A 72,089-nucleotide genomic window follows, 5' to 3' on the forward strand; every position below is an offset into this window, starting at 1 on the left:
CCAATGTATATTTATTGAATAAATGAAGCAGTGAAAATTAATCCAAAATACTTTCCATTCTTTGAATTTTAAGAACTTATAGCCCATAACACACAAGCTCACATGTTATAATATTTTGTTCTATTTTGATCTTTTGCTGTGGTGCATTAACATAGTCTTTTTGTAAATCAGATTTTAAACACATGGATTACAGAAACCAGTACCACTCTACTTTTGTTTGTCTGACAAAAATCTGTCATTGTCACTTGAAAGGCAAATAATAGTAAAGTCTTCCTGAACAAATACATGATTAGAAAAGGAGAGAGGAGCTTACCTTTCTAAATACTTCCTCTAGATGACAGCACCAAGAATATTTTTGGAAGCATGTGATGAGTTGAGTAATGAAGAGAGAACCTTTTGTGATGTCTCTCCAGGCCACATTATCTATGACGACAAGGAGTGGTAAGCCTTGGGCTGTGGCCTTCACCATTTTTTTTTTTTTACATTTTTTGTCTTTTAAAACATAGCTTGGGAATTATCTTGACATGTTTAGGGGAAGAACTTACAACCTTTCATTAACTCATTTTCCATAAAGAAGTTGAACTAAAGAAGCAGCTCATCAAAACTGCAGGTCATTGCATAGTGATTACCTTGTATTTTGGGAATTGACTTTCTACTTTGTGACTTATGCTTATTCATTTGGCTTTTAAAGGAGGCTTGAGAGATAATTGTAATTATCCCATTTTACAGATGAAAAATAGAAGCTCAGAAGGATTAAAGAATTTCCTCATGTTCACATAGGTGATTGTTTACAGATTATATACCATGATGTCTTTCACAATATAGTGAGCAAAATAAATAAAAAGACCTAATGAAACTTTTGGAGGGAAGGGAAATATTTTTGGTATAGATAGTGGTAATAATTTCACAGGTATATACTTATCTCCAAACTCATTAAACTGTATACATTAAATATGTGCAGCTTTTTTATGTTAATTATACCTTCATAAAGTGGTAAAAGTACTTAAAAATATGTAAATTAGAAACCCTCAGATATAAGGCTTCTTAAGATGATTACCTAAAGTTCAAGGACTAGATACTGTTCCCCTAATAGTAGGCCTAATAAGTCCCATTGTATCATTTTCTTCTTCCTTTAAAAGGGCATCCACCTTCTTGCTGGGATACCACTGTAAATAGTACCAGATGGGAAATATGGAGAAAATGGCTTGGAGTTGATAATTTTTGAGAAATGGCCATCAGTCCCTAGATCCATAAAAACTCTACTCAAAATGTTGAATGGATTTAATAGAAAACTGAATCAATCATTTGTTTTTAACTAGTGTGATGGTAAAGGGATTTTTTTGTATTAGGTTGTTTTAATGGTTACTATACCTTTGTCTGTAAAGTGCAACATATAATAAAAGTCAATTTTTAAAAGTGAAGAATAAATAAAATATATTGACAGCATTCAAAATTTGCGTCAAATAATTGCTGCCCAGTGCTTATCTTGTTTTTTTTAGAATCTTCAGAGGTAGCCTCAGACCCACAAATCCATGTCTGCAATTGAAAGACACATACGTGGGGTTGAGGAGCAGAAAGCAATGAAGTCCTTCTCCACATGGGTCTTGTAAATGGCATCCTCCTCCAGGTTCTCAGGTGACTGTGAAGAGCTGTCTGCCAAGGCTGCTGGAGAGTCACTGACCCACAATTCCCCATGATTTGCTGTAGAGACATCAATTTCCTACACACTGTGTCTCCCTCAGTATGACTATTACAATTGCCCACCTCATTCTTTTACAATGTTTATTCTAACCAGTTTCACACACACATGTGCACACATACATACACACATACAGGTGTATCTCCACCCCACATACAACAGTTTGCCTTTTTCTTGTGTTGTTGAGCAACATGCCAATTAATAGTGACAGCATTTTAGAACTGGAAGAACCCACTTGCTGAGAATAACAAAGAAGTTAAAGCCTTATCTGCATAATTTCAGAGCATAGTTATCATTTTATAGCTAAATTATTTTGGCTTTTCGTCTTCAAACACTGTTCCAAAAAGCTAAAAGGGAACTGGGAGTCAGGAAAAAAAAGCAAAGAAAAATGTCACTGCAATCCCAGTTTCCCTCATCTCCTTATTCATTTCCCTTTCAATAATATATGAGAAAAAAAAAAGATACTGCTATCACATAATAGCCTGACTTTCAAATGAAATTATTCTCAAGCCAGAGAATGTCAAAATGTCTGTAAAACATTTACAAGTAAAGTTGTCATTTAAATGATTTCATTCCAAGGTTGGAATATTTTTGTTTAACTTTGATTTGAGAATTCTGGTGATCTCCTTCACCACTTACCTTGAATCAAATTGAACAGAAATTTCTCAGCTAACAAAACAGAGTCTCATGATACCAGCCCCCTAATTGGAATTTCCTAATAATTCAATTTAGTGTATTTTCACTGGATGGGGTTTAAGATTGTTTCCCCTAGAAACAAAACATACTACAATCCTCTGCAAACATCTTTATGACTTTTGGATTTTTCATCTCAGAACTTACCACCTCTGCAGGCCTGGACAATGATGACCTTAGGTTTGTCCTTTAGACTGAGGCAATTGCGGTTGTTGAATATCCGGAAGATGGTGTCATAAGGTAGCACATCTGGGTTTTCATCACTATGCATAGTCCCACAGATCCCATCCAGGATGCCATGAGACATGAACACCAAGAATGTGCTGTCTGAAGATTTGTGCTCTTCACAGGCAGCAAATCTGCACAGCACTGATTCCATATCCTGAAAAAGACTGCAAAGTGTTACTTTAACAGGACAAGCATTAAAATTAAACTGACCTCCTATTTATTATGATCAGTATAAGAAACATCTGTAACGTTCCAATCATGGTGGCTTTACATAGTGGTTACTTGATGATAGTTTTATTTTTATTTCTATAATGGATCAATGGGTTCAACTTTTTGTTCCTTCTGACATTATATAACCTGTCCTCTTAATACATTTTACATTTGCTTATTGTCGTTATATACTTTCATTTTCATCTCTGTATTTTCTCTCATTACTTAATAAAAACCTTGAATAATAAATGTATCATACCACTTCCCTTCTAAGGCACTCCCCACCATACTTAAAATAAAATAAAACTTGTGACATAAGTATACTTCCCCTTCTGACATTCTTCCTCCTCTTCTAGGCTCTAGTCACACTGGTCTTTCTGTACTTTTCAAGTGCCAGTTTCATATTAGGTTCAGACTTTTCACTTGTAGTCATGCCTGCTTGGAATATATTTCATTCACATCTTTCCAGAGTTATCTTGTCTCTGATAGTCATGTGTCAGATCCCATATTACCTCCTCAAAATGTCTTTCTCGGCCATCCCATCAAACATTATTACTCCTCACTCACCAATTTGTTCTTATGTTTCCTTTTCATTTCCTTTTCACTTTTTTTCAATCTTAGAGACACACAGATACATCAAATATCTGAAATGCTCTGTTTTGCTTATAGTTTGATCACCCCCCACCAAGTGAACCTAGATCAGTGTGAGCTGGGAACCTTCAGTCTCATTTACAGACCCATCCGCAATGCCAAGATAGCCCCTGGAACAGTCAGGATTCAGTATTTATATGGTGATCACACTCCTGCTAACATTCATTACTCCAGAATTTTCTGGGAAATATTGGGGCTGAATCTCAATCATCCCACTTCAGAATTAAGAATTTTGTGGGTACATATGCCAATCACTTTTTGTACAGTTTTATGGAACTGAGGATATTTGAAGATCTAAAGAGATATAGATTTCACCTGTCTTAATATTTTTATTTTATAACACACATTCACACAATTAGATACACACACATACACACACACACACACAACACACAAATGAGACCTATGGTTGTTAAAGTTATTTGCTTAATATTATAAAGTTCACTTGTTAGTAGGAAGATATGTGTTGAATATGTATGTGTTTGGGGTGGGTGAGGGGCCCTTACCCTGGCTGTGAGTTTCTCTTCCACATCCACACTGTAGCCAAGGCCCTCAAGCAGCCCCTTCATTCCCATGATGTCATGGGCAGCCCCATTCCTGAGAGGGAGATGATCAAACTCTGTATTGCATATGATGAGAGCCAGACGAGTGCGGGCCTTTATCTCCTTTATTGGATAGATCTGCAGGAAATTGATATGCAGTGAGTTTGATTTACCTAAATCTCTCTTAAACCCTCATACACCAATCACTGTTGCTTTTAAGGGCTTGCATAGATGTCCTCTCTCCTATCCTGTACCAGAAGACACTGTCTTCTCTCTTTTAGTAATGGATTGAGTTGATAATAGAAAGAAGTACAAATTGGAAGGGAATTATTTTTCAAAAGCCCAGACAATGATCCAGATTATATTTGTGATGGTTACTCGAGAATCTTCAGGAGACTAGAACAATTCCTACCCTCTCCTTCTCCTCTTTCTTCTCCACCTAGTCAAATCTTTCTTAACAATCAAGTTTCAGATCAAATTTTGTAAAAACCAGGAGATATTTGCCATTGACTCCAGCTAAAAATAAAGATCCTTTGCCTTGGGTAACATTATTCTGGTACTATTTTTTTTTTGTGTGTGTGTGTGTGTGTGGTATGCGGGCCTCTCACTGTTGTGGCTTCTCCCATTGTGGAGCACAGGCTCTGGATGTGCAGGCTCAGCAGCCATGGCTCACGGGCCCAGCCGCTCTGCGACGTGTGGGATCTTCCTGGACCAGGGCACAAACCTGTGTCCCCTGCATCGGCAGGCGGACTCTCAACCACTATGCCACCAGAGAAGCCCATTCTGGTACTATTTTAATTTATAATGTTTTGCAGGTGTTAATAATTTTTAACTGGAATGCAAACAATTACTACTCAGCCATGTTATCTTATAAATATTTTGATTCTATGACTACAGCTAAAATTCTAATAAATCCCAAATATATAGGACAACAAATAAATGAAAAAAGTGAGAGACTTGTATTTTATCATAAGGTTGAAAGAGAATTGGAATCTGTGTGAAGCCATGTGATTTCTTCCTGCTCAAAGCATCTATGAAAAAGGAATCCACTGTCCCACCCTGCCACTCTGTAACTAATGCTTTAAGAAATTGTGTAATTAGTGAAAGCAATTGTTTTTCTCTCTTCCTCTCTTTCCTGTACAGAGCACAGTACCTCTTCAGCCCTTTCTTTACACAATTTAAGAAATTCTTCATGAGGGCAAAGCTTGAGGGTATCTGTAGTTTCTGCTGACTCATCTGGTCCAGTCACGATTTCCTCAGGAGCTGCAGAATACATCGCATAATATAAATTGTGATATCTGACTATGTGACCCAGTTATCACCTAAGAAAACTGACAGAAAAGGGTTATCCTGGGAAAAAGATTTTTAACATGTTGGGTTATAATTGTATCTAACCTGTGTGTGAGGAGACAGATGTATTACGACTGGGAAAGAAGGGAGAAATCCTTGGTAGTAAAAACAGATCCACTCAAAAATGCAATAATAGATTTTGATATTATGAAGAAGACACCTTAATGATTTAGGGTCAAAGTTAGCCTTCCTTTTACTCACGAAAACAGTTTGATTTTTCCAGTGGTTTTACTCTAGGGTATTACTCATCTGTGTGGACTTTCTACTGTCTCTGAGCAAGAGTACATTTAGTAAATATTTATCAGAGTGCTACCTACTAGAAATAGAATTAAGTCACACTCACATTGAGTCACTTTTTTTTTTGGAGAGTATGCAGCACTTATTACAAAGCCAGGAGATACAAATATCCCAGGGCAGGAGGAGGATACAGCCACAGCACCTCAGACACAGGACAAGGTACAAACACAGACAAACCTGTAGGGGGACACCTGACCCCAAACACATAGGTTGTGATAGAGTCTTGCCTCCTCCCTTCATCCTGATCTGATCTATGCACATTGGAGAAAAACTGGTGGGTGGGGGTCTGTTGGGGTCTGTCCCTCAGGGGTTGGACCACTTGACTTCTTGGGGATGGAGCTGAGGTCAGATCTCACAGGTTCTGCCTTCCTGTGCTTTTAGATGCCTGTTGCTCTTTCCTGACTTGGCCTCAGCTGCAGGTGGGAAGGGCACTGCAATTTAAAATTTTCTAATGTCCACATTGAATATAAACAGACACAATCAATTAATTTAATAATATATTTTGTTTAACAATATATACAAAATAGTATCATTTTAACCTGTTACTAGCCACAATTTATGCACTTAAAAGCCACATGTGCCCAGTAGCTATCATATTGGGTAATATGACATCCCAAGTCTACTCCTAATTCGCACAACAAACACAGACACATACACACTCAAATACTTAATAGAATCCTAAATCTTGTACCAACCAGGTATTATTTTTTCAGCAACCTCAGCGTGAATTTTTAACCTTTCCAGAGCAGATAGGCTTCAATGATTCACCGAGTTGTGAAATCAGCTATTTAAAGGAGAAATGCTATGCATTAATCATAGTATTGCATCCAGTGTCGAAGGTACAATTTTTTTTTTGTCAGAGATGCTACATTACTCTGAATGTCCTTGCCTCCAAAGTGCTGAATAACCAGCCCTAAATTTTCAACCCATGTTTTAAAATGTGAGGAAATAACTTCTCCTTGTTGGAAATGAGAAATGTAATATTTTCTGAAACTGTTTGGCCTCATTTGACTAAGATTGTGCAAGAGACTGGGAAAGTCCAGAGCCCTCCCTTGGAGAAGGAAGAGATTCCTCATAAACAAAAATCAGAAGAGGTTTATCAAGACCTAACATAACAAGGTTTTTGTCTATGAAAGGAATAAACCTTTATGTTCATTTACATGAACGAACCAAGACAGTCTCTTATTTTATTTTATTTTAATTAGAAAGGCAATATTATCTTCTGTAAATTTTTCAGTTTTTAAACTTTATAATTTTTTCAATTTCATTTATTTGTTTCCATTAGTTTTTAAATAATATTTTTTTTATAAATGTCTTTCTAAAAAGTATGCTAAAAATGTAAGCTCTGGAGATGCAGCAAATGGTATGTCTTTAAGTCTACCAAACTGTCTTAACATTTATTTCTTTTTTTTTTTTCCTTTTTTTTTTTTTTAACATTTATTTCTTTTTTTTTTTTCCTTTTTTTTTTTTTTAACATTTATTTCTGTAGATAAAGTACTGACACATACTCTCCTCTCCTACTCCAGAAGATTCTGCCAATGTGAAGAAGTCCAGGATCTTGGGATAGTCCCTGGTCAGAGGGTATGTTTTGTCATTGAAAGTCTCCTGTTTCCAGGTCATTTACAAGTTTGGTGTACTCTTGAATTTAATAAATGTCATCTCCTAATGACCATTATATGTCTATATATAGATACAGTATTTACAGAGAAAACTGAAAATTAGACTATCTTATGGCTAATAGTAAAATTATCATGAAACTGAATCATTTCATTACAATGTAATGTAGTGTAGCCTGCTGTTCAAAAGGAGTACCCATGGGCCTGAGAGCACAGCAAAAAGAAATAAGAAAATAAGCAGATTAGATAAAAACTTTAATATCTGAGTTTTATCTGTTACCTAATGAAATGCTCAAGAAACCCCTTAAACTGAAACAAAACTAAAGATACTGATATTAGATAAGACAAGTCCTTCTCCCTTGGCAAGTAGGAATTTGAGTAATTATCTCTCTGACTGAATAACAGTGCTTGGCACATAGTATGTACATATACTGCTAAATAATTGAAACAAATAGCTTAGATTCTTCCTATCCCCCACTCCATTTCCTCAGTATCTCATTAAGAACCCTCTGAATTATATCCATGCCCAAAAGGCCTGGCTAGAGCTTTTACATATTCTAATAGCCCCACTCACCAAGCTTCCTGTTCTCCTGGGCCAGTATACTCTAGGTGTCCTGAGATTCCTCTGGAGGTTCCATGTACAGTAGAACTCAGGGGGCTACTGGATACTTCATGAAACGGTCTATACCTGCTGCCTGCCTGCCACAGACTCTGTTGATGGGATAGGTTATTTCAGTTTAAAGTTCATTCTAGTTCCTGGGGTTGCTAAAATCATTTTGGAGTTCCCCTTATTTCAATTCTGATTCCCATTTGTTGAATTATCTCTGATCTTGTTTTTATTTATTTTATTCTCTTCTCTTCTCTTCTCTTCTCTTCTCTTCTCTTCTCTTCTCTTCTATTCTATTCTATTCTATTCTATTCTATTCTATTCTATTCTATTCTATTCTATTCTATCCCTTTATGGCTTATTTTAGGATATTGAATATAGTTCCCTGTGCTATACAGTAGGACATTGTTATTTATCCATTATATAGGTAATAGTTTGCATCTGCTAACCCTAAACTCCCAATCTATCCCTCCCCCACACCCCTCCCCCTTGGCAACCACAAGTCTGTTCTCTTATTTTGTTTTTAAATCCAAATTGTTTTTATCCCATCCCAGGTTTAAGAGAAAGTAATAAACCTGCGCAAGGACCAACTTAAATGTTAATGATAACATAGCCTAGGCCACAATCTTGGACATCTATTAGACTAGTGTATACTTCCTGCTGGTGGGAGTGTCCCTTCTCCATAGAGAAGGGATTATTGAAAAAGCTTATTTGCTATAGTGAGGTCTCTACAGTTATGTTGCATGTTGTTTATTATTGCTTATTATTATTGATAAACTCTAGTATTCAGGCTGGAATTTTAGGTTAAACTCTATACCAAATTGAGTCCATCACTGGTGAACTTGGATCTGAGAATATTTAGACTCTAGTAATATTCATAATTCATTTAAAGTGAAGTTTTGAAAGATGTTAATATATTGGACAGTTTATATTGAATAAGTATTCTCCTGATCATATTTTGTAACTCACAGAAATGAATAAGCACAGTAAACATTGAAATATTATAAGCTAAAAATAATTCTGATAACTAATATTTATTACATGCATGTTCTTCATTTGCCTATTCATCCGATATTCATTACATGCCTGCTATGTCTCTGGCACTCTGCTAAGAGCTATTATTCATTGGTGAAGAAAACATTTGTGATCTGGATTAAGAAACTCAGTGGATTATAGTCCTGTCTAATGAGATAAACAGGGGAAAGAAGTGTAATAGATTTGATGTGGAGAATAAAGTGTTTCATTTTATATATCTTAGCTTTGTGAAGCCAGTGGAACCTTCAAGTGGAAATGTTGAATATGCAGCTAGAGCTAAATATATCTGGAGTTCAGAGGAGAGTTCCAGATGGGAGCTAACATACTAGGAATTTTCAATCTGTGTCTGCCATTATGTTCCTAGCTTTACAAAGCCTGTGATGAAGTGACTGAAATTGTCAAATTGTCCCCATTTCACAGATGCTCATACTGATGCTTAGGGAGGTTAAGAAACTTGAATGAAGTCACATAGTGTCCAAAGTGACAGAAACCTGAGTTCAACTCCAGGTATCCCTTACTACAAAGTCTCTGCAATTAGCTATCTCTATGATCAACCTAAACACAAGGACTCAACTTCTAAGCTAATTGGAAATTAGATGCCCTCCCACAAATGACAAGGTGGCCTCTAAAAGGACAATGATAGGTTTAGTGAAAATTATACTTTAGTAATAGGAGGATGGGGAACTTAGAGGACAGTGGAGCAGCCTTGGAGCCAAGTAGGTCTGAAAAATTTAAGATATCTCTTGAAAATAATTCCAGTCTTACCTTTTATACTGGTGGAATTTTTGTCTATGTTTAGGAAGGTTTGAACAAAGATTTGACCTGCTTCATGGCGTTTCTGTCGCATACAGTCCACCAAGACCCATGCCTTGTCTTCAAGCTTGGCATTATAAATTTTTTTCTTCTCCTCTTCCTCCAATTTCAGGACATTTTTTCCCACCAAGTCATCCAAAACGCCAGTAATGAGCTCTTTGCCCACAGATTCCAAAATCTTAAGTGGGTTTTTGTTGCGTGTGTCTTCTGTCAGAAATACAAAGCTTCCTTTTACTTGATCTTGTCTCAATAAAAAATTTAGAATTGAAAATAATCTGATGACTGATCTTTCAATATGGTAGATCAATATGACACCAGGTTAATATATTACTGTCTGGGATAATTAGAACTTTTGTGGGTGATTAAGGAAGTCAAATTAATAAGTATTTTATTGTAATACCACAGGTATTATTTGAATGGATAGTGCATGGGAAGGCAGGGTATCTCATCAATACTTAATTAAATCTACAAAGACAGTTATAAAGTTCATCTAGATATAAAGATAGTCTTGACACAAAATGATATATTCTAAAAAAAAATGCACCAAGACATTAAAGAACTTTGCCCCAGAAGCACCAGCCTCATTGTTCTTGTTGTCTTGAAGTATTCTTTCAGTAAATGTTTATTGGGCAAATATTATGAGAAAGAAACATGGACATTACAAAGCATGAATAAAAAGTTACCCAATATCAGTTCATTTAATAACAGCTAACATCTATTATGCATTTAGGATTTAAAAAGAAATACATTTAAAGCAATATACAATATTTTTATTATTTACAAGTCTCTGTACTAAACACTTTATAAATATTAATATGATGGACCCTCACAATAATCCAATGAGATGGTTAATATTTTCCCTATTTTACAGATCATTTAAATAAAATGCCCAGATCACACAAATTAGTATTCAAATTCTGTTCTTACACCATATTCTATAAAGTTAAGCATAGCACAGCTTCAGTAATAATAGTTGATATTCATTGAGGCCCCATTGGTCTCAAGTGCTTCATATGAATCTTATAAGTTAAAGTTAATAAAAATTCCATGTAACATGTATATTAATATTTCTATTATATAGTAAAGGAAACAGACACAGAGAAGTTAGTTAAATATTTGATCCAAATTGTGTGAATAGTACACCATGTTTAGTAAGAGGGTAGGAAGGGATTCAAACTCAGGGGTTCAGAATCGAGTCCCCACTCAAATCATCAAACTACTTTACATGATACTTGGTAAAGAGTTACTTAAGAGAATAGAAAGTGATTCAGGGACTCAGAAAAGACTGGGTTCATTTCTGCAGATGAGGTCACAAAATGCTTCTTCTTAGAAAAGGTGGCAGAAACACTGGTCTTACACTAGAGTATACACATGTCAGAACAGAAAGATTGAAGAATTATGAACAACATGCAGGTTAATCTATGAAATGTTTACTCTGACTGAATTCTGGGTTTCTATTTTATTTATTTCTGCCTTCAACAGGCTGAGTGTTGACTGAATAAGTGGTACTGGGAGAAATATGGTAAACAATAAAACCAAAGAATGTTTACTTTACATCCTCTTATTATCTACACATTCTCATGTCTTCAGTTATTAGCTTTAAATAATAAATAAATTATCCCTGAATTTATAGATTCAGCCCAAAGGTGGATCCCCAAATTGAGGGTCATATATTCATTCCTTCTCTGTATCCCACAAACTCATTACACTCAACTTTTAAAAGCTGAACTTCTCATTTTTCATCACCTGCTTCATTCCCTATATGTACTAGTTAATGGTTTCTTACAGTCAAGTGCACCAAATCAGTAAAAGCTGGTGATACTGAACCTCTTCTGCTTTCTTTATATCTTATTTTCCATCTCACTTCAAACTGTATTGATTTTATCTGCTAAATATTTGCAGAATCTGACTACTTCTCCCTCTCTAACTGTTTGATACTCTAGTTCAGGCCAACATCCTTTCTTGTTTAATTACTCTAAGAGTCTGATAAATCTACTCTTGTCCCCTTCTAATCTGTTCTTCTCAATGAAGCAAAGTCAGTGTTCTAAAAATCTAGACGTAACCATGAAATGTCTCAGCTTAATCTAATCTAGGTCTTCTCATTCAGCCTCATCCTCTGCTACTATACCCACCTTGCTCATTACATTTTAAACACTTTATCTTTCTTTCAGGTTCTACAAAGCCTTTACTTAGGGATCCTTATGTGTACAGTTTCTCACACCCAACATTCCTTTCTATTTCTCAACTGCTTCCTGTTTATCTTCAGGTCTCAGATGACATGGCATTTTCTTTAGGAAATTCTCCCTGATGCTTAAGACTAGACTGAGTGTCAGGGCAATATGCTCCCAGAGAAACTTGTTTCTCCCTAAGCTAACATTTTTTTCCTTATAGTTGTTAATTAGTTAACAATGGCAACCAAACTCATTAGTTTATGTTTATTGAGTCACTTTACTTGTTTTGTCTACTGCTTTTCAGTTTATCATATCTATTATCTAATGATGTCCTGATTCCAATTCAATAACAAGTAAGGTCATCCTGCCTAGCTAAAGAGGCAGCCATGAGTGTGAATTTAATGTACTACTCCCCAGTCAAATGCTGTATGAGCACCATGAAGAAGATAAGAAAACAGTCAGTCCTTACATTTTAGGAGTTTAAATTAAATGTGTGAGATGAGACAGAAACCTTGGAAAGAATTACACTACAGGGAAAATAAGAAATAAAGAAACACAATAGCAAGAAAGTGTGAGTGGGGGGAATGCAAGTAAATGTTTGTTAATGAAGCTGAAATCATGCTTTAGAGAGATTAATGGTAAAGTGAATAAATATATTTTGAAAGGTAGGAAAACCTGTCTGACAAGTTCAGACATTTTTTAAAAGGCAATACAGAGCCATTGTATGTTCCTGAGTAAGAAAATTGCATTTGTAAATACCTAGAAGGTAAGAACTGAAAGATAAGGATCTGATCATCTTTCCTAACAATGCTAATCTGCAGACAAACTTAGTCCAGCTACATAAGAATCATTTGTAGATCTCTAAAAGATTATAAACGCTTACAGTCTATCCATGGTTGAGTAATTCGGGGTTATGAAGGGGGAAATAATCTAAATTTGTTAATGTCTACAGATTATTTAGATTTGTTGTAAGGTTTAGAAACCACTGATCTAGTTGAACCTCTTCCTTTTCAAAATAAGAAAATGAAGCCAAAGAAGTGATATATACACTAATATGTTTAAAATGGATAACTAATAAGAACTTGCTACATAAAAAAAAAATAAATTAAATAAAATTCTAAATTCAAAAAGAAGTGATATGATATACCTGAATACTAGCTACATAAATAGCCAATGATTCCATCTCTTATACTTTCCAGTTTCTGTGCGTAAGATATGTGACCTGAAAGCAGTATGCAGTATGGATAGGAGGGTTAAATCCTGGAGATAGGGAGACCAGTTAAAAACTGTGATAGCAATCCAAGAAATACTGTGCTAGAGTAGTTAGCACCACAGCTAGAATGGGAGGAAAATGTAGTTACTTTACAAAGACAAAGAGCATAATTCAATATAGGATATAGTAAGGGGGGGGTGGGAATTCAAAGACTCACTTATCTGATTACGGGGACAATTTTATGGAATCAAGAGGAAGCTGAGAAGATTTCAGAGTGCATTTAGGAATTTTCAGAGTTTTCTCACACATAAATAACTTACTCTATTTGTCTTTATCCACCCTTCACTTTGATAACCAGGAGCTGCAAAAAAGGAAATAACTTCTTCCTGGCTCTGAGGTAATCTGGACACCATACTCTCCTTAGTATCTCCGAGACAGTGTCCCCCAGTTCAAGTTACACAGAGCTAATAAGGAGAATTTAGCTTGCACAGGATTGGCTCACTTCTCTTGTATATTTCTTCCGGTCACAAAGCAATTAATAAGTGCTTTCTAAGACCCAAGTTCCTGACCCTCAGCTAGGAAAGGACCCTTACTCACCAGCCATATGTAACAACCGTAGTCCCTTCCTGATGCCTTGAGAAGAGCACAGGCTTGAAAATGAAAGTTACTGGACACTTCCTCCATTCAGGGGGCAGGGACTCCTAATCATAGATTGGGAAACTGCTGCTCAGAACTTCTGCGTTCACTGTCAGGAAGTCCCCTGTAGTCAGCAAATGGATTTCCCAGTCCTTTGGGAAGGATTATTTCTTCCTTTTGGAAGAAAAAAAATGAATTGACAAAATATTTTCCAACCTATGTTGGAACCTCTGACTGTTTTTTTCCCTCATTTTCTTTTTCTTTCCTTATTTCTCCACACCTCGTTCTCTCTGTCTTTCTGCTTTTGATCTCTCAGTATTTCTCCTTTGCTCAGCTACAAGTGCAAATCATGAAGAAGTTAAAACTAACAGGTTCCCTTTCATTTCCGGATAAGGATTACCCAAATAACTTTAGTTTCCTGTTTTAACTTTGCTGATCATGGTGGTATTATTCCCTCTTCATCTCCCTATCATCTTACATTTTTATTGGAAATAAGTTCTGAACCCTTGCCTCCATTCCTTTCATGATTTTCTTTAACTGCCTAAGCTTCCCTCAACATTTAATTTTTACTGAGGGTGACTATTCACCTCCCTTTTTGTTATATTCTGAACAAAGACTGACCATAGAAGTAGTCTCAGGCTGTAGTAGAATGATTGTGTGATAGTACAAAAGATATATATCCAGAAGAACTGTTAGTGAAAGGGGAAAAAAAAAAAGACTATGAAATGCTCAACTTGAAGGTCTTGAAAAGGTCAGAAATTCTAGGTCCATCCATGCTGCTGCAAATCATACTAAGTGAAGTAAGTCAGACAAGAAAGAAATATCATATGGTATCACTTATATGTGAAATTGAAAAAAAATGGTACAAATGAACTTATTTACAAAACAGAAATAGTCACAGAAGTAGTAAACAAACTTATGGTTACCAAAGGTGAAAGGGGGTGGGAGGGATAAATTAGGAGATTGAGATTAACATATACACATTGCTATAGATAAAATAGATAACTAATAAGGACCTACTGTATAGCACAGGGGACTCTAGTTAATATTCTGTAATAACCTATATGGGAAAAGAATCTAAAAAAGAGTGGATATATGTATATGTACACCTGATTCACTTTGCTGTACACCTGACACTAACACAACATCGTAAATCAACTCTGCTCCAAAAAATATATATGTACGCCAATAAAAAAAAAAAATAGGTGTATTTTTGACAAGTCCAAAAAAAAAAAAGGACAAATTCACCTTCATTGTTAACGGGTTAGGATTAGAAAAGGCTCATATTTGCAAGCAAAAGAGTAGTTTTTCCAGTTCTTCCTAAGTCTAACCTTGCTAAGTGAAAACTTCACCCCAAACTCATTATCTGTGCACCACACAGGAACATTGTTTTGCATACAAGTCACCCTAGCATTTATTCATAGGGTGTCATGTACTGTCTGCTGATTGTTTCATGTTTGTTGACTGTCCCATCTTATCAATAAGACTATAAACTACTATGTACCTAGAGTTGAATCAAATTACTTTGTATATTGAAGAATCCTTGTATCCCTGGGATAAACCTCACTTGATCATGGTGTATGATCCTTTTAATGTGTTGTTAGATTCTGTTTGCTAGTATTTTGTTGAGTACTTTTGCATCTATGTTCATCAGTGATATTGGTCTGTAATTTTCTTTTTAGTGTGATATCTTTGTCTGGTTTTGGTATCAGGGTGATGGTGGCCTTTTAGAATGAGTTTGGGAGTGTTCCTTCCTCTGCAGTTTTTTGGAAGAGTTTGAGAAGGATGGGTGTTAGCTCTTCTCCAAATGTTTGATAGAATTCACCTGTGAATCCATCTGGTCCTGGACTTTTGTTTCTTGGAAGGTTTTTAATTGCAGTTTCAATTTCATTACTTGTAATCAGTCTCTTTATATTTTTCGTTTCTTCCTGGTTCAGTCTCAGAAAGTTGTACCTTTCTAAGAATTTGTCCATTTCTTCCAGGTTGTCCATTTTATTGGCTTATGGTCGCTTGTAGTGGTCTCTTATGAGCCTTTGTATTTCTGCAGTGTAAGTTGTAATTTCTCCTCTTTCATTTCTAATTTTAGTAATTTGAGCCCTCTCTGTTTTTTTTTCTTGATGAACCTGGCTAAAGGTTTATCAATTTTGTTTATCTTTTCAAAGAACCAGCTTTTAGTTTCACTGATATTTTCTATTGTGTTCTTTATATCTATTTCATTTATTTCTGCTCTGATCTTTATGATTTCTTTCCTTCTACTAACTTTGGGTTTTGTTTGTTCTTCTTCTAGTTGCTTCAGGTGTAAAGATAGGTTGTTTATTTGTGATTTTTCTTGTTCTCTGAGGTAAGATTGTATTGCTATAAACTTCCCTGTTAGAAATGCTTTTGCCACATCCAATAAGTTTTGGGTGGGTGTGCTTTCATTTTCATTTGTCTCTAGGTATTTTTTGATTTGATCTCTTCAATGATCCTTTGGTTGGTTACTAGCATATGGTTTACCCTCCTTGTGTTTTGTTTCTTAAAGTTTTTTCTTGTACTGGATTCCTAAGTTCCTTGTGTTTTGGTCATAAAAGATGCTTGATATGCTTTTAATTTTCTTAAATATACTGAGACTCACTTTGCGGCCCAGCATGTGATCAGTCCTGGAGAATGTTCCATGTGCATTTCAGAAGAATGTGTATTCTGTTGCTTTTGGATAGAATGCCCTATAAATATCAGTTAAGCTTATCTGCTCTACTGTGTCATTTAAAGTTTTTGTTTCCTTATTTATTTTCTGTCTGCATGATCTATCCATTGGTGTAAGTCAAGTGTTAGAGACCCCCACTAGTATTGTGTTACTGTAACTTTCCCATTTTATGGCACTTAGCATTTGCCTTATGTATTGAGGTGCTCCTATGTTGGGTTCATAAATATTTATAATTGTTATATCTTCTTCTTGGATTGATCCTTTGATCTTTATGTAGTATCCTTCCTTGTCTCTTATAACAGTCTTTATTTTAAAGTCTAGTTTATCCGATATGAGTATTGCTACTCCAGGTTTATTTTGATTTCCATTTGCATGGAAAATCTTTTTCCATCCCCTCAGTTTCAGTCTGTATGTGTCTCTGGGTCCAATATGGGATTCTTTTTTTTTTTTTTTTTTGCAGTACACGGGCCTCTCACTTTTGTGGCCTCTCCTCCTGTTGCGGAGCACAGGCTCCGGACGTGCAGGGTCAGAGGCCATGGCTCATGGGCCCAGCTGCTCCATGACATGTGGGATCTTCCCAGACTGGGGCATAAACTCATGTCCCCTGAATCAGCAGGCAGACTCTCAACCACTGTGCCACCAAGGAAGCCCCAAAGTGGGATTCTTGTACACAGTATATATATGGGTCTTATTTTGGTATCCATTCATCCAGTCTGTGCCTTTTGGTTGGAGCATTTAATCCACTTACATTTAAGGTATTATCGATATGTATGTTCCTATTATCATTTGTTTTTTGCTTTGGGGTTTTTGTTTTTGTAGGTCTTTTTCTTCTTCTTCTCTTGTGTTTCCAGCCTAGAGAAGTTTCTTTGGCATTTGTTTTAAAGCTGGATTGATGGTGCTGAATTTTCTTAGTGTTTGCTTCTCTGTAAAGCTTTTGATTTCTCTGTCAACTCTGAGTGACAGCCTTGCTGGGTAGAGTATTCTTGGTTGTAGGTTTTTCTCTTTCATCACTTTAAGTATATCCTGCCACTTCCTTCTGGATTGCAGAGTTTCTGCTGAAAAATCAGCTGATAACCTTATGGGGATTCCTTTATATGTTATTTTTTGTTTTTCCCTTACTACTTTAAATATTTTTTTCTTTGAATTTTATTTTTGTTATTTTGATTAATGTGTGTCTCAGCATGTTTCTCCTTGGGTTTATGCTGCATGGGACTCTGCACTTCCTGAACTTGGGTGGCTATTTCCTTTCCCATATTAGGGAAGTTTTCTACTATAATCTCTTTAAATATTTTCTCAGACTATTTCTTTTTCTCTTCTTCTTCTGGGACCCCTATAATTTGAATGTTGGTGCATTTAGTGTTGTTGTAGATGTCTCTGAGACTGTCCTTATCTCTTTCCATTCTTTTTTTTCTTTATTCTGTGCCTTGGCAGTTATTTCCATTGTTCCAGCTCACTTATTCATTCTTCTGTCTCAATCAATGTGATACACCATATTGACAAATTAAAGAAGAAAAATCATACAATCATCTTAATAGATGCAGAAAAAGCTTTTGACAGAATTCAAAACCCATAATAAAAACTCTCCAGAAAGTGGGCATAGAGGGAACCTACCTTAACATAATAAAGGCCATATACAACAAACCCATAGCAAACATCATTCTCAATGGTGAAACACTGGAAGCATTTCCTCTAAGATCAGGAAAAAGACAAGGATGTCCTCTCTCACCACTCTTATTCAAGATAATTTTGGAAGTCCTAGCCATGGCAATCACAGAAGAAAAATAAATAAAAGGAATCCAAATTGGAAAAGAAGAAGTAAAACTGTCACTGTTTGCAGATGACATGACATTATTCATAGAAAATCCTAAAGATGCCACCAGAAAACTACTAGAGCTAATGAATGAATTTGGAAAAGTTTCAGGTTACAAAATTAATGCACAAAAATATCTTGCATTCCTATACACTAACAATGAAAAATCAGAAAGAGAAGTTAAGGGGAAAAATCTCATGTACCATTGCAACAAAAAACAATAAAATACCCAGGAATAAAGCTGACTAAGGAAGTAAAAGACCAGTATGCAAAAAACTATAAGACATTGATGAAAGAAATCAAAGATGACACAAACAGATGGAGAGATATACCATGTTCTTGGATTGGAAGAATCAATAATGTGAAAATGACTACACTACCCCAAACAACCTACAGATTCAATGCAATCCCTATCAAACCACCAATGGCATTTTTCACAGAACTAGAATAAAAAAATTCACAATTTGTATGGAATAACAAAGACCCTGAATAGCCAAAGCAATGTTGAGAAAGAAAAAGAGAGCTGGAGGAATGAGGTTCCCTGTCTTCAGACTGTACTACAAAGCTACAGTAAAAGCAAAGCTACAGCACTGGCAGAGAAACAGAAATACAGATCAGAGTAACAGGATAGAAAGCCCAGAGACAAACACACACACCTATGAGCACCTAATCCACAACAAAGTAGGCAAGAATATAAAATAGAGAAAAGACAGTCTCTTCAATAAGTGGTGCCTGGAAAACTGGACAGCTACATATAAAAGAATGAACTTACAACACTCCCTAACACCATACACAAAAATAAACTTAAAATAGATTAAAAACCTAAATGTAAGATGGGAAACTATAAAACTCTTAGAGGAAAACATAGAAAGAACACTCTTTGACATAAATCACAGCAAGATCATTTTTGACTCACTTCCTAGAGTAATGAAAATAAAAACACACACACACACAAAACCAACAAATGGAACCTAGTAAAACTTAAAGCTTTTGTACAGCAAAGAAAACCATAAATGAGACAAAAAAGACAGTCCTCAGAATAGGAGAAAATATTTGTAAACAAAGCAACTGACAAGGCATTAATCTTCAATATACAAACAGCTCATGCAGCTCAATATCAAAAAAAGCACATGAAAAGATGCTTAACATCACTAATTATTAGAGAAATGCAGATCAAAACTACAATGAGATCTCACCTCACACTGGTCAGAATGGCCATCATCAAAAAATCTACAAACAATAAATGATGTAGAAGGTGTGGAAAAAAGGGAACCCTCTTATACTGTTGATGGGAATGTAAATTGATGCAGCTGCTTTGGAGAATATTTTGGAGGTTCCTTAAGAAACCAAAAAATATAACTACCATATGACCCAGTAGTCCCACTACTGAGCATATACCATGAGAAACCCATAATTTAAAAAGACACCTGCACCCCAATGTTCATTGAAGCACTATTTACAATAGCCAGGACATGGAAGCAACCTAAATGTCCATCGGCAGATGAATGGATAAAGAAGATGTGGTACATATACAAAATGGCATATCACTCAGTCGTAAAAAGGAACAGAATTGGGTCATTTTTAGAGATGTGGATGTACCTAGAGACTGTCATACAGAGTGAAGTAAGTCAGAAAGAGGAAAACAAATATCATACATTAACGCATATATGTGGAATCTAGAAAAGTGGTACAGATGAACGTATTTGCAGGTCAGGAATAAGGATGCAGACATAGAGAACGGACATGTGGACATTGTGAGAGGAGGGGGCATGAGATGAATTTGGAGATTGGTATTGATGTACGTGCACTGCCCTGTGCAAAACAGATAGCTAATGGAAACCTGCTGTACAGTGCAGGGAGCTCCTGCACTGCAGTGACGTAGATGGGTGGGAAGCGGGGAGGTGGGAGGGAGATCCAAGAGGGAGAGAATATATGTATACATATAGCTGATTCACTTCTTTGTACAGCAGAATCTAACACAACATTGTAAACTGACTATACCCAAATTAGAAAAAGAAAAAACTTACTTTGTATTCCTGAAATTCATTAAGGAAGGGTTAGAATTACATAAACTGTAGTCATGACTTTTTCATCCTAAATTCTGGGATTTTGGATAAGTTACTTATCACATTACCTTCTCTGAATCTCTTGTTGAGCTCTAAATTCTTTGAAGTCAGGTACCTACTGTAATTTTTTCTGTATTCCTAAAGCAGAAAGTCTAGCAAATGCTTTCTAGAAGGAAAGAATGGTGTTAGCCAGTTCAGTTCTTATGAAGTCTAAAGACTCCAAATCCATTACTTGCTCCAAATTCCATCCCCTGCCTTCTAAGAGTGGTGAAAAAAAAAAAAAAAAAAAGACAGCCTTTCATTTTTATTTCAGATTTATTGGAATGTTTAAAGAAATGTCTCTTTTCTGCTGACAGGATCCCAAAACATGTATACAGTGGCAGAACTCCTGGCTTCCTAAAGAAAAGGAAGAGGAAATAAAAGAAAAAAATGAATTCTACTAAAAGAAATTCAAGTTATAAAATCACTCCACCAAGGGGTCACACAGACTCATAAGAGGGAAGAGCCCATGTTGTGTCTAATATTGCCCTGCTGAGGTAAAGGGGAGGAACATCTAAAACTGAGCTTTCATCATCTCTGGCCACCTCTCAATCTATATCAGCTAACCTTGAGAAAGGGCCATCTATCTCTGAAGAACTCTGAGAGGAGTGCAGTGTGCTCTGCACTAAACAACAGAAAGGCATCCTTTCATTATCCACTGTTTATTATATTAGACCTTGAGATCTTGACCAGGATGTAGTTCAGCACTCTTCCCTCAACCTCGCCCCACCCATACTACACACACACACCTTTCCCTACAACTTACTTTTTTAATATCCTGGAAAGAGGTAGAAACATCTTGTCAAAGTCACTCTTTCAGCCGTGGGCATCTGTGCCCTACCATCTGGCAGCTCAAATGAAAATCGAACCTAAAAGTAAAAGAAGGTCTGTAGATTTTTTTTTCCTGAGTAGAAGGATTTTCACTTATGCTGGAAAAATTGCAAAAAAGTATAGCAAAATAAGTGATAAAAACAAAAAGCTTGTGCCTCTGTACAGATCAGCAATACACATCTAAGATGGAATGACCATGCTTTTAAAAGCTACTGAATCTAATAGATATGAATACAAGCAAATTAAAGTCCACTCATTTGTCTATTCAGAAAAGAGAGGAGTTCAAATAATTGATTATCTTCTAGGGGGTTTCTAGGTCACAAAACTTGGAACTGGCTTCCAGATTGGCTGACTCACCAAAGACCCTCAAAACTCATTTGAAATGGAGAGCAGTTTTTAGTAGAAAAACATGTCCAGAGCTGCTCCATAGAGAGTTAGAACAAACAGGTAAGTAGAGTGTAAGAAGTATCTAGCACCTACCTTTCGGAAAATTTCTTCCAGGTCACAAAACCAGGCATATTCTTGCAAATGTTCAATGAGTTTAATAATAAAAAGAGAACCCAATACAGGATGTCGCCAAGAAACATTATCTGTGAAGAAAGCACATTCCAAATTTCATGCAAGGCCTTGCCTGACCACAAAAATGGAGTTCTAGGATTTCTATTCCAGCTGAGGCAGGATGTTGAGTTTATGTTGTTTCCTACAGACTGTATGCCATTTTAAAGTGAATATATTCATCATTTAGTGTGTATATTTTCACTGATACTTGACAATAGTTAAAGTCATGTGAAGTATGCTATATAAGGTATAGATGTTAGGACAGCACAGTCTCTGAGTTCAAGGAAACACAAGTCTAGTAGACAAGGAGAGAAAGGCAGAATGGGGTGGAAGGGAGTGACTGGGCTTTGAGAAAGAAATACCTGAGTGTGGATCCCAGGAGTACTACTTAGTGACTTGATAGTTAATTATATGTTCTGAAATGCAATGGCTTTGACTGCAATGGGTAGGGTAATAACTTCTGCCACAAAGATATATTTTCATATTAGATGTAATGTATCACAAGGATCTGGGGGAATATAGGATATATAATACCCAGTCTATACAAAGTAATCATATTAATAATATTTCAGTTTATCTACTTTATAATTTAATTAAAATCAAATAATACTGACCATAAGGTATTTAGACAAAGAAAATATTAACTAAATATGAAAATGGTACCAACAGCAAAGAAATACATACCTAGAAAAAATTTAAGAAGGAAAGATCATATTCTATTGGAGGACAAAACAGTCTTATGGAAAAGACATTGAAAAAGAATAATTATACAAAATAGTAGGGACATAGAAGTTATAAGCCATTTTAAAGTTATGCAAAGGAATATATAAGAAAAGTATCAATAGCTGTGCATTTAACATGGTTACATGCTTTAAAAACCTTTTTGCCAATAAACATGGTAATAAAAGGTAAAATAGTAATGGATTAATATCCTGTCTAAAACTACAACTGTCTTATGAAGCTGGTTCCAGTTAAAGGAAGTAGGTGGGAGAGAGTTGCAGGCTGGTATCTCTGTAAGTTCTTTGTGAAATTAGGTAGGGGAAGGTCCCTTTTCTTCAGAAGAGCACTACATACAATGTAATTGGGATTAATACCAGAGAAGTGAAGCTAGGTTTACTTTTGGAAACTGAAGACAACTGAACTGGAGTTTCTATGAATCATCTGGAAAGGAGGGTAAGGAAAGTGAATGAAAAGGAGACAGAAATCACCAAGATAGATGACAAGAAGACAGGGGGCTACAAAGTCTATAATTGCCAGAGGTAAATCTCTTGTGGAAGGCTGGGATCAAAGGATTAAAAAAAAATAGTTATGTCTAATATTAAGTCTGCTAAATATACACAAATGGTAAATGTGTGGAGGTTTTGCTTAGTGTCATTGTTTTCAATTGTTGAAAACAATTGATTTCTACATCAAGATATAGTCAACACACGAAGTGAGAGAGTGTCATGGACATATATACACTGCCAAATGTAGAATAGATAGCTAGTGGGAAGCAGCCACATGGTACAGGGAGATAAGCTCGGTGCTTTGTGTCCAACTAGAGGTGTGGGATAGGGAAGGTGGGAGGGAGACGCAAGAGGGCGGAGATATGAGGATATATGTACATGTACAGCTGATTCACTTTGTTATAAAGCAGAAACTAACACACCATTGTAAAGCAATTATACTGCAATAAAGATTTTTTTTAAAAAGTTATGATCAACAGAATGCAAAAAGCAGGCTATCTCCGGAGAGATGGCACCTTATTATAGAAAATAATCTGGAAATGAAACTATTTGATCAGAGGCAAGTCTTTAAGGTTGGAAGTAATCAAGAGAATGTCAATGTCCAAGAAATTCCAAAGCATAGTGGATGACTTTTATTTAAACCTTTATATGGAAAGTAACTCAAGGTAAAACCTTGAATTAAGTTACAACATAGAAACATCTTTAATAGTTGCCATCATTTAATGTGCACTTTACTCTGTCATGCTCAATATTTCATATTTATTATCTCATTTAATCCTTACAACAATGATATTTGTATTCACATATATTAGTGAGGAATTCAAAGAAAGCCCAGAGAAGCTACATACAGAGTACTAAATGCCAGAGTCAAAATATAATTGGCAGTACTCTTAATCTAAAACCTAGATTTAGAATCATTCAGGTTGTTTCTGTTTCATAAACTCCATATTTCTGGTTGAAACAACTTTAACTTAGGGACCCAATATGATTTGTCTGCTTTTCTCCTTCTCCCTACCCCTTTTATAGATACCACAGTTTTATAATACTTGTCTAGGCAAATTGAACTGTTGAGTGATCCCAAAATGTAGACCTTTTGGTATGTGGAGTCAGATTCTAATTTACTTCAGTGTAGATATGTTTCTATTTATTTCTCACAGTCCAGGAAAATATTTTGCAACATGGGAGTTTACTAGTTACTAATTTAGTAAAAATATATGTATATTTATTTGGTCTCCATGGATAAGGGGAATTGAAGGTGTAACTGAAAGGAAGGCTTGAGTTAGTCTTTAAGAGTCTCATGAAAAGTTCAACACAGATATTCACACTCTAATGGATGGTTGTGAGTTTCTGCATTGGTAATGCCCACAAATATGTCTTATACAGATACCCATTACCTGGTGTTGAAGAGCAGAAAGCAATAAAATCCTTCTCTACGTGGGCTTTCTTAATGGCATCATCCTCAAAATCTTCTGGAGACAATAAGGAACAGTTTCCAGAAGCTTCTACTGAATCTTTTAGCCATACCACCCCTTGATTCTCTGGAAAGACAAGATTTGGTCCCTTGTTACTATCAATAGTCAAGAGAACTTTCTCCCCTAAACATCTGTTCAACCATATTTACTAATTTATTTGTCATTAGATTTAATTCACATGCAGATACACACATAACTTTCAAAAACTATCTTTTCAACAACGCTTATCTTAAGAGGCTCATCTTATCTCTCCTAACCCTCAAATGAATATATCCCATCCAAGTATCTCAACCAAGTATCATAGTCTTAAGATTAAAAGTGGTATCTCAGTTGAAAATGGAACAAATATTTTCCAACCAGTCATACAATTCATAGAAGCTACAATCTTGTTTGTAATGTCAAAGAACATCTACCGTCACCAAAAAAGATTGTGGCCTTTTTTGAGTAGACTCAAAGGAACTGAAAAATACTAGATACATACAGATGATGAGATCAAAACTTCAGCGTCTGTGTTCTAACAGACATCAGCACTCACCACCACGGCAGGCCTGGATAATGATCACCTTGGGTTTGTCTTTCAAACTTGGACAATTCCAGGTGTTCAAAATTTGAAAGATGGTGTTGACTTTTAATACATCTTGGACTTCTTCAGAGTATTTCTTCCCACAAACGCCAGTCCGGATTCCATGAGACATGAGAACCAGAAAAGTACTATCAGAGGTCCTGTGCTCTGGGCGAGCAGCAAATGCCTTCAGCTCTATAGTCATATCCTGAAAAAGACATACCACTGATTTTGAACTATGTGATTGGTTATCATGGCACCTTGGAATCCAATAGAGACATTAAGGAATTGCTGAATGATATGAAAATCAATGAAATACAAAAGGAAAATTTAAGTTTCAATTCACAGAAAGGTGAAGAAAGTGTTATGGGATGCCATTCAGGGATTTCTAGTAGAATGTAAGGGACTATTTATTTATTTATTTATTTGGCTGTGGACATTATTGAATTAATAGAACACTTCCCAGTTAAAATTTTTACCAGACCCTTGCTAAAAGACTCTAGGTTAAAAAAAAAAAAAAAGACTCTAAGTTAGAAGTATGAAGTACCCTACAAGAACAAATTTAGATTTTAGACTGTCGAGAGATTAAGTTTCTGGTTCTACAACCAATCTTTCTAACATATTTAGGAATATAAAGGTCATGACCATTGTCTCTACATTATGACAGACATTACCGAAGCAGTGAGATTTTCTTTCACATCCACACTGTACCCCAGACCTTCTAGTAGCATCTTCATGTTTCTGATATCAACATCAGCTCCATCTCTCCTGGGAAGATTTTCAAACTCTGTGTTGCAGATAATGAGGGCAATACGTGTGCGGATTGACCTTTCCATTATTGGGTAAATCTGTAAGAAATGCAGGTTGGGTGCACAGTCTTGTTCTCTCTAATTAAATATTCATCTTGTAAGTATAAGACAGCTTCTCCTCCCTTAGTCTTACCCAGAAACCTAATCTTTTGTAACATAGATAAAAACAGGGAAGGAGAATGAGTCCTACCATAGGAGTGGAATGAAATTTGCAAATGCCCAGATGGCAGCTGAGCACTTGATTTAATTACTTTTGAGAGGTAAGGCTGTGTGAGATGAACTGGCTGGGAGTCAAAATGACTCAATTTTAAAATTTATTCCTTGACTTACTGGTTTAGCCAAAATAGTTAACAATCCATGTCTCAGTTTCCTGATCTCTAAAATGGGTTATTTTGAGGGTTCAAGGTGTTATTAATTGCAACTTCCTTAGAACAGTGTCTGATTCATATTAAGCATTAAATAGATACTATTGTTGTTATCATTATAATTATTCACTCAGGGGATTGGACCAAACTGGGAGATCTCTACATAAACCTGGGAAATAGGAATCCTTTATGTAAGGGAAGAGCAGTATGGTTTTCCAGAACCTCTCAAGGAAATTAGCTCTAAGGCAGAACACTGCAGTTTTGAATGGTCTCCAGTGTATATTTCACCCGGATCCTTATGTTCTGAGCACAGTACCTCTGCTGACTTTTCTTTCCATATCCTTTGGGCTGTTTCTAGGGGGCAAAGCTTGAGGTTCCCTCCTGGCCCTGAAGATGCAAGCTTAACTGGGTTGTCCTGCATTGCCTGAGGAGCTGCAAGAGACAAGAAACATTATGAATAATGGCATTCCTGAGTGTCCCATTTGGTGCTCCTCCTAGAATCATCTGTGTGTGAAGCCACGGAGGAGGAAATTAATCTTTAGGAAGACAATCCTGGGCTAGTCCTTAGCATCATTAAATGCATCTCTGCTAAAGGAATATATTCCAAGCCAGAGATTTCCAGTGGTGTGATACAGTTATCACAACCCTTCATCTCTTAGAATCAGCATTTCACAAATCTTTTTCATTAAAATAATCGAAAGGGAGTTTTTTAAGGCCATGCATGATAAAATTCTCAGAAAACAATATGTTAGATAAAATAGTTAAGATATAAATGTATTTCAAATAATTGAAAGTTAGGATAATGGAGGTAGACCTTAATGAATCTATTTCAATGATTCTTTTTAAAAATATGTTTATGTATCTATTCATTTAGTTATTTATTTGCTTAACAGGCATGATAGTAGGCATTAGAGATGTAAAGGAAAGAAAGAAAGAAAGAAAGAAAGAAAGAGAGAAAAAAAGTAAGAAAGAAAGAAAGTGAGCCTTTGCCCTAACCTTTAAGATCTCTCTACTGTGTGTACATATAGTGAGAAGGAGAAGTTATTGAATACATGAACTAGAATTAATATGAAATAGAATGATAAATACGAAAATCAAGGTGTACTCTTAGAGAGATTTAAAGCACTAAGCATTGATTGCACAAATATATGAGAAGAGTTTCCACAGCAGTTCATGTGAAAAAAGCCTTGGGGGTTTCTTTGATCACAAGTTCAACACCATCCAATAATGTGATGTATTTTCTAAAGAAATTAACATAATCTTTGTTTCAAAATAGAAATAAGTTTTCTTGATATTTGGAAGATCCTTTAGAAACTAAACTATTCAAGCAAGAAACATATTCAATTTTGAAGGGGAATTTGAAGAAAATGTTGTATATTCAGGTAAACCAATGTAGCATGAAGTGTGTTGACTGTGGAGAAAGTAAGAGATAATTAGAATGGATATATCTGAGAAAGCTATAGAAATCAGTATTATGTGGAAGAAATGTATTCCTTCATAAAGGAGTCTGAAGAACAATAGAAAACATTAAAGATAAATATTTGGATTTTATTAGAACTAATTTTTCTTATGGCATTTGGTTATATAGTGAGTGTCCCATCCCATGAAATAGCTAAGAAAATATGCACCCTTAATTGATTCACTAGAGTAATTTCTAAACTTGGTGAAATATTTGCTTCGGTGGCCTCTAAATTTCTTCCAAATTACGGGTATTTTTATTTTAAGAGAAAAGGGTCACTTTGTGATGAAATCTGTCCACACCTGTGGATGAAATACTGTTCCAGGACAAGTAAAGCACTGGTTATTTGGTAAGCAAGAGGCTAGATTCAGACAAATATAAGGTTTGCTAATAAGAAATCTAATGCATATTGACCTTGATTCAATAAAGCTGAGACCACAATTTTCAGGGTAGAGAATGAAATATTTTTAAGAACTTCTTTGTGATTTGAGACCTAGGTATTTCTTGTGCTACCTTCGATATTGTATAGAATGAAAAGTTTTTCATTTAAGTTTTGTGGCAGAGACTGGCTAGCTGTTCAACAAGACACTTTATTCTTTTTTTCCTGGACACATAGCTGATCTATATTGCCAACCAATCCAGTGACTTGGTGTGACCATATAACTAAGTTCTAGACAATGGGATGCAAGCTGAAATACTGTGTGATTCATCCAGGTCAAGCCTAGCAAAATCTATCACAAATGATCTCATATACTCTTTCCAATGTCATTAACTTGACTGTTATTACCACAGTTATTCTGACATCATATGTTGCAGATATCAGATGATGGAAGAGGCCTAGGTATCTGAATTAGCACTTGGAGGAAAGCTGCCTTCTGATGAAAAATGCCCATTTTAGAATTTTTGTGATTTGGGAAAAGCTTTTCTATCATATCTGAGCCATTATAAATATATGTCTGTGTTATAACGTTCCATATCATCTTAACTGATACAGATATGTGTAGTGTCATTTCCATCCCTAAATTTATGGTTGACTTTAATTTGATGGTGGAGCTTCTTAAATGCCTATTCATTCACTATTCATATATTCATGTAAGTTCAATAAAAGTAAGACCCTTTCTTGTTTCGTTCATTACTCTCTAAATAGTTTATAGAATAGGGTCTGTAACACAGTTGGCATGTGCTAAATATTTTCTAATGGCATAGCAAATAGTAGTGACTCTGGCCACATTATTCAGTGAAATAGTCTTAACAAATATATGTTCATACACATTACAGGTCAACTTCTATTAGATGTTATCTATAAATAAATCAGATATGTTCAATTTCCTCATTAAGCTTAAAGTTCTGTGAGGGAAAAGGATGTATTTACTAAAAAAAATTATAAGAAAAATATATTGAGAATTATGACTGGAGAATTATGGAACACTGTAGCAATGGGGGCTCTGAAATCTAATTGTAGAAGTAGAAATGCAGAGACAGATCTGAATTTGAGAGAGAAATCAATAAAATCTGGCTGCTGCTTGAATGTTGGAAGTGAGGAAGAAGAAAGAGTCTACGATAATTTCAGGTTTCTGGTTTGAATAACTGGGTGATGGTGGCACCATTAATCAAGATAGGGGAAAGTGGAAGGGAAGCAAGGTGGGGGAAGGATGGAAAGCTATCACTGGGCTCATGTAGAGTAAAAGTGTCTGCAGGAGATATGAGTGTACATGTTCAGTAGACACTTTGTGAAGTGTGGCACTCAAGTGGTTAGTCAGGATTTGAGATACAGATTCAGAATTTGTTGGTATAAACATGATAGTGAAGCTGTAAAGCTTCACTGCTCCTGCTAAAGCAGAATAGATTAAGAAGTGAAAATGGTATAGAATAAATCTGTGAGAATTACTCATAGCCCCCCTTACCCTGGATTCATCCCATTAATCTGTAGTTAATGTCAGGGAAGGTGGGGTTCAAAGAATGTCATTGCTTTGAAAATACCATTACCTGGGAAAGGAGGAACCACCACTTGGGATTCTTGTGTATTAAGATAATTTCCAGATTGTGAACCTGAGGAAAGATGAAGGACATTAAAATAGTCACAGTCTCTGAAGATTCTTACCCCAATGTGTTAGACACACAGCCTCTGTAATCTGCATTTGTCTTACTCACTCAAATCTATTAATATCTTCTCTGGGGTCACTATGCATTGTGATTGTCAATTTCAAGGACAAGGATTGAGATTAAATTTATTTAAGGTTTTATAAGGATCTCACTGTAGCAACACCCACCTGAGAAACATATTCCAGAAACTTAAGAATTGGCATGAGCCAACAAATTAAAAATACTCCAAGTTTTTCTCTCATAGTACCTATTGAAGACAAGATTTCTATAGGCAAAATATGGTTCATGTCTCTGTTGTGAATGGAGGAGAGCCATAGGACATCCCACAAAACTTCAAGTCCAAGGAAGCAGGCTGCAGTTTGTCCCATCTTTCCCATGTAGATTGCTGGACTAAATTAACCATCAATAAATTCAAGAACATTTTCTGGAGGAGGCCTTGCTATTGTAGTATTATGTCTGCTAAGAAGTTATTTTATATCTCTCCCTTTACAGTACATTTAAATATTACATCCAATTATCATATACTAGCACCCTGAAACAACTGGCAAATGGATGAGAAGGAAACAAGTCATGACAACCCTGACAGAGGAGGCACCTGACAACTAGGGAGGCAGACTCCAGGAATTAGAATTATCACGAGTTGTATAAGTGCTTCTATGGTTCAAGGACTATGAGGTGAAAGAAATATGACAAGGAAGAAGACACTTTGGCTATTATACAAATATTCTAGAACCTTACTGTTATTGATTGATTGTCTTTAATTCTTGAGGCAGGGGTTAAAGTAAAATATGTATCAAAAAAAAACAAACACACACAAAGAAATTTGACACACAAAACATTTGCTATGTCACTCAGAAGGGCACAGGCTTCTCTCAATCCTTAGGAAAAAAATGGCTTCTTGCTTTCAAATAACATCTTCTTCCCCTGAATGACTTCCAGAAGCACAAAAGAAACAAGTAACTGTAAGTCCATCAGAGCTCCTGTTTTTTTTGGGGTTTTTTTTGTTGTTTTTTTTGTTGTTTTTTTTGTTTTGTTTTGTTTTTTTTTATGGAGGAACTAGGGAACCACAGAAGTGGCAGCTCAGATGGCTAAACCTGTATTGGGCCCTCAGGAGACTAGAGTAGGGGAGCTGGGCCTCCCAGAATGGTCCCCAGCAGAGTACCATGCTAGTGCACAATCTTATTCAAAAGAAAATGCAAGGGGGCAACTAAAAGAGTCTGCTTAAAATCCTTACTTTTCTGTAAAAGTTGAATTTATTCTCTGAGAGTTCCACTATCCCTGAAATATATTTTATTCCACCTGGAGAGCAAAATTTTGAAGAGAAGTTGGACAAAGTATTTGATTACAGACCTTAAACCTTTGTGTCTGATGACTACATAAGTTCCTAGGGACCTCTAGGCTTTAACTAACTAACTAGATAAATCAATAGTGCCTTGCTAGGAGGACTAGAGGATATAGCATGAAGCTTTTCAAGACTGTTCTCATGACCTTCAACAAATGAGCTACGACATACTCAGGATAGGAAATAAGCTTTAATCAAAAGTAGGCCACTAAGGGCTTCCCTGGTGGCGCAGTGGTTGAGAGTCCGCCTGCCAATGCAGGGGACACGGGTTCGTGCCCCGGTCTGGGAAGATCCCACATGCCACGGAGCGGCTGGGCCCATAAGCCATGGCCGCTACCAAAAGAACAGGAACAAAGAAGAAAAGAGACAGGGGGGATGCAGAATGACCACTGATATAGAAATGGGGCCCTGAAGCCAGAGGTAGGGAAGTTGTTTGCAAACTAACATGACCAATGAAGAAATCAGATGTTAGGCATAAAGAAACATGGCCTACATGAACTTCAGTCTGAGTCATTGACCCTTACCTGAGGAGAGCCCCAGTGTTCCTGCAAGGAGGGAGTCATCTTCACGAATATGACTGATGCAAATTTGGCATGCCTGGGGCCCTTTCCGAATAACAGAGTCTATCAAAGCTCGGGCCTTATCCATAACTGTAGCATTTTCATCTCTTACTTTCTCCATCTCCCCCTGGTTCAGCACTCTTTTCTCTAATAGTTCATCCAACAAGCCATTTATTGTACCCATGCCCACTGAATGGACAAACAGCTTTCTCTTCTCCTTCAGGACCTTGTCTGTTGGAAACACAAGGATGCCTCAAGTCACAGAAACAGCCTCATTTTCCTTTCATCTCAGCAATGGAGAATAGCCTCCTTTAGATTTAGTCAATAAAATGTCCCTCCCCACACAGTGTGGTAATCCTGAGGACACCCACATCTCTTATTCTTCCCTCAGTATTACCTATATATGCTCACTGAGCGGCCTGAAGACTCAGATTTACTACCTCCAACTTAGTACCTGAAAACCAGGGGTCATCATAACATGCCTCATGTTTATTCAACTGTGCATAATAAAATAATGAAATAGTGATTGCCCATTTCCTTTGGGGACAACAACTGCTGGTACAATTCTATGTCAATTCTGCATCCTCTGTCAGACTATGACATTTAAGAATTCAGTTAAGATTGCAAAATGACAGCAGGATACCAGCCAGTAAAGCCCGGTTCCTTTCTGGACCTTGTCTTCCCTTTTTAAAGACTGTGGGGTTTCTGGGCCCCTTCTCTCCTTCCCTTTGCCCCCACCCCTCCCTCTCTTTGCACTCCCTCTGTTCTGCTCACCTAAACATTCACATAACTTAATTATGGTTTCTGCAAAAACCAGCCCCTTCCAAAACTATTCTTTCAAGAAAGAAACTCACCGGCCATAGCTTTTCTCTCTTTGCCTTGGTGTGTTGTATGAAACTGAAAGCATGTTCCACCTTCCTTTTCAGCAGGGCGTGTACACATTGCAAAATACCCATGACACATGCATATATATGCATTTTTTGCTGTTGTTCCAAAGAAATTATCAGATTACTGAAACTTAGGCCACATCAGGGAGTGTATCCTTCACCAGAACTTGACTCACATCAGGGTAGGAAGGGAAAGGGGCTTACAGAATAAGAAAAGAGTGAGAAAGTATATATACAATTAAACTCACATAATAATGAAGTGTGATCTGCAAGAGCAACTCATTCTTTGGTATCTTCATTCATTCAGGCTGCTCTAACAAAATACCACAGACTGTATGACTTATAAACAAGAGAAATGTATTCCTCACAGTTCCAGAGGCTCAGAGTCTAAGATCAGGGTGCCAGCATTGTTGAGTTGTGGTGAGGTTCCTTTTATGATTTGCAGACTGCCAACCTCTCACCATTGTCCTCACATGGCAGAAAGAACAAGGTATCTCTCTGGGAATCTCTGTTATAAGGGTTCTGCCCTCATGATCAATTCAACACCCAAAGGTCCCACCTCCTAATACCATCACCTTGGTCATTAGGTTTTGAACATGTGAATTTGGCACAGACATTCAATCTACAGTACTGGGAGAAGATGAACCACTGTGATCCATGATCCCACCTCATGGCTCTGGGCTGTGTCCTAGGAGCTGTGTGTCCCTGTGAAGCTTTTAGGAAAGGAACTTCCTAAAAGTTCTACTGAAAGAACTTCCTACATTTTCTATTTTTAGGAAAGAAACATTTCTCACCAGAATCAAATCTAACACTCTTCTATTTCAAGTGGCTCTGTTTTGAGGGGCAATGCAGAGATAAAAGCACAGGCTCCAGACTCAGAATGCTGGACTTAGCATTTTAACTATATGCTCTTGGGCAAGGTATAGAATTTTTCTATGCTTTGCTTCCTCTATCTGTAAAATGCTTTCATTAATAGTACATACATACACAGTTTTGAGCATTAAGTAGGTGAAAATGTGGAAATTGCATAGAACGTTTCCTGACACATGATAAACAAACAATAAGTGGTGTTATTATTTATAATATAAATATTTTACACTAGAAAAATAGCCAAGGTTAATTATCTGCAGATTTTCCTTTTATCTTTTGTGCAACACATTTATTCATTCATTTAGCAAATATATATGGATGACCTACTCCATACCAGACACTGCTATAGGTGCCAGGGTTTAGCCAAAACAAACAATGGTCCCCTACCCACCATGGCCTCACATTCAAAATGAAAAGATAAACATGAAACCTAATATGCGTAACTAGGATATTCAGAATATTAGATGTGGTAAGTGCTACGGAGGAGAAATTAATTAGGGAAGCAGGTTATGAATGTTGGAAGATTCATTAATACTAAAAATAGAGGAGTCCAGAAAGGCACAAGAAGTCATTGCTTTTTGTAAACACATGTACAATTAATTATCCCAGAAATAAACTCAATGTGGCCAATTTATTTTACATATATTTGATATATTTGATGAAAAATGGGCTAGCAAAAAATGCATATATTAGGCCTTCATGCTTATCAATTACTTACTGAAAATACTTTTGGAGAATGTAAATTGGTACAACCACTATGGAGAACTGTATGGGGGTTCCTTAAAACACTAAAAGTAGAACTACCATATGATCCAGCAATCCCACTCCTGGACATATATCCGGAAAAAAACGTAATTTGAAAAGATACATGCACCTCAAAATTCACTGCAGCACCATTTACAACAGCCAAGGCATGGATGCAACCCAAATGTCCATCAACAGAGGAATGGATAAAGAAGAGATGGTACATACAGACAATGGAATATTACTCATTCTTGCAAAAGAATGAAATAATGCCATTTGCAGCAACATGGATGGACCTAGAGATTATCATACTAAATTAAGGAAATCAGACAAAGACAAATATCATATGATATCACTTATATGTAGAATCTAAAAAATGATAAAATGAACTTATTTCCAAAACACAAACTGACTCACAGACTTTGAAAACAAACTTATGGTTACCAAAGGGAAAACGTGAGAGGGAGGGATAAATTAGGAGTTTGGAATTAACATATACATACTACTATATATAAAATAATCAGCAAGGACTTAATGTCCATGGGAAACTCTACTCAGTATTCTGTAATAACCTATATGGAAAAAGAAGCTGAAAAAGAATGGATATATGTATATGTATAACTGAATCACTTTGCTGTACACCTGAATCTAACAGAACAGTGTAAATCAACTATACTCCAATATAAAATAAAAATTAAATTAAAAACAATTTAAAAATAAAACACTTTGGGCATTATTACCTTATTATCTTAAGACAATAAGGATCCATAGTTACTAAAATGTTCTGTGTGTGTGTGTCTGTGTGTGTACATTCACATAGGCTTGAAATATCTAAATTAAATATTGATAGCTCTATGACTATTGTTTTAAAACTCTGTACAATTACAAACAAACTTGCTTTTGCTTGTGGGCACCAGTTTTGCTCCCTGCACTCTAGGCTAAGTGTTAAATTTATTTTAATTAGAAAATTCACTGTATAGATTTTAGTAGTATGCCAGTGTATGCATATAATACAGTTTGTTTACTCCAGCACCTATAATGGGCATTTGGAATATCTTCCATGACTCTACTTAAATATTTGAAGATATATAATACTGTCACAATACCTGTTTACTTCCTTTTCTGCTAATCCTAATACTTGTGCCAGTTATGGATCAGTTTTGAGTGACTTATTATTCAGCTAACGGTGAGTTTTACTTTCTTGATTCTTTGCATACTTGACATTTTAAAATTAGATGTCACGTATTTTGAATTATATATTTTCAAGAGCTGAATATATATATATATATATATATAATTTACACACCGTTCACTTCCATTCCGCTTAATAAGCACTTGTTCCAGGGTCTAGCTGCTCCACAGCATGTGTGATCTTCCTGGACCAGGGCACGAACCCATGTCCCATGTATCGGCAGGCGGGCTCTCAACCACTGTGCCACCAGGGAAGCTGCTGAATATTTTTGTATGTATTCTTGTGCTTTGTTCTCAGATTCATTAAGTTACTTGATAACAGTTTGATCTTTTTGGGTCTTGCTTTTAAGATCTGTTAGGAAGGACAGAATTATTTATTTCAGTGCTTTTTATACTCTACAATTTAGAAAAGACAATTATGAATAGTCTGAAGGCAAATTATGAGATTTTCTAGTCTGGCTGGTGGCAATAGGCACTATCCCTGGCTCTGTATATGCACCATAGTATTGTTCCCTCTAATTCCTTAGGATAGTTTTGTCTTGACTCAAGTAGTTTCCTCACACACATGCTGTACATTTCTAAAAACTCAATGAGGACCCTCTGAAGACCTCCAGAGTTCTCTATGATAGTTTATTCTCTTTGATAGTTTATTCTGTGAAATCCAGCTACATTTTTTTCTCCCTGAATTCTCAGTTCTGTCTCCTAAGGGATTCAAACAGCTTCTGCCTTGCTCCTGCCTCCCTGTGCTTTCACCTGGAAACTTCCTCGAGATAGTAAGTTGAGGTAATTGTAGGACTCATCCTTGTTTATTTCACATTTCTCAGAGATCAGTATCCTTCATTACCTGATGTTCATTTCACTGAAAACTATTGCTCATATTATATTTTGTTTATTTTTGTTTGTTTGTTTTAGATAGGAGTATAAATCTAGTCTCTATTAGGCCATCTTAGCTGGAAGCAGAAGTCTCTTACTCCTAGATTTTAGCAATAATTTTTACCTCAGGGTTTATGCACTGGAGACCTTAACCCTGAAGAATTTTTTCTTCAATCCCCATTGAAACCTGATTCTCTCAGTCTTCTGAGATTCTCATCCCAAATTCTTGTCCCTTAAGGCTTTACCTCAGATTCTTTTTCACTCATTTCCCACTCCCTGCCATCTCTCTTCCATTGGCCGGTAAATAAATATTATGCCAGTCAAAAACACACAAAAATTGTCCCATGCTACCAAACTTACAATTTACAGATGACCGCATCTGACATAGAACTTTTCCCGTATTCTTTCTCAAAGAACCCCATTATTCTTTTCCCTAGAAGTTGGAAATTACATATTTTTTTAACAATGAGATATTTACTAGTTGTACCTCCTATTAGAATATTAGCAGGAACGCATCTGTCTTTTTTACTGCTTTATCTGCATCAGATAGTTCTAGTTCTTATTTATAAAGGAAATAAATATATACCAAAAATAAATTTTTATACAAAAGATGTCCCATAATCAAATATTTAAGTAAATACTGTTTCATACCACATGTGATCTTAATAAATTATATTTTTCTCTACAATATTCTTTATCTCTTTCTTATAAGATTTTTAATATTTTGAATAGAGAAGTTCAACATGTATCAACTTTCTTCATCTACCAGAGCTTAGTAATTTAGAATAATTAAAAAAGCAAGATGTGTCACAGTGAGAATAATACTCTGTCATTGGTATAAAATATGAGGATGAGTTGTTATACACGTTTGTTTTGGATTGTATGAATAAATACACAGCATGTCAGATAATATGGTACTTACCATCACAAATATTTCTGTCAGATAACACCAAGAATATTTTTGAACATAATTTGAGTTGTGATATGAAAAGAGAACCACTTGCACTTCTCCAGGAGACATTATCTGTGCATAAAGGAAATTATAAATCCTGTGTTACAACATTTATCCCTTAAATAGTGTCATAGATTGTGAATATCTCTAGACAGACTTAAGCAAGTAGGAAAAATAAAGACAGATTTCTGGGCTGGCTTTATATGTAAAGTAACATAGTGTACTTTGAACCACAGAAGACATCATGCAAGGATTATAGCATAGATGAGGGAATAAAGTTATATGGTTTAAAATGTAAAACTGATAGGTTTAAATTGATACTATAGATCATATTTTCTAATAAATATTCTCTCACCTAATCTTGAAAATTTTCTCAATTCAGAACAGCTACAAATTGATAGAGCAGTTATTGAACCTATGTCTATTTGGCTCAAAAGATGATTCAATACAACACCACTGATGCCCTCTTTAGATAACAGGCCACCCAGCAGGTAACCCTGAGGGTGGTTTCTCTTAATTAACAGTGTTTTTTCCAATTCCTAGAACAGTCACAGAGACTGCTTTTCTAAGTCTGCTATATTCTGTTTTTTTAGTAGCTCATTCCTGGACATAAAAGTCTACATGTTTCTGACTTTGGAATCATCCAAGGTTCTAAATAATATAGTCTCTCTATTGTTTTTGTTGGTTTAGCTAAAACGGTCTTAACTTCAGAGTTAACTGACTTGAATTCAAATCTAGCAAAATACTACCACTGTTTATTCAGGCAATTTATACGATTTTTGTGAACTTAAAACTTCCTTATATAAGAATGAAACAACAGAGTTTATCTGACAGAAATGTACTAAATATTACATAAGAATATACCTATATCTATCTAGCTAGCTAGCTAATACATGAATACATATAAATATATAGGTATAAAATAATTAGATAAATAAAATAATATATATTAAGAATAAGCTTTTACTTGAGCATTTTAGAAATTCTGCCTGTTTTTGTCCAGACCTGGAAATTCTCTTCTCTTTATTATACTATCTTCTTTTTCAAATTATATCACCTTAAATATGATGGGCTTTGGACCCTCTAAAACTCTAAACTCTTTTTTATCCCTAGTTTGCAATTTCGCTTTACCAGGTGCTACTAATTATGATGATCTTTTAACAATATTTTATAACTGTATTTCTTATTTTCCAAACTAGAAAATACACTTTCTGAAAAGGAGGTCACCTCATTTTTCTCTTTTAAAAATCTCCTCAGTAGTAAAAACAATATTATTATGCAAATTAGATTCACTGAACCAATACTGTTGTATGTCTAGTGACTGATCACTTACTCAGAGCATAAAGAAGGCTGACATATGTGTAGATGTAGAGGCAGAAAGAGACTGGATAACCATTAAGAAGCTATAAAAAAGGCTTCAGAAACTTAGATGGGCTCTCTGTTCCTTTAAAGATGCCTTCCAACGACTTTTAGCCTATGTTCTTTCCTGGGATAATGAGCCAAGTCATGTAGGCAAGCAGGCCTTATCTCCATAAATCCTTGACTACAAATAAAAGATACATACATGGGGTTAAGGAGCAGAAAGCAATAAAAACCTTCTCCACATGAGTCTTGTGGTCACCATCATCCTTCAGCTTTCTGGAGATTCTATGGAGCTGCCTGCTAAGGCTGCTGGGAATCACTAATCCACAGCTCTCCACTGTTTGCTGAGGGGACACCACCCTGTTATTCACTGACGAACCCATTTTAGCAATTCTTTGACAAGCAAATATTGATAAATAGGACACCCTTTTATGAAGGTGTTCCAATTAATTGCGTGCATGTGCACAAACACACAGTATATAGGCTTAACACAACTGTATCTCTACTGACATCTAACAAAATGTAGATGAATAGCAACTACCTTCTGGACCTGGAGGTACCTATGGATCGGGGCAGTAGTGGTGTAAAAAATACTATTGACTATTCCTAAGTAAAGTGAGCAGTTTTTGGTTTAGTGATAGTACAATAACAACAGTGTAAAGTCAAGGAAGGTAATATCTGCTCTATTCAACAATAGACATAAGATACTAAAACAATCTTTTCATTCCCTTTTCTTTCCTATTGCTGCTCCTCTCTTCTAAGCTATTCCCCAAGTGAAATAATCATATTAAAGTCTAAAGTAAAATATTTATGAGAGAATGCAATACCATAATAATTTGTTTTAAGTGCTGGAGAGGGTGTGGAGAAAAGTGAACCCTCTTGCACTGTTGGTGGGAATGTAAATTGATACAGCCACTATGGAGGTTCCTTAAAAAACTAAAAATAGAATTACCATATGATCCAGCAATCCCACTACTGGGCATACACCCAGAGAAAACCATAATTCAAAAAGACACATGCTCCTCAATGTTCATTGCAGCACTATTTACAATAGCCAGGTCATGGAAGCAACCTAAATGCCCATCAACAGACGAATGGATAAAGAAGTTGTGATACCTATATACAATGGAATATTACCCAGCCATAAAAAGGAACAAAATTGAATCATTTGTTGAGACGTGGATGGATCTAGAGACTGTCATACAGAGTGAAGTAAGTCAGAAAGAGAAAAACAAGTATGATATATTAACGCATGTATGTGGAACCTAGAAAAATGGTACAGATGAACTGGTTTACAGGGCAGAAGTTGAGACACAGATGTCGAGAACAAACATATGTGGGGAAAACCACGGTGGGGTGGGGATGCTGGTGTGCTGAATTGGGCGATTGTGATTGACATGTATACACTGATGTGTATAAAATTAATGACTTATAAGAACCTGCAGTATAAAAAAACAAAAAAACAACTAATACTAGACTTTCTTTGGGTTATTTGTATGGAAATATGTTAACATAAATGTTTCAGACATTACATGAAATCTCTAAAAATCTTATATGTTCTGGTATAATGTTATAAGTCATAATTCTAGTTATTACTTTAAAATGTATATCTCAGAAATAACTAAGTTTCCTTGTCAATTTCATTATTACGAATCTTCACCAAATCTTTAACCGTGGTCATTTTTAAGTCTTCTGTCACTTACAGACAGTCCTGGGTGTACTCTGATACTTTTGCAAAAATGTTCCTATAAAAGTGTTTCATCTTCAAGGAATTCATGAAAAAGACTCTGACAAGTACAGGTTTCTGGTAACTGCCTATACTGCTGAACTGAATGAATAAGCATTTTCAGAACTCTAATGGAAAACTGATGAATTCATAAAAGTGCTAACAAAAGATCAAGATTAAAAAAATTAATTACATGGGACTGTGTGAACTGCTGAGGATGATTATAATTTTTGTGACTTTCTGTTTGAATTAAAAAAAAAATCCCACAGAGACTCAGAGGCAAAAAATATACAAATCAATTATCACTGCAAAGTAAAGGAGCTGTCACAGTGGAGGATTACTGGACTGAATGTCAATATTATGGCATAGTATGAGTGTGCTTCGTGTTTGGTAATTGCAATCATTGTTGCTTTTTTTGTGGTCATCCATTTACAATGCTCGGTGTCAGTTTATCTCTTGTAAAAATAAAATACAGTGTGTATGTGTGAAAAAAAATTTGGTTTTGATTTATTGAGGTGTAATTTACATACAGTAAAATTCTCCCTTTTCAAGTGTACAGTTACTTAGTTTTTATAAATATATAAAGTCATGTAACTACCATTACAATCAAGATACAGCATAACCCTTACATCTTCAGCCCCTAACAATCATTCACTTGATTTTGTCCCTATACTTTTGCCTTTTGCTTAATGCCATATAAATGTAATCATATAATATGTAGAACTTGAGGTGTGGCTTTTTCCATTTACTTAGCATTGTATTAAATTTTGTTCCCTCACTATCATGTGAAACACTTCTCAGTTAAGAAATCATCAAATTTGATTAGCAAATGTTGAAGTTAAAGCCATTTTATGGCACAATTTTAATAATTCTATGTAAAGATAATTTAGAGTCAACATTAATATCATCATTTGCTGTAGTTCACTGAGAGTGGATGGCATTTATATTTAAGGTGTATACCAGTTTCTATTTGTCACCCTTAAGTATTCTTTCCAAAGATATCTATTTAGTATAATGGCACTAAAGTGAGGCACAAGGTCATTTTTCACTAGATATAAAACACACAGTAAAACCTTGCATGATACACACATCCCTGACCTCTGGATCCCATCAGAATTCATCACCTCTGCAGGTCTAGATGATGATGACCTTGGATTTATCCTTAAGATAAGAACAGTCTTGGTTGTTGAAAATTTGGGATATGGTATCATAAGATAGCACATCTGGCTTTTCATCGCTATGCATAGTCCTACAGATTCTATCCAGGCTGCCATGAGACATGAACACCAAAAATGTGCTGTCTGAGGACCTAAGTTCTGAGTGGGTAGCAAATGTCTTTAGGACTAACTACATGGTCTAAAAGAGATCCTTTAAACATCAGATAATAATGTCCACCCTTTCTAACAGTGATACTTTGAGCAAGGGAAAGAATAAATGTAAAGTGCCTGGCAGTTTGCAGTGTCTGATGTATAGAAGGAGCTCAGAAGTGGCCGTTGCTATTGCTATTTTGTTGTTGTTGCTGTTTGAATCATATTATTATATTAATGCTGGCAAATTTACATGATATGACATTTTCATTTTAACCATTCATAAGTGTAAAATTCTGTGGCATTAAATACAGTCACAATGTTATATGACATCACCATTATCTATACTAACACTTTTTTATCATCGCCAAGAAAATCTCTCTACCCATTAAACAATAACTCCCACTTATCCCCTTCTCCCAAACTCTGGTAACCTCTGTTCTACTTTCTTTCCCTATGAATTTGCATATTCTAAGTACAGCATATAAGTGGAATGAAATAATAGTTGTCCTTCAGTGTCTAATTTATTTTAGTAAACATAATGTTTTTAAGGCCCATTCATCTTGTAGCATATATCAAAATTTCATTTCTTTTTATGGCTGAATAATATTCCATTTATATTTATACCATATGTTGTTTATCCATTCATTTGTTGATGAACGCTTGGATTATTTCTACCTTTAGCTATTGTGAATAATGCTGCTGTGAATATTGGTGTACAAATTTAAATTAAAATTCCTGATTTCAATTCTTTTGAATATATATACCCAGAAGTGGAATAAAACTTCTTAATTTTCATGAAGTCTAGTTTATCTATACATATTTTTTTTATTGCCTGTTCTGCTGACGTGAAGTTGTTTCCAAATCCAATGTGATGAAGATTTTCTCCAATGTTTTGAGAGTTTTACAGTTTTAGCTGTTAAATTTACTTAGATTCATTTTTGAGTTAGTTTTATATATGGTATAAGGTAAGGGTCCAGCTTTATTCTTTTGCATGTGGTTTATCCAGTTTTCCCAGTACCATTTGTTGAAAGACTGTCCTTTCCACTTTGAATAGTCTTGGCACTCTTCTAGAAAATTAATTAACCATATATATGAGATTTATTTATGGTTTTTCTATTCTGTTCCATTGATCTATATCTGTATCCTTATGTCAGTACCATATTGTTTCAATTACTATAACATTATAGTACATTTTAAAGTTGGGAAGTATGAGTCCTCCAACTTTATTCTTTTGTTTCAAGAATTGCTTTGGCTATTTGGGGCCCCTTGCAATTCCATATGAATTTGAGGATTGGCTTTTCTATTTCTAAGAAAAAAAAAGGCTATTGGAATTCTGAGAGGAATTGTATTGCATCTGTAGATCACTTTGGGTAGTATTCATATCTTAACAATATTAAGTCATGAAGATGGGCTGTGTTTCCACTTACATAGACCTTCCTTAATTTCTTTTAGCATTTTTGTGTAGTTTTAAGTATACAAGTCTTCATCTCCTTGGTAGATTTATTCCTATGTATCTAATTATTTTTAGTGCTATTTTATAAGAAATTACTTTCTTGATTTTCTTTTCGTATGTTCATTGCTGGTGGACAGAAACAAAACTAAATTTTGTGTGTGTTGATCTTGTATACTGCAACTTTGCTGAATTTATTAGTTCTAGTAGATTGTGAATTATTTAACATTTCCTATATTTAGGAGATGTCATCTGTGAATGAAGATAATTTTACCTCTTCATTTTCAGTTTGGGAGTCTTTTATTTATTTTTCTGTTTGATAGCTCAAGCTAGAACTTCCATTACAATGTTAAATAACAGCAGTGAAAGCTGTACCCTTCTATTGTTCCTGAGCTCAGTGGGAAAGCTTCCACTATTTCATCATTGAGTATGATGTTAGCTGTGGGTTTTCTATAAACATACTTTATCATGCTGAGAAATTTCCCCTTTATTTCTAGTTTTCTGAAGAGTTTTTATCATGGAAGGATGTTGGATTTTGTCGTATGTCATTTTCTGTATCAACTGAGATTACCATGTTTTCCCCATTCATTCCTTTAATATGGTGCATTTTACTGATTTATTATTTATATGTTGAAACACCCTTACTTCCCCAGGACAAATCACCACTGGTCAAGATGAATATCCTCTCAATATGCTGTTGGACTCTATTTAATAATGTTTTGTTAGGATTTTTACATCTATACTCACAAGGGATATTATTCTATAATTTTCTTATGATGACTTTATTTGGCTTTAGTATTAGAATAATTCTGGTCTCATAAAATATGTTAGGAAGTATTCTTTCCTCTTTAATCTTTTTGAGAAGTATTGGTGTTAATTCTCCTTTAAATGTTTGGTGGAATTCACCAGTGAAGACATCTGGCCTGAGACTTTTCTTTGCTGTGAGGTTTTTATTATTAATTCAATCTCCTTACTAGTATAGGTTTATTCTGAATTTCTTTATCTTCATGATTAGGTTTTATTAGGTTGTATGTTTCTAAGAATTTTTCCATTTCATCTAAATTATCCTGTTTGTTGGTATACAATTGTTCATATACTCTTTTATAATACTTCTTTTATCTCTGTAAGGACAGAATTAATATCCCCACTTTCATTTCTGATTTTTTGTGTGTGTGTGTGTGTGTGTGTGTGTGGTACGCGGGCCTCCCATTGTTGTGGCCTCTCCCACTGTGGAGCACAGGCTCCGGACGTGCGGGCTCAGCAGCCATGGCTCACGGGCCTAGCCGCTTCACGGCATATGGGATCCTCCCGGACTGGGGCACGAACCTGCATCCCCTGCATTGGCAGGCAGACTCTCAACGACTGCGCCACCAGGGAAGCCCCAATTTCTGATTTTTTTATTTGAATATTCATTCTTTCTTTTTTCTGTCAGTTTAAAGTTTTGTCAATTTTGCTGATCTTTTCAAAGAACCAAGATTTTCATTGATTTTCTCCTTGTCTTTTTATTCTATTCAGTTATCACACTTTTCAGTTCCAAAATTTCTTTTTGATTCCTTTTTGTAATTTCTATCTTTTTATTGATATCCTCATTTTGTACATATATGTTATTCTTGTCTTTGCCCATATCTTCCTTTAGCTTTTTTGTGCATTTTTAAAACAGTTGTTTAAAGACTTTATCTAGTAAGTCTGGGCTTCCTCAGGGATATTTTTTTTCCATTTTTATTTTTGTTCTTTTTGAATAATTTGTGCTTCATTGTTTCTTCATGTGCCTTGTGATATTTTGTTAAAAACTGGGTATTTGAACTTTATAAAGCAATGACACTTGAAATCATATTATTCTCTTACCCCAGGGTTTTCTGTTGTTGTTACTGATATTGTTGTTATTATTGTTACTATTATTTATTATTCATTATTTATTATTATTGTTTTTGTTTCAGTGTATCTCTGTACCAGAGCTCAGTCTGATATCTTAAGGTCTTATCCAGTATTTTTGATCCTGGGTACAAGTGGTGGCTTTTATTTTTGAACACTGAAGATATTCTCCACCTATTTCAGTCTACACTAACTTTCCCTCATATTTTCAGTTGTTTTTGAGTATCCAAAAATAATAAGTGTCCAAAAAATAATAACTGACTCATTTAAGTCTCCTAGAAGCCATTTCAATACATGTGTATTGAATATATGGTATCCAGCTTCTGCACCCACTGCTCAGCAATCCAAAGCAGGAATGCACAGTCAGAACACAAAGCCCTGATATGTGGAGGACAAGGCTATTACTGCCCATTCTGGATCCAAGAAGTGGCACCATAAATGCATACCATGAGACTTGGGAGAGGGGTTAACCAATACTGCACTTAGAGTTGAAATGGACTGAAATTAGCAGAAATTTACCAGCGAGGTGTTCCCTGGAAGCTGCAAGTTTTCAAATAAACTCCAGAGTTCCAAAATAGTAACTTCAGAATGTTTCTGACAGGAGGAGAGATGGATTCTGGGCACTTCCTACTTCACTACCTCCCTGATGTCACTCACTTGGGCTGGTTATTTTTTACTTGCTGTCCTAAGATCCATTCTCTGCTCTTATCTTCCCTGTTTTGTGACTGTGGATCATACCCATTGGACTACTATTGTCAACAAATTTGAATTGTGATTGGCCAGTAGGATTCGCTACCTGAGGAATGAAGGAAACTGGAGAGTAGTAGAAGACAGAAGTTAAGATATTCTACACTTCCACATACCTACATGCCCCAGTGTTAGCACAATTCTGTCAGTGGCTGTGTCCTCTATGACTGCAGTGCTTTCTGGATGAACCCCTTCCTCAGCTGTTACCACATCACCACAGTCTGGAACAAAGTGTGTGTGTGTGTGTGTGTGTGTGTGTGTGTGTGTATAATTCCTAACAAAAGTGAGCAGTTTTTGGTTTAATAATAATCAAATAACTACAATAATAATGACAATATTATGGCTGAAATACATACACACATGGGCACACAAATATGTATGTGTGATATATTTGTATATGTATGTATATACACTGCTCAAAGGAGGTATAGACAATTATAGACACCAGGTTTAACTTTTTAAAGTTTAAGAAAGCAAGCTCCAGGAAAGTAAATGAATGACCTCAAATTACAAAACTATTTAGTCATTAGAGCTATATGGGCATGTAGGTTTATTTGTACTGCACAGGGAAGGGACTCTTACCCTTGCTGTGAGATTCTTTTCCACACGCACACTGTAGTCTACATCCTCAAGCAGCCCTTTCACCTAAGTGATGTCACGATTGGACCCATTGTGCCTAGAAAGGTGGATAAACTCTGGGTTACAGATGATGAGGACTAGTACTCCTTCTCTCATATTGGATAAGTCTGCAGAATAAAGGCAAGTTAGATGCATTGCGTTTCTTCTCACATATCCACATCATAGTCAGAGTTACACTCGAAAGGATATGACAGCTACTTGATTGTCTGTTAGCTTTTCCCAGAACTATTTCTTCATTCTTCCCTACTAATGGATAGTAGAAGGAGTTTCTGAAATGAAACAGAGGCAATGGGGAAAAGATTCTAACTCAGGGTACGACAAAAAGAGCAAAATGTCAGAGTGGTAAGCAAGAACAGACATGAATTTTTTACTCAATGATTTTGTACAGTTTGCTAGAATATTTTCTCTCCTTGTTTCCCTCCTCTCTTCCATTTAGTCAAACCTTATCTAATATTCAATATTCATCTCAAATTTTTTGAACATTGAAGATATTCTCCACCTATATCAGTCTACACTAACTTTCATGTCCCTTATAGGGACATTATTTTTAATATCTATATATTAAAATATACATATTTTAGCATCTACATATAATGTATTGCATCATTATTATTTCATTATTGCATAGATAATATGTTTGGGGAGTAAAATTGCTTTACAATGTTGTGTTGGTTTCTGCTGTACAATGAAGTAAGTCAGCTACATGTATACCTATATCTCCTCCCTCTTGGACCTCCCTCTCCCCACCATCCCACCCATCTAGGTCATCACAGAGCACCGAGCTGAGCAAGTTCCCACAAGCTATCTATTTTACACATGGTAGTATATTTATGTCAAACCTAATATTCCAATTCATCCCACCCTCCCCCTCTATGTCCACATGTCCATTCTCTATGTCTACGTCTCTATTCCTGCCTTACAAATAGGTTCATCTGTACCATTTTCCTAGATTCCACACATATGCATGAAAATACCTACCTGTAATTGTATTTTAATTCCTATAGTGCCTTAAGACAGAATTAGAAAATATAATTTTCAGAACCTCTGCATATTTCGTATCTAGGGAAGCTTCCACTTCATTTTACCCTCCATTTCATTCATTGATCAACTTATCCTTCCAGCCTCTTTTTTTGTGTAGTTCCAGGAATTTTGCATGAGGACAAAAGCTTAAGTTTTCCTATGAGTTTTCTGCATTCTGACTCTGTTCTTCTAGCAAGAATTTCTGCAAAAGTTTTAAAAGACGTGGCATAGAGTTGTGATATCTAGTATATTGGCTCTCTCCTTGGTCCCAATACCCTAGAAATCATCACAGGGAAGGGGACTTATTCTCTTGAAAGAAAGAAGAAAACTTTGTAAGAAAATATCTTAGCTTTTAAGAGTTATAGTTTTGTCCAACATCTTGTTAACAGAGATGAATTGTCAGGCAAGAGACAGCTCCTTTGTCAGGAAAGTTATCTGATTTTGAGATCTACACACAAGATTCAGAAATGCATGCATGTGACTCTTTGGTGAAGACTAGAAGGAAATGTGTCTGATAATAATAATCTATTGATCTACCTCAATTCTTGGAATTCACTAAGAATCTCCTTTAAGTCTAGTCTCTGATTCATAAGGATTGTCTGGCTTGTCCCCGAGAATAATAGGGGAAGTGACTTTTGTTTTGCATAGGCTCCTCCCTCTCTTCTCCCAGATTAAAAAAAAAGATCTGGGTTCTTTCTTCAATTGAACAATGGAGGAAATATTTTGTTTGTTTTGTTGTTGTAGCTGTTGTTTTCCTTTCCTTGCTCAATAGTGGAATAGGTGAGTGACAGGACAACATGAGGCCTACTGTGGTGTTGGTGACAGGATTGAGTAGAGGAAATGTCCTTGCTGAAGATCCAGAGCTCAGAACAAAGGTCAGTCTCCTGGAGCAAGTGTGTTCATGATGATCAGGAAGCCAGGTTCCAGCTGGAGAATATTGGTAATCATTTCTTCCCTGACTAGTCTTTAGCTTACTTTTGGGGGACATTGCACCCAAAAGCTCCAAATGAGCTTCCAAAGAAGGAAACAGAACTGGACAGAACAGGTCTTTTGGCTTCACTTACTATAATCCTAGAATAGAGTAATAAAACAATGAGATTAAGGTGTACTTGATGCTGAGTCACAAATAACAGTATTCCCATAGACATCTATTTTATCATTTTAGCATCATTTGATAAAAACCCTGCTTGTTCAAGAATCACTATAGCTTAATAATCATAAGGATGAACTTTGGAAGCAGGCTTGAATATTCTTTCTACCATCTATTAGCCAAGTCAACATAGATTTCTTAATGTCTCTGTTCTTCAGTTTCCTCAGTTGAAAAGAGAGGACAAAAAGAGCAGCTTCCTCATTAGATTTTTGTGAGTTAATATTGCTACATGAGAAATGCTTAGAGCAGTGCCTGCATATATTAAGTTTTATTTTAGTGTTAACATCATCATTATTATCTAGCTAATACAAATATAATGTGGACTCAGAAAACAATGGAATCATAATTAGATATTATATACACATGTGTAGTTCATATTGAATCACAAGGAAGCAATGTTCCCTACCTGACATTGCTCCTGCAGATTGAGGTGAGTTATTTAATCTAGAGTTCAGTACTGTCTTTGATTCCAGGGATTGTGAAACTGTCCTGGTGCTTTATCATAGGCTCCCTTCTTACTTTTTATCTCATTGTGATTTCATCCATTCCCATGATGTTAAACTGAGAGCCCCCAACTGTATGTCTCCAATTCTTCTGATGTCTAGATTTATGTAATCCACCATCTTTTTAACATCTGCTCTTGGATACATAATAGGCATCTTAAATTTAATGTATAAAAACTTTTGATATCTTCAATAATACTAGCTGATTTTCTCTCATGTTTCTGCTTCTTAATAAATAACAGTACTCTCCACTCATTTGTCCAAGTTGAAAACCTAGAGATCTTTGACTCCACTAGTTCCCTCATCCTCTACCAATTCCATCCTCCTCCAGTATCCATTTTATTAGCATATCCTGTTAACTCTACCACCAAAATGCATCCTATTTATCAGTTCTTACCTTCTCACTGCTACCCTCCTATTCCCATAACCCATAGTCTCCCATACAGATAATTGAAAGAGCCTGAAAACTTAACCTCTCTATATCTATTCTTATCCTACTATTTTCCACTGTCCCAATAGTGACCAGAAAAGCCTTCTGCCTTCAGTTCAATGTCTTTCAGAACAAAGATCCTACAAAAATACCAGTGTAAATATCCTCGAGTAAAACTTAGATCATAATCATAGACATCCATCAGACAATCTTACAGTCCCTTCTCTAAGGAGAAACAAGGTGTCAGAGATTTCTCTGTCTTCACAATTAAATATAATTGCCTTCTGAGCAATTATACTGACACTGAATGAAACACTCCAGTGGCTTCTCATCCTACTTAAAATAATATCCTTTTGACTCTAACATGCTATTTAAAGACCTATATGATCAAGTCCCTGGCTAAAATTTGAGTTTATTTCATTCTTGCCTAGCAACATATATAATTTTTATGTGTGTTTCTCAAACACCCCATGCCTGTTACTGCCTTGAGACCTTTGTACTTATTGTCCTCTATATTTATGGTTTCATTTCCCTAAATCTTTGTAAGACTGGGTTTTATTACTTATATCACTTGTATGACCTAACTGACTACTAATCCAGGAAGACTTTCAGTCATTTTCCATCCTAACCTATCCCCTTATCATATTTTGTTTTTCTTTATAACTCTTTTCAACATCTGAAATGCTTCTTTTTAACTTCTAATGGCCACTCCCTCCCTACAACAGTCTAAAATCCATATATCTTATTTTTAAGTTACATATGCTCAAGATGAAAAATACTGTTTGTTAGTAGTTACTAAAAGTTTTTTTGAGAAAAATGAACCTGAACCAGGTTAAGAGTTGTGAGCTTTGGCCTCAGGAAAGTGGGAAGTCCATGTGTTTTAAGTTATGGAAAGACATTCTATTGAGTTCCTTATTTTGTACCTGTTAAGCTGACTATTGACATTAATATTTAGTATCTTTCATGAAGGAAAAACATTTGGGTATCTCACAGTGAAGACTATGAAAAACATTTCTAAGATTTCTAATTGTAAAAAAAAAAAAAGAATGTAAGGAAAAGAATAACAATTTGTTTATGCAGAAGGAGTGGCATGTTTGTCCTATTTTTTTGAAAAACATGAGTTGTATATTTTGGTAGGGGGAGGGAATGTTGCTAAAGAAATTGCTTAAAAGCATATCTAAATCAACTAGGTAGAGAGGAGGGGAGGGGGAAAGTTCTTCTACTTTCAAGAGCCTTCATGGACAACAAGGGCCTACTGTCAATGAACAAAGTAAAGTTCTTTGTCTTTTATTTACTTAGAGAGATTAGAATAAAATCTTCCAAATGATTTCTGTAGGACGGAATTATTATTATCTAATATCCTCTTCAAACAGAGAGTAAGATATGGTCTAAACATGAAGCAGAGACCTGGAAGGTTTTTCAAGGACAAAGCAAAGGAGAACAGAGAGAGAAGGCCAGCATGGTCTGTGGCACATGAATGGGTGCCTGAGGGTGAGTAAATATGAGGGTAAGAGCTCATGAGTCACTTATTAACTGGCAAGTGAATAAGAAAGCAGATATTAGGTACAGAGATACAAGGGTAAGTTGAGACATCCCTTGAACAGAATTAAGGAATCTTACGTGAAGAAAATCCCAACTTGTAAGCAAGGGTAGAATCTTTCTTGCAGATTTGGCAATAAATATTTGTCTAGCATAGGACACTTTGAGAATCACAAAGTCACTCAAGTCATGAGTCTCAGCTATAGTTGTAACATTACCGTTTTTCCCTATTTTGGTCTCATCTTGGTTCAGCAGCTTTTTAGTTAGTACGTCATCTGAGTTATTGTGTTCTCATATACTGAGTCAACAAATATTTTTATTTTCTCTGTTAGTCTATTATCTGGTGGAAGCACAGAAATGTTGAGACTTACAGCCATCTTAATAAATAACACTCTGTGACCTCAATAACTGAGATTCTCTTTCTTCTATATTCCTTCTTCAATGGCTAGGAGTCCCAGGGAGTGGCTTATTTACCATATCCAAGATCCCTTTCATTCTTTCTAAGCCCATGCCCTTAATTCTAACCCAGCTAAGTCAAAACAATTCTGTACTTATCCAAACCGTTCTTCTTGTTCTGCTTTGGTGAGTTACCATACAGGGCAGAAGGAGCTTCACCTGTGCTACTTCTTTGATGTATATGGGTAGGAAAATCAGAATCACTAATGGTCACATTCATTTCATTTTTATTTATTTTATTTAGGGACAACAGCCCATGGTAATCCTGTCATGCAAATTCTGAAATTCAGTCATATATGAACATTTGAGCATTCAGGAAGACCCACTAAAGAACCTCAGAAAATGAAGTCACGAGACTTTCTGGCATTTTCCCTCTGAAATGCCAGGAAAGTCCAGCTGAGTACCTGACTTCTCATAACCTGAAGAATATAGGTCAAGGAAGAAGACTCCTTCCTTTCTCCTCTAGCTAAATATCGCTCACACAAACAATAGAGTCCAGTAAAAAAAAAAAATAATAATTAGTCAATATCACGCCCCAAATATCTCTCCTAAAGACACAACTTGATGAAACAAAATAAAACCAAATGTTACCAGCCTTTGTGGCTCTCTTTTCTGTATTTTTTGTTTTGTTTTGTTTTGTTTTGTTTTTTTGGCCAAGCCATGAGCCATGTAAGATCTTAGTTCCCTGACAAGGGATGGAACCTGTGCCCCCTGAAGAGGAAGAGCAGAGTCTTAACCACTGGACTGCCAGGGAAGTCCCATGTGGCTCTCTTCTTATGAGTCAGAAAAAAAAAACAAAGAAAAAAATATCCTCAGAGCAATCAGGTTCTTCCTGTCCAGGCAGGGCACATTCACATCTTGACACATAGCTATTGCATTGCACATGTGGGTGGCTATATATATATATATATATATATATATATAGCATTTTTAAATGAGACTCTGTTTTCGTCTCTCAGGATTTCTTCTTATGAAAGAAGGAGGTAGCATTCCATAGGCTGCTTTTCCATTTTTGTGATTCTTTCCTTTGCCATGAAGAAACTTTTCAGTTTGATGTAGTCCTATGCTATTATTTTGCCTTTGTTGTTTGTGCTTTTGGTGTCATATTCAAAAAGTCATTTGCAATACCCATGTCGAGAACAGTTCTCTCTATGTATTCTCATAGGAGTTTTAGGTCTTACATTTAAGTCTATCCATTGTGAGTTAATTTTTGTGAGTGGTATAAGATAGGAAACCAATTTCATTCTTTTGTACATGAATATACAGTTTTTCCAACACAATTTATTGATGAGACTATGCTAATCTTATTGAGTATTCTTGACCACCTTGTCAAATATTAGTTGACTGTATATGTATGGGTTTATTTCTGGGTTCTTGATTCTGTTACATTGGTCTATGTCTGTTTTTATGCAAGTGCCATACAGTTTGGTTTGCTATAGATTTGTAATATAGTTTGAAATCAGAACATGTGATCCCTACAGTTTGGTTTTTCTCAAGGTTGTTTTTGTTACTTGGAGTCTCTTATGGTTCCATATGAATTAAAGGGGTTAATATACAAAATATATGAGGAACTCATACAGCTCAATACCAAAAACAAATTGTCTGATTAAGCAATGGCTAGAGGACCTAAATAGATAGTTTTTCTAAAGAAGACAAACAAATGGACAACATGTACATGAAAAGGTGCTTAAAAACACTAATCATCAGGAGAATAAAAGTCAAAACCTCAATGAGATATCATCTCACACCTGCTGCAATGCCTATTATAAATATAACAAGAGATAACAAGTGTTGGCCAACATGTGGAGAAAGGGAACCCTCATGCACTGTTGGTGGAAATATAAATTAGCACAGCCACTATGGAAAATGGTATGGAGGTTCCTCAAAAATTTAAAAATCAAACTACTGTGTGATTTATCAATCCCATTTCTGGGTATACATCTGAAAGAAATGAAATCACTATCCTGAAAAGATGTTTTCATCCCCATGTTTATTACAATATTATTCACAACAGGCCGACATGGAAACAACCTAAGTGTCTATCTACAATTAAATGGATAAGTAAAATGTAATATATATATATAAAATTATCTCACTTACATGTGGAATCTAAGAAAGCTGAACTCATAGAAACAAAGAGTAGATTTTGGTTGCCAGGGGCTAGGGGTGGGGGAAATGAGGAGATGTTGATCAAATAGTAAAAACTTCCTGTTATTAGAATAAGTCCTGGGGATTTAATGTATAGCATGGTGACTATGTTTAAAATACTGTATCATGTACTTGAGAATTCTGAGAGTAGATCTTAAAATGTTTTCAACAACAACAGCAACAAATAAACCTATGTGAGCTGATGGATGTGTTAACTAAATGTACTGGGGTAATCATTTTGCAATATATATCAAATCACCACGTTGTACACCTTTACACAATATTTATTATACATCAATTATATCTCAATAAACCTGGGGAGGTGGGGAAGAATGACGTAGTAGAATTAAACATTTACCTGGGAGATTGCTAAGCTGAAGATTAAATCAACCAGATTTATTGCAAGCTCCCAAGCTCATGGGCACCTCCTCACAGCTCTGGTTGGCCGGTTAGTCAGGCATCACAGATAGAAAGCAGACTCCAAGCAGCACCTACACAGACCCTCTGTGCTCTCATCATCACCCAAACTGAAGCCTCTTATCTTCTAGAGGCTCTTTTTTACCGAAAAGAAGACTGACCTAAGTGATTTTTCTGGCCAGTTTTAACAGGTTGTTGTATTATATGAGGGCCAATGAAACAGTTCTGCTACTCATCTCCTCCACCCATACACATGTTCTGTTTATAATTAGAGAAAAATTCCATACTGTCCTTTACTCCCATTTGCAACTTTAATAGAAGAGGGTGTAAAAATACGTTAAAATAATGTTTGTCTTTATCCTCAGTCTTTATTTAGCAGAGAAACATCAAAACAACTATGAAAGCAACTTATAAGATAAGATCTTTAGAAAGACCTGGTACCTAGCACCCCAGTTGACTAAGAAAACCTGTTATAGTTTCCTCTATAGATGCAAACTGGTTTAGTGGTTCCACCTGTAACACAAATTCAGTAATTATCTGTCTGTTATTAATCACTTGCTTCTTTCTAATTACAGCCCATGTATTGAATGCCAAATTTCTGAATCAATAAATTAAGGACAGTAAGAGTGTAGTAAAAAGTCATTAGTAAATGAATTTATAAGATTCCTGTATCCCAACCTTAGTTTTTCTACTTTCTAGCTCAATGATCATAAACAAGTAAGTTAACCTTTCTTAGTCTCATTTTCATAACAACAAATAGAGGTATCTCATGTACCACCAATTCACGGAGTTTTTGTGAAGAGTTACTAAGATACTTTCCAGCTAATACTTAACAAATAAAAAGACAAGACTCCCAGTTAAATAATGTCCCAAGTGTGTCATGGGGCATATTTATCTAAATATTTGGGACTTACTTACAATAAAAATACTATGTTATTTAAATTGTCCAGTGTTTTATCTGGAAACATTATCAACATTTTGAGCCAGATAATTCTTTATTTTAGAGGGCTGTCTTGTGCACTGTAAGATGCTCAGGAGCATTGTTTACTTCTATCCACTGGGTGCCAATAACACTCCCTCAATTGTGACAACCAAAAATGTCTTCAGATATTTCCAAATATCTCCCCCCACAATCCTCCCTCCACACTGAGCCTCTCTAAATTTGGAGTTAGGTGTAAGGCCCCTGCTCTCTCGCTTACAATTTATATCACCTTGGGCTTAGTTTCAGTTGCTTTAACAATATAATGGGAATAACAATAATATAAAGCTTTTTTAGATTGTTATGTGGATTAAATGACAAAGTTTATTTAATGAACCCGTATATAGTGATATGTGCTTACACATTCCAATTAGGTACTAATTTAATATACATGATGGTTCTGTAAACTGGTCAATATTAAGTTCATTTTACAGATTAGAAAATCAAGCTGAGGCACAGAGAAGTTAGACAACTTGCTCAAGGTCATACAGCAAGTAAGTGCAGAGCCAGAATTCAAACTCAGGTGGTCTGGTAGCAGAATCTAGTTCTTCATTATGCCAGGCTGCCTCTCAGAAATTGGGTGTGGATTACATGGCAGGCATCTGGCACATAATAAGAGATTAATAGATTATATTGGTTGCTAGGGTTAGATTTGTGTTATTCTTTTATACAACTGTGAATTCAGGTGTTGTGCCATATGGTTTCTTTTGTACTTTTATACACAATGTCCTTACAATTACCTTGTAAACTAGAGAGGACAGGCAGGTAGCAGCATCTTTATCTGATGAATAGTGAGCCTACATAATTGCCGGAGAGATGGAATGAGCCTGAATGAGAATCCAGTTTTTCTCATCCCTGGGCCAGCTTTCTTTCATATCAAAAGTCACTTCCCTCTTGAACACTGTGTCAAGTCCTCTAAGAAGATGAGGAAGATAATATTAAAAGGCTTAAGACAGGCTGGAGGACAAAAGCACAAGAAAAAAATATGTCACAATAGAAGAGAACAGAGAATCCCTAAATGGTAGGACAACCTAAAAACCTACCTGTATTTAAGGGGCACCTACTAAGTGTCATGAACTGTGGTGGATGCTTTATATACAATCAGGTATTATTCAGTCACAGTCCTGTGGAGAAATGTTAGTGCTGTATCATAATTATACAGCTGATTAAAGCTCTAGTTTACAGTTCTTGTGGGAAGTCACATTGTTAATATCTGGTAGAAATCAAATTTAAATTCACTCTTCCAGTTTTAAAGCCTGAGCTATTCCATGTGCAAATACAAGAGAGAGAAGAACATTATATATCCACAGAGAAACATAAAAGTTGAAAACACAGAAATCAGAGTGACATAGATGGAGAAAATGACAGAGGTGAGGAGGAAAACCTATTTCCTTTTAAACAGAGAATGTTTGTTATAGAGCAAGGTAAAAAGAAAATTATCTAAGTAAATTGTTTTCTTTACAAAGGACTTATCACTAACTGATATTTTCTGTTGTTTATGTATTGCCTGTCTTTTTCTACTACAAAAAGAGTCTCCTGGAAAGAATGACCTTTTCCATCTTCTTTGTTTTCTATGTCCACATCACCTAAAATAATGGTTTTGGTCTAGAGGGTAATCAATATATATTGTAAAATATGAATGTTTTATAGAGTGAAAGGGAGAATAAATGTCAAACATATTTGTGAATAAAAATAGTTTTGAAAAATATCTGATAAAGTAGGGCAATTAATTTAAAATACAAAATTAAACATGAAGATAAATGTAGGAAAGATAAATATGAATTATTGAATTTAATCATAATACATTCTCCTATTTATTTTGATTCATTAAATACATATTTATAGAGTACATAATAAATGTCAGGCATCTAGGGAGGCAAAACAAGAATAAGATATTGTTCTTGTCAAATATTTGTTACTGACTACTTGGGGAATACCAACATGTGGTATCATTGCTTTTACAAAAGTAAAATATGCATATGTGGGGAGGCCATGCATGTGATCAATTGATCCACTGCTAGGTGAACAAATTTGGCAACAGCTTTTGTGTAAAATAAAAGTCCTGTACTATTTTAGTCTCATTTTTTTTTTCTTGTGGTATGCGGGCCTTTCACTGCTATGGCCTCTCCCGCTGTGGAGCACAGGCTCTGGACGCACAGGCCCAGCGGCCATGGCTCATGGGATCAGCCGCTCCACGGCATGTGGGATCCTCCTGGACTGGGACACGAACCCGTGCTCCCTGCATCGGCAGGTGGACTCCCAACCACTGCGCCACCAGGGAAGCCTTAGTCTCATAAATTTAATCAGTGCTAGGACAATTCAATAATATCTTAGGCTCTATTAATCTTAATTCACTCAAAAATATGTACTGTGACCCTACTAAATATTATACACTGTTTTCAGTGAGAATAGCACAAGTTATAGAATCCTGGCTTTATAAAACTTACATTCTAGTAGGAAGAAGACAGTTAATAAGTTCATGGAATCTTCAATTTTAATAAAATATATATTTCCTTGCTCTATGAAAAGGGCCTAGAAGCCATAATACTCTAGTAACAATGATTACTTCTGGTGTGCAGATATAATTTCTAAATATTATTTTTTACTAAAAGGAATAAGGGATCCTTGGAAAAATATTGAATAGTTGATTCCAGGTCATAGGCAGGAAATGTACAAAATGAATGTGGGATGTCTACTTGAACCAGAAATCAAGGAATCTCTCATGGGGTCATGCTAAAGAGACATAGGGAGCCAACTCCCACTTGCCAAACACGGAGCAATTTTTCCTTCACAAATAATGTCTTCAAATGATTAAAAAATATATGATAAAAAAAATATGATGTATTTAAAAAAACAGTTGCACCAATTTTTTTTATGGAGTAGGAGAAACAAAAACTCTTCACTTAAAGTTCAAATTGCTAGAATAGTTGTTAATTATTCTGAAATTTGATAATTAAAGAGAAATTAACCTTTTATCTTCTTTTTCCATATGAATTGTATTTTAGGATAACCAAGTTATGCCTAGTACACAAGGGGAAATTCATACTAAGAATAATTCTGAGAGAGGTGGCATCAAGATGGAGGAGTAGGAGAATGCTGAGTTCACCTCCCTCCACGAATACATAAAAACTACAACTACATATAGAGAAACTAATGAAATGAAATTACCTTTAAAGCAACAGAAGAAAAATTTTAAACATAGAATTGTCTCTTTGCCCATTTGAGCAACTACTCCCTCGCCTTTACTGTGCACCGTGCATCTTCATTATATACTAACTAAATCCCCGTAGAAGACATAGGAATGCCTACTCATCAAAAAAAAAAAGAAAAGAAAAGAAAAAAAGCAATTCATTTCCTTCTGGGGCCAGTAAGGTAACTCCTTAGGAGATAACATTTCTTTCTCAATTCTGTAGGAATCATGATAACCCACTACTTACCTTATTAGATTATATAAACTAAATATGTTACTTTGATATATAATCCTTTGTCTCAAAAACTTATATAACTGTGCCTTGACCTCTAACAGTTGGAACAATCCTCAGAGCTTTCTGAAAGACTGTCTTCCAGGTTATAATCCTCATGTTGGCTTGAATAAAATTCTCCATTTCTTTCTTTAATTGACTATTTCTTAATTTTTATTGACACAACTGTCACTGAAAATGACCTGATGGCTAGCAGAACAGCTTTTCTACAACCAAGGTTGTACAGACAGAACCACATGGTGTCTGTAGGAGGGGAGGAGAAGACATCTAGTTGGGACCTATGTCCCTAGCAGGTGACCCAGAAGAAGAGGGGGATATCACAGGCTTGGGGATCCTCTCTGTAGAGTGAAGAGTTTGAGGCACATATGATGCACCTGAGTTCTGGAGTCTGACACTGGGAAGACAAGTCCCCTTAGCTGGTTTGAAACCCAGTGGGGCTTACTGGAGGGTTGTAAGTAACCAAGACTCTGCTCTTGAAGCAGCAGACTGAAAACCACCTGGTGCTCTGGCTGGCTTTCCAGGACCACTCCAGAACACACTGCAGACTGCAACAAGCTTCTGCTCCAGTCACTCCTGCTCAGGCACAGCTCCCTGCTAATTTGGTGGCTGTCATTGCCAATGAAAGTATGCAAACTTGGAGGGAACAGAACTAGCTCAGGCCCCAGCCCTGTCTCTGACCAGGGCAGAGGCAGCCATTGTCAGCACAAGCTTTAGTGCACACACACAGGAGGAAGTGAAACCAGCTTCAGGCAAAGGATGCCATTGCTGACTTACAAGTTCATGCACAAACTTGGGAGGGGGTGGAAGAAGTTCCATTGAAGAGATTACCATTGCAGGCACACATGTCCATGTGCACATGTGGGAAATGACAGAACCAACCAGCTCAGTAGTTTGGATCCAGATCTCTGACCCCAACCTAGCCTCTATCCAAGGTGTATATACCAGGGAAACAGTGAAACAAGCTCAGAAGTGCAGCCCTAAGCCTGAACCAAGGCAGAAATTGCCATCACACCCTGAGGAAACCCAACTCCTTCAGAGGTCCTCCTCTAGCACCTTGGGACACATCTCCATGCTCCAGTAAACCAGTGAGCATAGGAGAAGCCCTGGCTTGCACCTGGCTCTATCCACAGCTCTTCCAAATCCTACCAGCCATCCACCAAGGATGTTGCTAGCACAACACAGGGAAAGATGCAGCCTATGCTCACTTCAGATTCAGCTATACCACCAAACCATGAGGCACACATATACTGCATAGGGACCCTCCAACACAAAGGAAAACCTTCAAGACTGGAATAAGTAACTGTTTCACCTAATTTCATAGAGACAGAGAAAGTTAAATAAAATGAGAAGACAGAGGAATATGTTTCAAAAGAAAGAGCATGAAAAAAACCCTAAAGATACAGAGATAAATAATTTACCTGATAAAGAGTTAAAAGCAGCAGTAATAAGAAAGCTAATGCTAACTGAATTAGGGAAAAGAATAGACAAGCACAGTGAAAACTTAAGAAAGAACTAGCAAATATATAAAAGAACCAGTAAGAGCTGAAGAACACAATAATTAAAATGAAAAATAAAATAGAAGAAAATAACAGCAGCTTCGATGATACAGATGAACTCATAAGAGATCTGGAAGATAAAATAATGGCAGCCACCCAATAAAAATTTCAAAAAGGAAATTTTTAAAAAAGATAATAGTTTATGAGAACATTGGGATAACATCAAGTATACTAACATTCACATTATAGCAGTCCCAGAAGGAGAAGAGAGAGAGAAGGGGGTGGAAAATGTATTTGATAAAATTATGGCCGAAAATTTCCTGAACCTGAAGAATGAAACCACTGTACAGGTACAGGAAGCACAGAGAATTCCATACAAGATGAACCAAAGGAGACAAACATCAAGATATATAATAATTAAAAAGACAAAAGTTAAAGAGAGAAATTTTATAGACAGCAAGAAAGAAACAAAGAATAACATGCAAGTGAACCTCTATAAGGCTATAAGATGATTTTTCAACAGAAGCTTTGCAGGCCAGAAGGGAGTCACATGATATATTTAAAGTGCTGAAAGGAAAAAGAATAAAAAAATCTGCAGCCTAGGATACACTACTGATATAGGTTATCATTCAAATTTGAAGGAAAGATAAAGAGTTTCTTAGAATAGCAAAAAAATAATGGAGTTCATCAATACTAAACCAACTGTACAAGAAATGTTAAAGAATCTTCTTCATGTGAAAAAGGAATAGTTACAACAATAAATAAGAAAATATAGGAATAGAAAAACCTCACTGGTAAAGGCAAATATATAGTAAAAGCAGGGGATCAACTAGCTAAAGAAGCTACTACTAAAATTACAAGAAAAAAATTGTAAAAATCAACAATAACTACAAAAAACAGTTAAGGGATAGATATGAAAAAGGAAAATATGACATCAAAACTACAAAATGCAGTGGGGGAGTAAAAATGTAGATTCTTAAAAATGTGTACAGGGCTTCCCTGGTGGCGAAGTGGTTGAGAGTCTGCCTGCTGGTGCAGGGGACACGGGTTCGTGCCCCGGTCCGGGAAGATCCCACATACCATGGAGTGGCTGGGCCCGTGAGCCATGGCCACTGAGCCTGCGTGTCTGGAGCCTGTGCTCCACAATGGGAGAGGCCACAACAGTGAGAGGCCAGCATACCACAAAAAAAAAAAAAAAAAGTGTACAAAATTAAATAACTCCCAGTTTAAAACAAGTAGAGTTACAAATCAACATTTATGAACCCAGTGTAACCACAAATCAAACTTCTACAATATATATACAAAAATTTGGATATAGTAACACAAACATAATACGAAAGAAAATCATCAAACCACAAGGGAATGCACTAAAAGAAGAAGAGAAATGCAGAAAAGAACTACATAAACAATCAGAAAACAACTAACAAAATTTCAATAACTACATACCTATTAAAATCTACTTTAAAATATCATGGATTAAATGCTCCAAACAAAAGACACAGTGTGGATGACAAGATAAAAGAAACAAACAAACAAAAACACTTCTATATACTGCCTACAAAACACTCACTTAAGAGCAAGAGACACACAGAGAGTGAAAGTGAGGGAAGACGTTGAGATCAACTTCCTCCCCAAAAATGCATGTACATGTGGAAAACTCCTACAAAACACCTACTGAAAGCTGACAGAAGACCTCAGACTTCCCAAAAGGCAAGAAACTCCCCACATACCTGGGTAGGTCAAAAGAAAAAAGGAAAAACAGAGACAAAAGAATAGAGACTGGATCTGCAGCAGTGGGAGGGAGCTGTGAAGGAGGAAAGGTTTCCACACACTAGGAAGGACCTTTGTGGGAAGATACTGTTGATGGCAGAAGGAGGGAGCTTCAGAGCCACAGAGGAGAGCACAGCAACAGGGGTGCAGAGGGCAAAGGGGAGAGATTCCTGCACAGGGTATCAGTGCTGACCAGCACTCACCAGCCTGAGAGGTTTGTCTGCTCACCTGTTGAGGTGGATGGGGGCTGGAAGCTGAGGCTCATGCTTTGGAGGTCAGATCTCAGGGAAAGGACTGGGGTTGGCTGCATGAACACAGCCTGAAAAGGGCTAGTTTTCCACAGTGAGCCAGGAGGGAGTCCGGGAAAAAGTCTGGAACTGCCTAAGAGGTAAGGGAACATAGTTTCACGGTGCATGAGGAAAGGGGATTCAGAGCACCACCTAAATGAGCTCCAGAGAAAGGAGTGAGCCACAGCTACAAGCGTGGACATCAGAGATGGGCAAGAGATGCTAAGGCTGCTGCTGCAGCCACGAATAAGTCTGTGTTCAAGCACAGGTCACTATCCACACCTTCCCTTAAAGGAGCCTGTGCAGCCTGTCACTGCCAGGGTCCCATGATACAGGGAGAACTTCCCCGGTAGAACACGCGGTGCGTCTCAGGCTGTTGCAACATCATGCTGGTCTCGGCCACTGCAGGCTTTCCCCACATTCCATACCCTTCCCTCCCTCCAGCCTGAGTGAGCCAGAGTCCCCTAATCAGCTATTATTTTAACCCCATCCTGTCTGGGCGAAGAAGATATGCCCTCAGGCGAACTACACACAGAAGCAGCACCAAATCCAAAGCTGAACCCCAGGAGCTCTGCAAACAAAGAAGAGAAAGGGAAATTTCTCCCAGCAGCCTCACCAGCAGTGGATTAAATCTCCAAAATCAACCTGATGTAGCCTGCATCTGTGGAATACCTGAATAGACAACTAATCATGCCAATATTGAGACGGTGGACTTTGGAAACAACTGTAGAATTGGGGTTTGCTTTCTGCTTCTAAGTTGTTACTAGTTTTATGTTTATTTTAATTTAGTATTTAGAGCTTATTACCATTGGTAGATTTGTTTATTCATTGGGTTGCTCTCTTCCTTTTATATATGTACATATTTTTTCCTTTTTCACTTTTTGTGTGTATGTGTATATTTCATTGTGTGAGTTTTGTGTGTATAGCTTTCCTTTTGCCATTTGTCTTAGAGTTATGTCTGTCCTTTCTTTTTTTTTTTTTAGTATACATTTTAGCACTTGTATAATGCAAGGATTTTTTGTTTTGGTTTCTGTTTGGTTGCTCTCTTCTTTCTTTCTTTTTTTAAAATACTTTTAATATTTTTTAATTTTAATAATATTTTTATTTTAATAAATTTATCTCATTTTATTTTTTTCTTTCTGTCTTTCCTTTTTTTCTCCCTTTTCTTCGGACCCAAGTGCCTGACAGGGTCTTGGTGCTCTGGCCAGGTGTCAGGCCTGAGCCTCTGAGGTTGAAGAGCCGAGTTCAGGATATTGATCCACCAGGGACCTCCCAGCTCCACTCAACAACAGCCAAACTACATTGTTGGACACCCTAGGCCAAACAACTAGCAAGACAGGAACACAAAACCACTCATTAGCAGAGAGGCTGCCTAAAGTCATAATAAGCTCACAGACACCCGAAAACACACAACCGGATGTGGTCTTGCCCACCAGAAAGACAAGATCCAGCCTTATCCACCAGAACACAGGCACCAGTCCCCTCCACTGGGAAGCCAACACAACCCACTGAACCAACCTTAGCCACTGGGGGCAGACACAAAAACAACGGGAACTGTGAGCCTGCAGACTGCAAAAAGGAGACCCCAAACACAGTAAGTTAAGCAAAATTAGAAGGCATAGAAACACACAGCAGATGAAAGAGCAAGGTGAAAACAAACCAGACCAAAAAAAGAAGAGGAAATATGCACTCTATATGAAAAAAAATTCAGAGTAATGAGAGTAAAGATGATCTGAAATCTTGGAACTAGAATGAAGAAAATATAAGAAAGATTTAACAAGGACCTAGAAGAACTAACGAGCAAACAAACAATGAAGATGAACACAATAAATGAAATTTAAAATTCTCTAGAAGGAATCAACAGCAGAATAACTGAGGCAGAAGAACGGATAAGTGACCTGGGAGATAAAATAATAGAAATCACTACCACAGAGCAGAATAAGGAAAAAAGAATGAAAAGAATTGAGGACAGTCTCAGAGACCCCTGGAACAACATTAAATGCACAAACATTCGAATTTTAGGGGTTCCAGAAGAAGAAGAGAAAAAAAGAAAGAGACTGCTGAAATACAAAGGATCATGAGAGATTACTATAAGCAAGTATATGCCAATAAAATGTACAAGCTGGAAGAAATGGACAAATTCTTAGAAAAACACAATCTTCTGAGACTGAACCAGGAAGAAATAGAGAATACGAACAGACAAATCACAAACACTGAAATTGAAACTGTGATTAAAAATCTTCCAATGAACAAAAGCCCAGGACCAGATGGCTTCACAGATGAATTCTATCAAACATTTAGAGAAGAGCTAACACCTATCCTTCTCAAACTCTTCCAAAATATAGCAGAGGGAGGAACACTCCCAAACTCATTCTACAAGACCACCATCACCCTGACACCAAAACCAGACAAGGATGTCACAAAGAAATAAAACTACAGGGCAATATTCCTGATGAACATAGATACAAAACTCCTCAACAAAATACTAGCAAACAGAATCCAACAGCACATTAAAAGGATCATACACCATGATCAAGTGGGGTTTATTCCAGGAATGCAAGGATTCTTCAATATAGGCAAATCAATCAATGTGATACACCATATTAACAAACTGAAGGAGAAAAATCATATGGTCATCTCAATAGATGCAGAAAAAGCTTTTGACAGTATTCAACACTGATTTATAATAAGAATCCTGCAGAAAATAGGCATAGAGGGAACTTTCCTCAACATAATAAAGGCCATACATGACAAACCCACAGCCAACATCATCCTCAATGGTGAAAAACTGAAAGCATTTCCACTAAGATCAGGAACAAGACAAGGTTGCCCACTCTCACCACTCTTATTCAACATAGTTTTGGAAATTTAAGCCATAGCAATCAGAGAAGAAAAGGAAATAAAAGGAATTCAAATTGGAAAAGAAGAAGTAAAGGTGTCACTGTTTGCAGATGACATGATATTATACATAGAGAATACTAAAGATGCTACCAGAAAACTACTAGAGCTAATCAATGAATCTGGTAAAGTAGCAGGATACATTAATGCACAGAAATCTTTGGCATTCCTTTCCACTAATGATGAAAAATCTGAAAGTGAAATCAAGAAAACACTCCCATTTACCATTGCAACAAAAAGAATAAAATATCTAGGAATAAACCTACTTAAGGAGCCAAAAGACCTGTATGCAGAAAATTTTAAGACATTAATGAAAGAAATTAAAGATGATACAAATAGAGGGAGAGATATATCATGTTCTTAGATTGGAAGAATCAACCTTGTGAAAATGACTCTACTACCCAAAACAATCTACAGATTCAGTACAATCCCTAACAAATTACCACTGGCATTTTTCACAGAAATAGAACAAAAAGTTTTACAATTTGTATGGAAACACAAAAGACCCTGAATAGCCAAAGCAATCTTGAGAACGAAAAGCAGAGCTGGAGGAACCAGGCTCCCTGACTTCAGAAAAAAAAAAACAACCAATCCAAAAATCGGCAGAAGACATAAATAGACATTTCTCCAAAGAAGATATACAGACTGGCAACAAACACATGAAAGAATGCTCAACATCATTAATCATTAGAGAAATGCAGATCAAAACTACAGTGAGATATCATCTCACACCAGTCAGAATGGCCATCATCAAAAAATGTAGAAACAATAAATGCTGGAGAGGGTGTGAAGAAAAGGGAACATTCTTGCACTGCTTGTGGGAATGTGAACTGATACAGCCACTATGGGGAACAGTATGGAGATTCCTTAAAAAACTACAAATATGACCCAGCAACACCACTACTGGGCATATACCCTGAGAAAACCATAATTCAAAAAGTGTCATGTACCTAAATGTTCATTTTAGCTCTATTTACAATAGCCAGGTGATGGAAACAACCTAAGTGTCCATCATTGGATGAATGGATAAAGAAGATGTGGCTCATATATACAATGGAATATTACTCAGCTATAAAAAGAAACAAAATTGAGCTATTTGTAATGAGGTGGATGGACTTAACGTCTGTCATACAGAGTGAAGTAAGTCAGAAAGAGAAAGACAAATACCATATGCTAACACATATATATGGAATTTAAGAAAAAAAAATGTCATGAAGTACCTAGGGGTAAGACAGGAATAAATACACAGACCTATTAGAGAATGGACTTGAGGATATGGGGAGGGGGAAGGGTAAGCTGTGACAAAGTGAGAGAGTGGCATGGACATATATACACTACCAAAAGTAAAGTAGATAGCTAGTGGGAAGCAGCTGCATAGCACAGGGAAAACAGCTCGGTGCTCTGTGAACACCTAGAGGGGTGGGATAGGGAGGGTAGGAGGGGGGTAGAATATGTGTGTGTATAACTGATTCAGTTTGTTATAAAGCAGAAACTAACACAACATTGTAAAGCAATTATACTCCAATAACGATGTAAAAATAATAAAAATAATTGTAAAGGAAGAACTATATGTTGATCTTCAAGAGTCATCTGGAAAGGCAGGAGGCAACTGCAGCTCACTGTGGGTACATAGACATTGGCAGCAGTCATTTTTGGAAGCTCTTTCTACCATGTGGACACTGGAGCTCACAAGTGCCATTGTGTAATCCTCCCTCTAGCTCATTAACAGCAAGACCTGTCCCCATCCAATGGCCTATTGGTGACAGTGCTAGAATATGACAGCACAAGAAATTAACTGGACAGTAACACAACCCCATTCCATCATCAAGAAGGATGACTTAAGCCCCCCAGAGCCAACAGTGGCCTCTAGGCACATGAGCCCCTACCAGGGGGCTCATGACCTAGCTCCACCCACCATTGGGCAGGCACCTGTCTCAGAATCCTCTGAGCCCCTGGCCCAGCTCTCCAGGAAGCCTGCTATGGCTTCTGGATGAGCCTCACCAAACAGGGACAAACAACAGACTCAAGAAAGCCACAAACCCTCAGGCTGCTGACTTAGACTGAGAGTTAGCAGGCCAGACCCTGCCTTGGGAATATTTGGGCACTTGCTCTGACAACTAGCAGGGACACAATCTTCGGGACACGCCAAACCATGTACTCTGTACTGTTAAAGGCAAACATAGAGTAAAGGTAGGAATCATCCACACAAAGCTAGTAGAAAGGTTAAAAAACAAAAGTAGCAAAATCATTTATATTCACAATAAGAAATTAAGAAATACACAAAACAATTAGATGTAATATATGTTATCAAAAACAGTAATCATGAGTGGAGGAGAGTATAAATGCATGGCTGTAAAAATGCATTAGAAAGTAAGAGAATAGCAATTTAAAACAATCACATATATATGTATAGATTGCTATATAAAAACCTCATAATTACCACAAACAAATAATCTATAATAGATACCCGCACAAAAATGAAAAATGAATCCAAACATAACACAACACACAGTCATCAAATCATAAGATAAAACAAAAAAAGAAAAGAACAAAAAAATAGGTATGAAAACAACCCCCAAACAATTATCAAAATGATAGTAAAAACATACATATCAAAAATTACCTTAAATGTAAATGGACCAAATGATCCAATCAAAAGAAATAAAGTGGCTGAATGGATACAAAAATATCAATATACATGCTGCCTTCAAGAGAGTAACTTCAGATCTAAAAACATACACAGACTGAGAGTGAGGGGATGGAAAAGGATATTTCATGCAAATAGAAATCAAAAGAAAGCTGGGTAACAGTACTTATACCAGACAAAATAAACATTAAAGTAAAGACTGTTACAAAAGGCAAAGGAAGGCATTATATAATGATCAAAGGATCAATCCAAGGAGATGATAGAACAATTATAAATATATATACAGCAAACAAAGGAGCACCAAAGTGCATAAGGCAAATATTAAGAGACATAAAGGGAGAAACTGACAGTAACACAATAATAGTAGTGGACTTTAACACTCCACTTACATGAATAGACAGATCATCCATACAGAAATTCAATAAGAAAACAGGAACATCAAATGACATATTAAATGAGATGAATTTAATAGATATATATAAAATATTCTATCCAAAAGCACTAGAACACATATTTTTATCAAGTGCACATAGAACATTCCACATGATAGATCACACGCTAGGCCACAGAATAATCCTTGGTAAATGTAAGAAAATTGAAATCATATCAAGCAACTTTTCAACCAAAATGCTATAAGACTAAAAATTAACTACAAGAAAAAAAATTCCAAAAACATAAACACAAGGAGGCTAAACAATATGCTACTAAACTATCAATAGATCACTGAAAAAAAATGAAAGAGGAAATTTAAAAATACCTAGAGAGAAATGAAAATGGAGAGAAGACAATCCAAAATCTATGGGACACAGAAAAGCAGTGTGTCCTCTAAGAGGGAAGTTTATAGCGCTATAAGCTTACCCCAGGAAACAAGAAAAGTCTCAAATAAATGACCTAACCTCACATCTAAATGAACTAGAATAAAACAATACCCAAGGTTAGTAGAAGAAAAGAAATTATAAAGATCTGAGCAGAAATAAATGAAAAGGAGACTAGAAAACAATAGAAGTGATCAATAAAACTGAGTTAGTCATTTGAAATGATAAACAAAATAGATAAACATTTAGCCAGAAGCATGAAGAAAAAAAGAGAGGGAGCTCACATCAATAAAATCAGAAATTAAAAAGAAGTTTCATCTGACACCACAGAAATTCAAGCAATCTTAAGAGACAAATATGAACAACTATATGCCAATAAAATGGACAACCTAGAATAAATGGACAAATTTTTAGAAATGTACAATCTCCCAAGACTTAGCCAGGGAGAAGTAGAAAATATGAACAGATCAGTTACTAGTAATGAAGTTGAATCAGTAATTTAAAAACTTACAACAAACAGAAGTCTAGGATCTTTGGCTTCACAGTTAAATTCTACCAAACAATTAGAGATGAATTAACACCTGTCCTTCTCAAACTATTCCAAAATATTGCAGAGGAAGGAATGCTTCCAAATTCATCCTACAAGGTCATCATCACACTGATACCAAAACCAAAGATATCACCAAAAAAAAATCACAGACCAATATCTCTATTGAACATAGATGCAAATATCCTCAACAAATTATTAGCAAACCAAATACAATACATTAAAAGGATCATACGCCATAATCAAGTGAGATTTATCCCAGCAATGTAAGGATTTTTCAATATCCACAAATGAATTTATGTGATATATCACATTAACAAATTAAAGAATAAAAATTTTATGATCAACCCAATAGATATTGAAAAAGCTTTATACAAAGTTCAATATCCATTTATGATAAAACTCCTGTAAAGGGGATATAGAGGGAACACACATCAACATAATAAAGGCCATGTATGAGAAGCCCACAGCTAATATCATATTCAATGGTGAAAAGTTGAAAGCATTTCCTCTAAGATCAGAGAAAAGACAAGGATGTCCACTCTTGCCACTTTTAAACAACATGGTATTGGAAGTCCTAGCCACAGCAATTAGACAAGAAAAAGAAATAAAAAAGAATCCAAATTGGAAAGTAAGAAGTAATCTGTCACTGTTTGTAGATGACATGATACTATACATAGAAAACTGTAAAGACAGCAGCCTAAAACTACTAGAGTTCATCAATGAATTTGGTAAAGTTATAGGACACATAATTAATATTCATAAATATTTTGCATTTCTGTTCACTAACAATGAACTATCAGAAACAAATTAAGAAAACAATCACATTTACCATCACAACAAAAAGAATAAAATACCTAGGAATAAACATACCTGAGGAGGTAAAAGCCCTGTACTGGAAAAACTACAAGACAGAAATGAAAGAAATCAAAGAGGATATGGCCAAATGGGAAAATATATAATTGTCATGGATTGGAACAATCAATATTGTTAAAATGACCATACTACCCAAGACAGTCTTAAGATTCAATGCAATCCCTTTCAAAATACCATGGGCATTTTTCACAGAAGTAGAACAACTAAGTTTAAAATTTGTGTAGAAACACAAAACACCCTGAATAGCCAAAACAATATTGAGAAAGAAGAACTGAGCTAGAGGAATCCTGCTGACTTCATACTGTACTATGAAGATACAGTAATAAAAAACAGACACAGAGATCTTGGAACAAACAGAGAACCCAGAAACAAACCCGCATGCTTATGCTCAATTAATTTACAACAGAAGAGACTAGACTATACAATGAAGAGACCATCTCTTCAAAAAGTAGTATTTGGAATACCAGTCAGCTACATGTAAAAGAATGAAATTAGAACATTTTCTCATATACAAAAAGAAACTAAAAATGGACTAAGAATCTAAATGTAAGACTGGAAACCATAAAACTTCCTGAAGAAAACATAGGTGAAGTAGAGGGGGAAGATGGTGGAAGAGTAAGACGTGGAGATCACCTTCCTCCCCACAGATACACCAGAAATACATCTACACGTGGAACAACTCCTACAGAACACCTACTGAACGGTGGCAGAACACCTCAGACCTCCCAAAAGGCAAGAAAGTCCCCACGTACCTGGGTAGGGCAAAATAAAAAAGAATAAACAGAGACAAAAGGATAGGGACGGGACCTGCACCAGTGGGAGGTAGCTGTGAAGGAAGAAAGGTTTCCACACACTAGAAAGCCCCTTCACAGGTGGAGACTGCAGGTGGCAGAGGGGGAAAGCTTTGGAGCTGCGGAGGAGAGCACAGCAACAGGGGTGTGGAGGGAAAAGTGGAGAGATTCCCGCACAGAGGATCGGTGTCAACTGGCACTCAACAGCCCGAGAGGCTTGTCTGCTCACCCACAGGGGTGGGTGGGGCTGGGAGCTGAGGTTCAGGCTTCGGAGTGCAGGGAGAGGACTGGGGTTGGCAGCGTGAACACAGTCTGCAGGGGGTTAGTGCATCACTGCTAGCTGGGAGGGAGTACAGGGAGAAGTCTGGACCTGCCAAAGAGGCAAGAGACTTTTTCTTCCCTCTTTGTTTCCTATTGCACGAGGAGAGGGGATTAAGAGTGCTGCTTAAAGGAGCTCCAGAGATGGGTGTGAGCCACAGCTAACAGTGCAGACCCCACAGAAGAGCGTGAGACGCTAAGATTGGTTGCTGCTGATGCCACCAAGAAGCCTGTCTTCGAGCACAGGTCACTATCCACACCCCCCTTCTGGGGAGTCTGTGCAGCCCACAACTGCCAGGGTCCCGGGGTCCAGGAACAACTTCCCTGGGAGAACGCATGGCGCGCCTCAGGCTGGTGCAACGTCACGCTGGACTCTGCCACTGCAGGCTTGCCCTGCACTCCGTGCCCCTCTCTCCCCCTGGCCTGAGTGAGCCAGAGTCTCCGAAGCAGCTGCTCCTTCAACCGTGTCCTGTCTGAGTGAAGAACAGATGCCTTCCGGCAACCTACAGACAGAGGCAGGGCCAAAACCAAAGTTGAGACCTGGGAGCTGTGAGAACAAAGAAGAGAAAGAGAAATCTCTCCCAGCAGCCTCAGAAGCAGCGGATTAAAACGTCACAATCAACTTGATGTACCCTGCATCTGTGAAATACATGAATAGAAAGCGAATCATCCCAAATTGAGGAGGTGGACTTTGAGAGCAAGATTTATGATTTTTTCCCCTTTTCCTCCTTTTGTGAGTGTGTATGTGTATGATTCTGTATGAGATTTTGTCTGTATACCTTTACTTCCACCATTTGTCCTAAGGTTCTATACGTCTGTTATTTTTTTTTTAAATTTTTTCTTAATAATTATTTTTAATTTAATAACTTTATTATATTTTACTTTATTTTACTTTGTCTTCTTTTTTCCTTCCTTCCCTCCTTCCTTCCTTCCTTCCTTCCCCCCACCTTCCCTCCCTCCCACTCTCCCTCCCCCTTTCTTTCTTTCTTTCCCTCTTTTCTTTTCTTCCTTCCTTCCTTCCTTCCTTCCCTCCTTTCTTTCTTTCTTTCTTTCTTTCTTTCTTTCTTTCTTTCTTTCTTTCTCTCTTCCTATGTCTACTAATTCTTTTTCTCTACTTTTTCTCCCTTTTATTCTGAGCCGTGTGGATGAAAGGCTCTTGGTGCTGCAGCCAGGAGTCAGTGCTGTGCCTCTGAGGTGGGAGAGCCAACTTCAGGACACTGGTCAACAGGAGACCTCCCAGCTCCACATAAT

The 72,089-nt window shown here is 36.3% G+C and overlaps 2 protein-coding genes and 1 pseudogene across 4 annotated transcripts in view; all 3 read right to left on the reverse strand.

Annotated features, from left to right (window-relative positions):
* Positions 1 to 14,051, reverse strand: part of LOC112415742 (caspase-13) — an 18,439-nt gene extending 4,388 nt beyond the window's left edge. The window contains exons 1-7 of one of the 3 annotated variants that reach the window (XM_024768901.1): positions 13,723 to 14,050; positions 9,694 to 9,948; positions 5,177 to 5,286; positions 3,988 to 4,161; positions 2,540 to 2,774; positions 1,558 to 1,701; positions 314 to 423 (exon numbers count right to left, since the gene is read on the reverse strand). In XM_024768901.1, the coding sequence (XP_024624669.1) occupies positions 314 to 423; positions 1,558 to 1,701; positions 2,540 to 2,774; positions 3,988 to 4,161; positions 5,177 to 5,286; positions 9,694 to 9,948; positions 13,723 to 13,729 (1,035 nt within the window). In that variant the 5' untranslated portion in view covers positions 13,730 to 14,050. Of the gene's footprint in view, positions 1 to 313; positions 424 to 1,557; positions 1,702 to 2,539; positions 2,775 to 3,987; positions 4,162 to 5,176; positions 5,287 to 9,693; positions 9,949 to 13,445; positions 13,588 to 13,722 lie in introns of those variants that run through there. The other 2 variants (XM_024768902.1, XM_024768903.1) reach the window with 2 other exon arrangements.
* A 6,565-nt stretch (positions 14,052 to 20,616) lies between these two features.
* Positions 20,617 to 32,553, reverse strand: CASP1 (caspase 1). The gene is made up of 10 exons (XM_024768912.1): positions 32,501 to 32,553; positions 31,611 to 31,877; positions 29,628 to 29,690; positions 26,499 to 26,614; positions 25,683 to 25,856; positions 24,982 to 25,216; positions 24,369 to 24,512; positions 21,671 to 21,780; positions 21,126 to 21,228; positions 20,617 to 20,716 (listed from the first exon to the last, which is right to left on the reverse strand). Exons 1-9 carry the CDS (start codon positions 32,505 to 32,507, stop codon positions 21,130 to 21,132), a joined length of 1,215 nt encoding a protein of 404 aa, XP_024624680.1. The 5' UTR covers positions 32,508 to 32,553; the 3' UTR covers positions 20,617 to 20,716; positions 21,126 to 21,129.
* A 3,130-nt stretch (positions 32,554 to 35,683) lies between these two features.
* LOC112415740 (caspase-4-like) lies at positions 35,684 to 46,404 on the reverse strand (annotated as a pseudogene).
* Positions 46,405 to 72,089: the final 25,685 nt, after the last annotated feature.

Source organism: Neophocaena asiaeorientalis, unplaced genomic scaffold (assembly GCF_003031525.2).
Source record: "Neophocaena asiaeorientalis asiaeorientalis breed wild unplaced genomic scaffold, Neophocaena_asiaeorientalis_V1.1 scaffold151, whole genome shotgun sequence".
NCBI lineage: Eukaryota > Metazoa > Chordata > Mammalia > Artiodactyla > Phocoenidae > Neophocaena > Neophocaena asiaeorientalis.

What these genes read in the sequence shown, in the direction of transcription:
- CASP1 (XM_024768912.1), bottom strand. An exon ending in AACACTGGGGCTCTCCTCAG is followed by an intron (nt 29,691 to 31,610) that starts GTAAGGGTCAAT and finishes ATCTTTCCTCAG; the next exon opens with GTTCACAATCTGGAAATTAT. An exon ending in TTTCTGCTCTTCAACACCAG is followed by an intron (nt 21,781 to 24,368) that starts GTAATGGGTATC and finishes CTTTCTTCACAG; the next exon opens with ATAATGTTTCTTGGCGACAT.